Source organism: Theobroma cacao, chromosome 2, assembly GCF_000208745.1.
Source record: "Theobroma cacao cultivar B97-61/B2 chromosome 2, Criollo_cocoa_genome_V2, whole genome shotgun sequence".
NCBI classification, from domain to species: Eukaryota; Viridiplantae; Streptophyta; class Magnoliopsida; order Malvales; family Malvaceae; genus Theobroma; species Theobroma cacao.
The window spans coordinates 17,436,973-17,509,061 of NC_030851.1; the positions used below are offsets into that span (position 1 = coordinate 17,436,973).

The 72,089-nt window shown below is 33.1% G+C and overlaps 5 protein-coding genes and 2 long non-coding RNA genes across 9 annotated transcripts; 5 read left to right on the forward strand and 2 right to left on the reverse strand.

The window, feature by feature from the left end:
- Positions 20,003–28,214, forward strand: LOC18609025 (endoplasmic reticulum metallopeptidase 1). The gene is made up of 21 exons (XM_007043990.2): positions 20,003–20,490; positions 20,787–20,872; positions 20,986–21,087; positions 21,764–21,870; positions 21,961–22,061; positions 22,467–22,554; positions 22,873–22,961; positions 23,213–23,352; positions 23,458–23,620; positions 23,728–23,860; positions 24,084–24,180; positions 24,277–24,406; positions 24,809–24,868; positions 24,960–25,078; positions 25,595–25,719; positions 26,045–26,269; positions 26,485–26,645; positions 27,239–27,402; positions 27,531–27,613; positions 27,701–27,786; positions 27,899–28,214. Exons 1-21 carry the CDS (start codon positions 20,278–20,280, stop codon positions 28,040–28,042), a joined length of 2,616 nt encoding a protein of 871 aa, XP_007044052.2. The 5' UTR covers positions 20,003–20,277; the 3' UTR covers positions 28,043–28,214.
- On the forward strand, positions 28,963–31,901 carry LOC18609026. Its single transcript, XM_007043991.2, has 4 exons — positions 28,963–29,068; positions 29,171–29,219; positions 29,420–29,703; positions 31,612–31,901. The coding sequence occupies exon 3, from the start codon at positions 29,423–29,425 to the stop codon at positions 29,699–29,701; it is 279 nt and encodes a 92-aa protein (XP_007044053.1). The 5' UTR covers positions 28,963–29,068; positions 29,171–29,219; positions 29,420–29,422; the 3' UTR covers positions 29,702–29,703; positions 31,612–31,901.
- On the forward strand, positions 34,222–36,316 carry LOC18609027 (60S ribosomal protein L17-2). The gene is made up of 7 exons (XM_007043993.2): positions 34,222–34,332; positions 34,448–34,484; positions 34,586–34,626; positions 35,379–35,609; positions 35,688–35,790; positions 35,872–35,939; positions 36,027–36,316. Exons 1-7 carry the CDS (start codon positions 34,330–34,332, stop codon positions 36,093–36,095), a joined length of 552 nt encoding a protein of 183 aa, XP_007044055.1. The 5' UTR covers positions 34,222–34,329; the 3' UTR covers positions 36,096–36,316.
- On the forward strand, positions 38,792–40,161 carry LOC18609028 (probable signal peptidase complex subunit 1). The gene is made up of 2 exons (XM_007043994.2): positions 38,792–38,879; positions 39,707–40,161. The coding sequence occupies exon 2, from the start codon at positions 39,707–39,709 to the stop codon at positions 39,980–39,982; it is 276 nt and encodes a 91-aa protein (XP_007044056.2). The 5' UTR covers positions 38,792–38,879; the 3' UTR covers positions 39,983–40,161.
- Positions 40,590–43,677, reverse strand: LOC18609029 (putative ribosome biogenesis GTPase RsgA). Of its 2 annotated transcripts, none has more exons than XM_007043996.2 (5): positions 42,904–43,677; positions 42,301–42,522; positions 41,979–42,191; positions 41,665–41,858; positions 40,590–40,969 (listed from the first exon to the last, which is right to left on the reverse strand). In XM_007043996.2, exons 1-5 carry the CDS (start codon positions 43,558–43,560, stop codon positions 40,783–40,785), a joined length of 1,473 nt encoding a protein of 490 aa, XP_007044058.2. In that variant the 5' UTR covers positions 43,561–43,677; the 3' UTR covers positions 40,590–40,782. The 2 variants fall into 2 exon arrangements, with proteins under 2 accessions (XP_007044058.2, XP_007044057.2); XM_007043995.2 differs by having other exon boundaries at positions 41,997–42,191; positions 42,904–43,675.
- Positions 56,421–58,099, reverse strand: LOC108660891. Its single transcript, XR_001926594.1, has 3 exons — positions 58,070–58,099; positions 57,341–57,425; positions 56,421–56,458 (listed from the first exon to the last, which is right to left on the reverse strand). It is a non-coding gene; the product is annotated as an uncharacterized LOC108660891 (long non-coding RNA).
- Positions 67,043–68,732, forward strand: LOC108660868. 2 transcript variants are annotated; one of them, XR_001926565.1, is made up of 3 exons: positions 67,043–67,085; positions 67,725–67,808; positions 68,688–68,732. It is a non-coding gene; the product is annotated as an uncharacterized LOC108660868 (long non-coding RNA). The 2 variants fall into 2 exon arrangements; XR_001926564.1 differs by lacking the exon at positions 67,043–67,085 and adding an exon at positions 67,568–67,609.

Genomic DNA, 72,089 nt, shown 5'->3' on the forward strand with positions numbered 1-72,089 from the left:
TCACTCAATGATTAAATTATTATCTTAGGTGGCAAAATGACGATTTTGCCCTTAAACATCAAAATTTTCAATTTTTCTCCAAATGAACCCTCGAATTCCAAACAATCATTTTTAGTCATTCTTGGACTGTAAAATATTAAATTTCATCTTACGATTCTTATTTGAACTAGTTCGGGGTTAAATCAACTCAAGTGTACCGTTAAGTACAATACCGGGTTTCGTCTATTCTTAGGAGATTTTCTAGCGTAATAACATGTTACTCGGTGCATGTATGTCATGACATGTGTTTATAGGGTCGGGTCTTACAGAAAAAACCCATTAGGTGCAAGTGGGTCTTTAAGAGAAAGACTAATATAGATGGCAATGTGCAAACATTTAAAGCTAGACTAGTAAAAGGTTACAAACAAAGATAAGGACTTGACTTCGAAAAAACCTTTTCACCAGTTTTTATGCTTAAATCCATTAGGATTTTGCTTGCAATTGCTACATACCATGATTATGAAACATCACAAATGGATATAAAAACTGCATTCCTTTATGGAAACTTATGAGAAGAAGTGTACATGACACAATCTAAGAGTTTTACATCCAATGCTAATGCCAATAAGGTGTGCAAGCTTCAAAAGTCCATTTATGGACTTAAGCAAGCTTCTCGAAGTTGGAGCATCCGTTTTGATGAAGTTGTAAAAGGGTTTAACTTGATCAAGAATAAAGATGAACCATGTGTCTATAAGAAGGCAAGAATGAGCGCCATAATTTTCTTAGTGCTCTATGTTGATGACATATTACTCATAGGAAATGATAAATCATTATTGCAATATATGAAGGTTTAACTGTCCAAACAATTCTCTATGAAGGATTTGGGAGAAACAACCTACATTTTGGGAATAAAGATCTACAGAAATAAATCTAAAAGGTTGCTAAGTCTCTCCCAATCCACATACATAGACAAAGTGCTCAAAAGGTTTACCATGATGGAGTCCAAGAAGGGACACTTGCCTATGTCACAAGGCATCAATCTCTCTAAGGACACGTGTCCAAAAAATCAAATAAAGAGAGATCACATGGATAAAATCCCATATGCTTCAGTAATAGGATCTATCATGCATATGATGCTTTGTACTAGATCATATGTATCTTATGCTCTAAATGTCATGAGCAGGTACTAAGCTAATCCTGGTGAAGGTCACTAGATAGTCGTGAAAAACATCCTAAAGTGCTTATGAAAAACTAAGGATGTATTTCTGGCTTATGAAGGAGGCAAACTCTAAGTTAGGACTTATGCGAATACAAGCTTTCAAACAAACAAAGATGATAGCAAGTCACAAAGTGGATATGTGTTCACACTCAATGGAAGTGTAGTGAGTTGGAAAAGTTCCAAGCAAGAGACAACTGCAGATTCTACAATTGAGGCAAAATACATCTCTACGTTTGAGGCAAAGAAAGAGCCAATTTGGATTAAAAAGTTTGTTACTAAACTAGATGTGGTTCTTAGCATTGTTGATCTAATACATTTGTATTATGATAACAATGGAGCCATTGCATAAGCAAAGGAACCAAGGTCTCATCAAAAATCCAAACATGTATTGCAACGTTACCATGTGATCAGGGAGTTCATTGGAAGGGGAAACATTTGTATAGAGCATATCCCCACTGAGGATAATATTGTTGATCCTTTCATAAAACATTGTCCCAACAGAAGCATAATCGTCATGTTGAGAACATTAGTATTAGACACATAGGCAATTGGCTTTAGTGCTAGTGGAAGATTGTTAGTATGAGCCTTACAAGCCAATCTGTGGTTGTATGGGAATTTCAATTTTGAGATATTCATGTATGACATTTTATTATTCATAATAACATTGAGGTAGTTCTTTATCCATAAGTTTATGATTTAATTACCTTTTGTACTTATGTAGATAAAGCCCATGGAACTATATATGCCTTGCAAAGGAATTGTATTAGGATACAATTATGAGATGCTTATACATCAAAGCATTATTCCTAAAAGTTTCTGATCATTGTATAATTAAGACAAGGCATCAGTAATGCTCAAATATCGACATATGTTATGTTCCTTACTTGCGAAGTAAGCAACCGTTCTCATATATTGAATATATAAATACTTGAAACTAGCATGTGGGTGTTTGCCATGGGAAAGCGAGTTCACTGAACATGACCCACCATGAGAAGTACATTTGGTACCTCACTCAAGTGTCTATGCAATACTTCTCATGTGTCAGTTGTGTAACTACTCCCTAAACTTGAGACACCAGGTTGTTGTGTAAGTGGAGTACTATGCTTTGATTTCATCTTTACTAGTGCCTAACCAAGGATGCCAAAACAAGATTTTTTTGGTATAGTATGAAGCATATGATGGCAAATGAGTGGTCAAAATAGGAATCATCTCCTAAAGTGATTCAATGGGAAATATCTCATTAGTTATTGGTTGACATTAGTTTAATCAAATCCTTGGCCAAGGTGATTAGGAGATTATGAAATGAGTTTCATAAGTCTCCATAAACTAATGATTTAACTATAGGAACAAATATGGAGGTCAACAAGAGTAAGCATTGTACCAAGCTCTTATCATCTCTAGGATATATGATGAAGAAATGAATTACAATGATAAACTGTACACTGAAAGGTTATCAAAGAATCCTTTGACTCTTCTAATAATTTGGTGGCCATGATGCATTACTAGATGTCAATCTTAGTTTAAGGAATTGAATTAGTTAATTTAAAATTAAATATGATTCATTTAAATTAATTAATTAATAAAATTATAATTCAATTCCATTGTCAACATGTTAAGAACCTAATGGGTCACATACAAAATTTACAATTTGGATTAAATTGAGAGTGTAATGATTTACATTAGACTTAAATCAAATTTTAGGTTTTATCTACTAAGGACCTAATTAAAACAAATTAATTAGGTATTAGTTAAATATTATAATTGTTATAATATTAAGGACTTATTTTGTAAATTTTAATAAGTCTAATAATAAAATTAAACTTAGATATAAATATCACATTATAGCCACTATTTTCTAAGGCAACAAAAGAAAAAAAAAAACCTAATGGTTTTCTCTTGAGTCCTAACACTCTTAAAAGGGGCTTTTTTTTAGAAAACTTCTCCATTGATTCTTTTGCTAGAAATCAAAGAAGAAAAAAGGACAAATCGTTGTCCACTTGCTAGCATAAGCCCGTGATATAAAAGTTTCTTCTTAAAAAGGATCCGTTGCAATCATGTGTGAAACATTGGAGGTCAAGCGTTTGAGTGGCTGGGTTTCTTTCACACAAGAAGGTGTTCACGTTTTTCAGCACCAAAAGGAATCCATTTGATTATGATATCATTCGGAAAGGTAAAAACCTTATTCTGATTTTCTATGGTATTTAACTTTGCATTAAATAACCAATGTGATCCAAAAATAGGAGGCATGGTTTGTATTTTGTTTCAATTTTTGTTATTCCGCTGCGTTGATGCTCTAATCATGCTATTCGCAGCACCATACGAGATTCTTGAGAGGTTCAACGTAGTAGCTTATCGGTTAGCACTTCTACCGGATCTTACTAACGTTCACCCTATATTTTACGTTTCAGTGCTTAGGAAGTGCCATCTAAATTTGTCGCACGTGATTCAACATGAGACCATTCCATTAGAGTGTGACTTGAGTTATATAAAGGAACCTATAACCATATTGGATAGGCAAGTTAAGAAAATTTGCTCCAAAGAGATAGCCTCAATTAAGATGCAATGGTGAAATCACTCCAATAAGGAGATGACGTGGGAACCCAAGGATGAGATGAGGGCAAAGTACCCATACTTATTTCTAATAACGTAAATTATTATGTTAATATAAATTCGAGGATGAATTTTCTTAAGAGGGGAGAATGCTGATTTTTCATATTGTGAAAATTTTGATAACAATGTGAACTTTTGTGAATTATACATTAGAGATGATTTTATATAAGAATTTCTTGTCATTTGATGTAAATCTCTCCATATTATTGTGTTACATTCATGGATGAATGATGGTTGAAGTAATGGTTGAATAAGGAAACAAAATGAATGAATTTTTGTAAGTTTGAGCTTGAAAGATTGACTTCTAATGGTTAAAGCTCGATCCTAGTAGCATGAAGTTCAAAAGAAATTCAGCTTTTGGAATGGGATCGACATCCCAAGGCCAATGTTAATCCTAGGGTAGAAAAATTAAGCCTAAGAATCAACAATCACTTAAAAAGTCGATCCCAAGGCTGTAAGGTAGAAAAAAATATATGCCCTAACCCAATTTTTCTTTCATTTTTCATTCCTATCAACCTTCCAACACTCTCTCTTCCTCCCCAAACCCTTCTTCAACCTCCATGGACTCCATTTAGCAAGGATTCAACCTTCCAAACTCAATTCTAAGGTAAGATTGGGCATTTTTGAGCTTAAATACCAAGGTTGTGCCTTAATGTCACATCTCATTTTCTAGGACCTATATGGGTAAAACCCACTAAATCCTAGTAAGCCTCTTAACATCATTCAATCAACAATCATGCATAAGTGGTTTATTTGCCATCATCATAAAACATAAACATATGTCATTATAGCATAAACAATCATACTTAGTCATAAACACATGAACATGGACTTCTTTACATAAATTGTGCGAACGTTTTTCATTCATAATATTTGTACCTAGCACAATTCATGAGAAATACTATATATGCACCCTAAGTGCTCATATGAGCTCTCAAGCCAACATTCATAATGTTCACATAATATAATAAAAATATCTTACCATTCAATGGCTTAACAAACCAGTGCAAATAAATATTTATAAACTGAAATAAAAGATCGACTCGTCAAGCAAAACATGACCCGACTCTCTAAGTTTTAAGAAAGATGCTATGTCACCTATCAAAGGAAAAACAGACCACATTTTCATGACATGGGTGCTCAACAGCTATCACTGATCTACAACAAAAATAATGGAAAAAAGTAACGTGTGAGTCACAAAGACTTCATGAGTGGATATGAAAAGGGGACAAGTCAAGGGGTTATGGTTTTTGAACAAATAAACATTTATATAATCATGCATGTATGACCTTTCGAATACGTATAATGAACTTGTAATAGAATAATCATGCTTTCAAACAACTTTCACAAACTTTTGGAATAAGTACCAAACCTTTAAATCTTTGAGAATCATGCTTAACAATATTGAAAATACCTTCCAAACACTTTGAAGTTTCATAATCCTTTAAAACGTAATTTGAAGATAAAACCTTTGAATAACATCCAAAAAGGGCTAACTCATGATCTCATCATTTCAAATCTAATGTATCGAGACTCACCTTCTAGGGCTCAATAACCATGCTCATAACTCAATAGCTTAGGCTCACCCGATCTCATTCTCATTTAATAATCTTACCTCTTGTTTTCGTTCATAATAAACTAAGGAACCTTGTTTTAACATTTTCATGTATCACGTATAGAATCATTCAACAATCAAGATATAATCAAAGGAATAAACAAGTTTATGATGGTTAAGCCTCCATCAACCTTGGATCGATAACGATTAAGCTTTTATTACCTCTTAGATTGGCTATGGTTAAGTTCCCATTGCCTTGGACATCACTTAGCTATGGTTAAGCCCCCATTGCTCTTGGACATTGATGATGCATCATTCAAATGGAATCACCACCTCACTTTAGGAATGGAATTTATACTTTTCTCCAATATAGTGGCAATTGTAAAACCCCTATCACCCTCGGGTTAACAACAAACATATCTATCTTATATTTTCATGTACTTATAATCATAACAAGTTGTATGTGCAAACTACCTCACATACTTGGCATCATAGCCTCCATCAAGTACCCATTATTGCCTCATATGGTATGTGGGATCTACATCACATACTTGCATCATATCATTCATCATATACTCTTCATCATCTCATATGGTATATGGAATCTACATTATACGCCTATCATCATATTATTTTTCATGCACCCTCTATAATCTCATGTGATATATGGAATCTACATCATACACCTATTATCATATTATTTTTCATGCACCCTCTATCATCTCATGTGGTATATGAAATCTACATCACATAACTAGCATCATGGTATTCAACATATCTATATCAAGTGTTCATTCTCATTCATGTGCTATGTGGCAAATACATCACATACATCTCAAAATGCATACCTTATGTGGTCTTTCATAACTTGTCTAATATGTGGAATTGTCATCACATAATCATAGCAGCTTAGTATCTTTCAAGCATTTCATACACATATCATTGAAGTGGTGGTTTTGGTATAAAACACTTGGAAAGACTTATCTCCCCCTTTTTGAAAACTAATACATAATAAAATATTTATATATACATAGTAGCTTTGAAAACCATTTCCAAAACATTATCTCATCCACAAACATGTTTTCATATAGCAAAACGTTTATAAGAAGCCATACTTATCAATAGCCATCAAATCATGGTTTAACTTTACATACTAAATAATTTTGAAAGTGATGTATCCACTCACCTTGACAAAAGCGTGCTTCTAATCCTTACTTCATCAAACCTCACTCGTTCTATGATTCATAAGCTCAACGTAACCTAACATAACAATTTCTACCATAAATTTCCAATTTTTCTAGCAAACCCATTTATTCGAAACTAACTAATTAAAACCATATTTTTCATTTCAAGCCAATAATCCACAATACTTTAACCCCAAATCAGATATAATGAAACCATAATCATTCTTACCTCCACAACCTTATTGAAGAACAAAAACCCCCAAATTCCTAGCTCAAGTTTAAATTTTATGAACTGAAATTTACAAAACCTTTAAATTAAGTTGAAAACTTGTGATCAAAACCCAAAAATGCCAAATCTTAACTTAGAATCGATTTAAGAGATTGATTCCTTGTTCAATGGGGTTTAAAGATGTAAGGAACAGGTTTGGCGACTGTTGGGGACAAGTTGGAGGCTAAGAAAATGAAAAATGAGCTAAAAATTACATTTTTAGGGTTTATGCACTGTAACCTATTTTCTACACTATAGTCTATTGGTTACCTTGGTGTTGACTTTTTAAATGCTATAGTCGAGTATTGTCCTTGGATACTTGACCCCAAACTAGAAACTTAGTTTCTTTTGAACCCCTTTTGAACCTTTTGTTCTATGGTCGAGTTTTGGTCGTTGGGGGTCAACTTTTCAAGTTCAAACTTGAAAAAATTTCATTCATTTGGCTTCATTTTTCAACCATTCCCTCAACCATCATTCATCCATGAATGTAACACAATATTATGGAGAGATTTACATCAAACAACGAGAAATTCTCATAGATAATCATCACCAATGCATAATTCATAGAAGTTCTTATTCTTACCAAATTTCCACAATATAAAATATTGGGATTTCACACCTAGCTCTAGGAATTTATTATTTTCAGCTCATTTAGCTCATTTTGGAGCAAAGGATTTTGGTGGTTTTGCTTTTCAACGAGGTTGTGAAGGTAAGGAAAGTTAAAGTTGTTCATTTTATGAATTAGGTTTGAAGTTTAGAAATTTATTGGAACTTAATGGGAGATTATTTGACAAATCCACTAATTTCAAAAAATGGGTTTTTGCTAGAAAGTAGAAGTTTATGATAGGATTAGTTTGCTAAGTGATTGTTAGAATTAGAGATCATGGACAAGCAAGACTTTGGTGACTCGAAGCTTAGGAAAAGAATATGCTTCTGATCAAGGTGAGTGGGTATACTTTTTTAAATATTTTATACGGTAAAGTTGAGCATGATTTATCGATTTGGATACTTGCATGTTTTGATTGCTATCGTGGTTTCAATTAATTGTTTGGTATGAGAATAAATGTTTTCAATGAGATTTTTCAATCTATTATGTATTAGTTTTCAACAAAATGGGACAAGCCTTTTCTCATGTTTTCAATCAAAATTTTGCCCATGAGATATATGAAGAATGCTTGGTGCTTATTGGATAAATGCCTTGGTGGTTGATGTAATACCCTCCCAATACACAATAATGTGGTTGTTAGGATACCATTAATATAAAATGTAAAAGTGGATGAGTAAGTAAGTCTCCACCGTTAAAGATTATTCGTGGATGTATAAATGCCCACAAATAAATCCATGGAATAAACAATTTTATGTGAGTTGTGAAACACGAATGTGGTATGCTATGTATAAATTCCTTGTTTATGAATGTTAATGAATAACGCCCATCGTGGAGGTAAGAATACCACTTCATTATTGTCCTCTATGGTAAGAATACCACTCAAATATAAGCCCATTGTAGTGGTAAGAATTCCACATGAATAAGCCCATTGTGGGGGTTAAGAATACCACCTTGATATTGTGAATTGTATGTACAAAAATGTGTTGATGATGATACTCTTTGATGAACAATGATGTGGTTTGAATGTTTAATTTTGTTGTTTGCCTTGAATGGATATTGTGGTATTGATGATTATGATGATTGAATAGTGTCTTTAACCTCTAAGTGAGAGGAAATGCCTAAAGATTGGGTTGTAAGTATTGGTCCACTACTCAAGGTGAAGGTATCGGTACCCTTATTGTGAACTCTTTCGTTTTCTCCTTGCAAATATTTTGTAAGTAAAGCTATAAGCATTGCTAACTCTTTTATGCATCTTAAATTTTTTTAATTGCGCTTATGGAAAAATGTTGAAACAAGGTTATTGAATGTTTGGAACGGATTATATGGATGTTTATAAATAACATGTTGTTTTTGTGAAGTATGGTTTATTGCAAAACTATTTCCCTTGGTTTATCCCCTTCCTCGTATCCACTCATAGAGTCATTGTGACTCACTCGTTATTTTTTCTTGTTTTTGTTTTACAAATCAATAGTTCATATGGTTAGGCACCTTGTGGAGTAGTAGCCCAACTCATACTTGGTAGGTATGATAATGCCTTCTTTTTCTACCTTCTAGAGTCACTACACTTTGTAGTGTGTTGAGTCGAGTCTTTTAAATGCTGATACTTGAATGATAGTTGGTTATGTAATAAATTTTGATATACTTAAATTCATTTAATATTGTGACTATTGTGTTGAGCCCGAAAATTGATGCAGACAAACATTAATACTATGGTGCATAGACCATATGAGATATAGGCACAAAATGTGTGTCGAACCACATATGATATGTATAATGTGAATATTGATATAAAATGAAATAGAAATTAAATAGCTTGTTGAGAAGTTCCAGGACCATGTGATGGTATAATGTGATGAATGAATGTATAATGTTCCACACATTATGTTGAGAAGTTCCATAATGATGTGACAATGTTTTTATGTACGTGAATGCTATTATAATGTATGGATTTTGTATGAATGCGGTGGATGTCAAGCCCACGCATGTTGATAAGGCTTGCTTGGGCCTAATGGACTATACTCTCATAGGTTCATGCATGGGTCATGATCCTTCTAGAAAAATTACTTGAAGGCTGAAAGGAGTAGCTTTAACTGCTGATTTTTGAGGTTTTGGCTATCGATTTTGAGGGTGAAATGAAGAGCTTAGGCTGCTGATTTTTTAGGTTGAAAGGGACAGAAATTTGCTACCGACAGTGAGAGAGAGAAAGAGGAGGAAATGGTGGCCGGCTTGTGAGTGTAAGAAAGAAAAAAAAATAAAAAAAATAATAAACAATGGAAAGAGCCCATGAGATGAGGCCCAAAGGCAACAAGGAAGTGTAGGCCCAAAAGAAAAGAAATGTGGAGACTTGGGCTTAGGCCAACCTAGCCCAAATAGGTAAAAAGAAAATTTCCTTGCTTTTTATTGGGCTTGTTGTGAAGTTAGATTAATTAGGGCTAGCCCACTTGTTTAGTTAAATTTTGGTTATTAGTGGTATGAATTAAATTTAAATTATTTTAATACAATATTTAAAAATTGTATTAGGATGTGTCATAGGACTAAAGTAAAGAAGAAAATATGAAATGGATGAATAATGCTCAAGTGAAGTTAAGAAATTTTAAATGATTTGTTGTGAAGAATTATTGTTGTCGAAGGAATTTATTGGCATAATTTAGTTGAAAGTGTTAAGTTGAGTGGTATAATATTTGAAAGAAATAAGAAGAAATAATGTGGATTGAAATTAGAAAATAATTGGATAGATTTGAAATGACTGTGGTTACTGTAAATGTAGTTAATACTATGGAAATATAAGATGGATTTGGGCAAAAATTATTTAGAAAGGTTGAAGTAGGCACGTGACATCATAAATAAGTTACTAGAGATATAAAATAAGGAATTACGTACGCAACTGATATAAGTAATTCAGTAAAAATGTATTAAGATGTGAGTTAATTGAAGATGGTCTCATGATAGGGTGAAAAATATAAATTTAAGTAAGGATTAATTGATTGAAATGCTACCCGTATATGTATGTAATTAAATATATTGAGTTGGTATTATTGCTAGGAAGTGCAAAGGCAAGGTTAGAGTATTGTGGTGGCGTACCAGAGTAAATAACGAGCGACCGGCCAATGAAAATAGCTAGAGACATCTTTGAGCAAATAGCGACTTAATATCTCGTTGTTACAAGGTGAGTGAACTTGCATTTCAAAATTTCCTTGGGAAATATAATTGTATTTGGATGAAACATTTGAATGATTTTATCCAACTTTTCTTTAAACATGTGTGCCGGGGAACAAGCCATTGATAAAATGTTTTGATGTTGTGAAAATGTGAAATATGCGAAAAGATGAATCCATGTGCTCCTATATTATGTTGATATGTATATATATGAATATATGTTGTGCATTGATGAATAATGTTTTGTGATGATGATGACCCGGTTATGTGCGAGTAGGGAGTGTGCATAAGCCGATGATGACCCGACTATGTGCGAGTAGGGAGTGTGCATAAGCCGATGATGACCCGGCTATGTGTGAGTAGAGAGTGCACATGTCAATGAATGAAGTGGGGGTGGTGGACGTGTTTATATATGTTTATATAGGTATATGTGATAGAAAGTTTATGATTATAATATGTGATTGAATGAATAACGAGAAACATTCTGTTTATACTGCCTTGCTTGGTTAATTGCTGGAAATTTCCTTTCTTTCCAATTTCATGCTGAATACGGTTCCTTTATCATTAAATGATTTTACAACCAAGGGTTTAATGGAAGGATTTTAATAAGAACTTGAACTAAATGACATTGTTTTTAAATAAGTGCATCATGTTTCCTAAACCATTTATTGTCATTGCTGATAGTTTTTTTTCCCTCCTGGCTGTGGGGGAGGTGCTGCACCTGTTAGTAAGGATGAATTTGAGAGGCAGCAACAAGCTTGGATTGAAAAAAAAAATGAGAAAACCTCAAGAGGAAGAGGAGGACTTGGAAAAGGATATGTCGATGTGCTCAGATCAAGGCAACAAGGATCCTAAAGACACTTAATATTTTCGTTGAAGTTCGTATCACTTTAAGTCTAGGCAAATGCGGTGTAACGAAAATATTAGTAGTTATCCGTACAAAGGAGTTAAGAGTTGGCTTTTATTTTGTATGACTCGAACGGATTATAAAGTAACTGCTTAAATGACTAGATGTGTATGGGAATCTTTTGGTATGACAAAGGTAGACTAGTAATATAATTATTGAGGAAGGATATTCACCCTAGTGGCGTGGTTTGTCACCTTAGATGATTATTAAGGATTGACGTAGAAAGTCATTAATGATACAAACAACTATGAGACCTGAAAAATGATTACCAATTAATCGTGGAAAGGTGAAATTTGAAATCCCAGTTGCAGTTACAATTTGGAAGGATATGTGAGAAATCAATGAGGATATAGGTGACACTTAGAATGGGTGATGTGATTAAGTCAAGGATTGTAAAATTTAAGTTTGGAGGGAGTTACAAAATGATGCCATGACATTATGAGGTAATAATTGGGCACAAATATAGCCTAATGGAGTTAAATTATGGAACTTGGGAAAAAGGTGAAGCCTTGATTTAATAAAGATTGTGAATGTAGAGCGTGGAGAAAGATGAACTATTTTCATGGCCATTTGTACTGAAAGTCAACAAAACTATTTGAGTTACAAGACAAGAAAGACAATTAATCATGAATGTTAAGGGATTGTGGAATGTCATAAATATTGAATAGTTTTGTGTGTGGTATTATATATTGAGAATTTGATGCACAATATGGCAAGATTGTCCTAAGGTGGAACTTATTGGTCGAAGATAAATGTTAAAGGATAAAATGAGCTTGAAAATATTGACTCAGCTTAGTGCATATGATAAGCAAAAGAAAAGATATGCTTGGTCATGAAAATTGTGGGATAGGCCTGGAGGAAAGCCAAATGGTTGAGCATGATCCCTGTAGTAACTTTAAAGATGGAAAAACTTATTCGTGGAAGAAATTTCCAGCAACCACAGCACTATATCACTAACTCTTTAGCGCTGTAGCGTTGAAACTATCCCATGTCTAACAGCCGTGACATTACAGCACTAACTGTCTAGCACCGCAGCGCTACGAATACCTCATGTCTATGATGCATGAGCAAGATGGGAGTGGCATGATAATGAGCTTACAAGTTGAATTATGGTCATTGGTCATTGAGCTTTGTTATTTGGGAGATTAAATGTTCCAGAGAATGTTTACATGAATGAATTAAAAAGTTTCTTTGTTGCCTTATATATGGGCATATAATTAAAAAAGAAGTTGAAAGATTCTTGAGATGGCTACATTGAGATAAGATACCATGTGAAGTATTAGAATGAATAATATGTTGACCAAAGATAAATCCTAAGAAATAAGGGAGACGAGAGATTAAGCCTTGTCAAAGGCTAATGAAAAAGGGAGTGAAGAGTTAGATGAATATATGAGATATTGATAAGAGATGTCAATACCAAGTGATGGAAGTGTGAATGAAGGACTACAATAGTGGTATAGCAAATGGGTTTATCCAAAATATCGTTATGAGAATTTATAATTCTTATCTTGACTCAGCTAAATGAAGAGGGTTAGTAACAACACAAGGCCAATTGTCTAGCACATTAGAAACCTAGGAAGATGAATTGGGGATTGAATGGACGAGTATGTATTTATTTATCTTTAAGAATAAGTGCATGTCTATAGAACGATGTGCTCGGGATGTTAAGGAGCAAATAAGAGACTAAGTGTTTCAAGAATGCACAAACATCTTTGAAAAAGAATTACCAATCATACACGGTGAGTATAAAATGTAGGATTTTAAAAAAGAATTTGCTGAAGAGCCAACAGCTAAGTCACGGGTTAAGTGATCACATGCGATAAGACATAAGTTTAAGATAGGTGTCCCCAAGAAAATACTCAAAAGGAGTTTTGCTATGGATCTTGTGAAAGTAAGTATTAAGTTATGTGGTTATAAAGAATAAGTCGTAAGCTGAAAGTGAGATTCGTATTGACATTGAAAAGTACTTAAGGAGAACCTTATTTCAAGTCTTGCAGTTTCAAGTACAAACTATTGATTGGTCCAGGAAGAATGATGTCACATTAGTATGGAAGAATACAACAAAGGATGATTGAAGATAATCTGGATAATGAAGTCCGATAATGAAAACTTCCTAATGTAGTATGGAAATTAGAATTCGAAAATGCTTAAGGCATACATGATTTGAATGAGTCTAAGTTTTAAGTGACTCATTAAAGTCGAAATGTAACAAGGATATAATACATATATATGTTAGAGGTATGAAGAATAATTGAGAAATAAGGATGACTTTTAGAGATTGTGGTATTGCATAAAATACAATGATCCAATAAAGATAAACCTTTCAAAGATCAACGAGATTATAAAGCATATACGAATACCGGATTACAATTTAATGCAAATGACATTTAGCAAGTGAGATGTGATTAATGACATTGTGATGCAGGGATAAATAGTATGATGAAACTCAAGCATATAATTGGGAATGATATAAACAATATGAATGTATGCATAGGCATAACAAGAATGTTGACATGCACTATGAGGATTATTATATTGAATCTTGGATAGGGATAGGGATGAATAAAGGGAAATGTAGTCCAAGGCACGCAAACACATGGATCCCTATGCGTAACGAGGAATGTTGATATTTGGAAATGCATGTACGTACATATATGTGAAATTGATGACTTGACCAACTAAGGTGAAGAATTGTTCTCAGTAATTTGAGATTTGAACTTCATGTATTTGATGAGTTGTATAGATAGTACAATGGCAAGAAGTCCCAATATAAGTTAAACTATGATGATACAAGAAATTTTGGAAAATATAGTGAGAGAATGAGATTAAATGTAATCCATGGCGTGGGAATAATTGAAGTATGTGGCGTAAATGCAAGATAAACTTGAAGTATGTGGGAGTAATTGAAGGCATTAACCTTCCTCAACGTGGAGAACATGTACATAAATGAATATGGCATGTTTATAATGCTGTAGGCTACATAATAATGTATGGGGATAAGATGAATGAATGAATGTCGAAAAGCTTGGCAAGGAGCGAAATAATAAAATGGTGATTAAGTATATATAAGTATAATATGTGATCGAAATTTGTATGATTGAGATGGAGTTATGGTTCAAATTTAATGATAGTGATAGAGGCATGCTGGTGTCTCAATATAAAAGATCATGATTGTGAAGAGTATTGCTAATCTGATTCTAAAGGATAATGATAGACATAAGTGAAGTACTCAAGTTGAGCTGGAGGTAAACGAGGTGAATAAATTGAAATTCCTTATAAAAGGAGAAATGGAATAAAATCATAGAGTGAGGTTGATAAGTTGACACCGACGTGAATTTGAGGACAAATTCTATTTAAGTGGGGGAAACTATAATACCTCATACTTTGATATGGTGACTACTAAAGCTTATCGGATGCCAATTGAGGTTAATTATAATGTTTAAAAGTGATGACAGATGAAAAGAATAGTTTGGGATAAAATATTCCGCACGCGAAGAAATAATAATAAAATAATAATATTTTTATTGGAGAAGAATTTGCGAGATAAAAGTGATTCGGAAGTCAATTGAGGCATAATAAGGTATTTTGGGTACCAAGGAGACAAAAGGAGACAAGAGAAAATTTTTTAAATAAAATAATATTTTTTAATAAAATAATATTAAAATATTAATATTTTATTCAGTGTCAGAATTTTTCATGAAGAATGAGTATATGGGCAACCTAAGTGGGGGAGAAGAAGAATGAGAAAATTTCGAAAAAAAATGATATTAATGGGGTTGCGTGTCTTTATTAAGTAAAAATAGCGCGGGTAAATAAATATTTTAAATATTATCGGGATATCGCGTTGAAATACAATTTTGATATTTTGGTGGTATACGTATAGAGGAAGAAAGATAGATGAAAATCGAAATTTTTGACGTGTCAAAAAGATCGAATTTTAAAATATGAAAGTTGGAGGATTATGTAATGAAATTAAATGGAAGAAACAAAATAAACAAATAGTAAAATAATATTACAAGTATATATAAAAAAAAAAAAGAAGAAAGACCAACATGGGCAGCCGCCCATGTGGTCAATTAAAGATCAAGACATATTTTTTTTACGGTGGTAAAGGCCAACCAAGTTGGTAAGAAAGAATGAGATAAAGATGAAAGATAGAAAAGATAAGAAAGAAAAAAAAAAGAAAAAGTCAAAGTCGGTTAAGTGAAGAAGGAAAAAGGAAAAAGAGAAGTCGATTGTGAGAAACAGCAAAAGGAAAGCAAAAGAACAAAGGAAAGAAAAAGGAGAGAAACAGCTGAAGGAGAGAAAGAGAAAGAAGGAAGGAAAAAAAAAAAAAGTTGAGCGGTGAGGAAGAGAAAAAAGAAAGAAAAGGAAGGGAGAAAGAGCCGAGTTTGAGGGGGCGATTTTGCTGCCATTTAGGGAGGAAATGAGAGCTATTTTTCTGCCATTTTAAGGGAAAGAAAGGGTCGATTTTTGAAGGCTGAAAAGAGCAGTTTTAGCTGCTGATTTTTTAGGTTTTGGCTGCCGATTTTGAGGGTGAGATGAGCAACTTTAGCTGCTGATTTTTGAAGGCTGAAATGAGTAACTTTAGCTGTTGATTTTTGAGGTTTTGGCTGTCAGTTTTGAGGGTGAAATGAGCAACTTAGACTACTAATTTTTTAGGTTGAAAGGGACAAAAATTTGCTGTCGGTAGTGAGAGAGAGAGGAAGAGGAAATGGTGGCCAGCTTGTGAGTGTATGGAAGAAAAAAAATAAAAATAAATAAATAATAAACAATGGAAAGAGCCCATGAGAGGAGGTCCAAAGGCAACAAGGAAGTGTAGGCCCAAAAGAAAAAAAAGGTGGAGACTTGGGCTTAGGCCAACCTAGCCCAAATAAGTAAAAAGAAAATTTCCTTGCTTTTTATTGGGCTTGTTATGAAGTTAGATTAATTAGAGCTAGCCCACTTGTTTAGTTAAATTTTGGTTATTAGTGGTATGAATTAAATTTAAATTACTTTAATACAATATTTAAAAATTGTATTAGGATGTGTCATAGGACTAAAGTAAAGAGCAAAATATGAAATTGATGAATAATGCTCAAGTGAAGTTAAGAAATTTTAAATTATTCGTTATGAAGAATTATTGTTGTCTGAGGAATTTATTAGCATAATTTTGTTGAAAGTGTTAAGTTGAGTGGTATAATATTTGGAAGAAATAAGGAGAAATAATATGGATTGAAATTGGAAAATAATTAGATAAATTTGAAATGACTGTGGTTACCGTAAATATAGTTAATTCTGTGGAAATATAAGATGGATTTGGACGAAAATTATTTAGAAAGGTTGAAGTAGGCACGTGACATCATAAATAAGTTACCGGAGATATAAAATAACGAATTACGTACACAACTGATATAAGTAATTTCAGTAAAAATGTATTAAGATGTGAGTTAATTGAAAATGGTCTCATGATAGGGTGAAAAATATAAATTTAAGGATTAATTGATTGAAGTGCTACCCGTATACGTATATAATTAAACATATTGAGTTGGTATTATTACTAGGATGTGCAAAGGCAAGGTTAGAGTACTGTGGTGGCGTGCCAGAGTAAACAACGAGCGACCAACCAATGAAAATAGTTAGAGACACCTCTGAACAAATAACGACTTAATATCTCGTTGTTGCAAGGTGAGTGAACTTGCATTTCAAAATTTCTTTGGGAAATATAATTGTATTTGGATGAAACATTTGAATGATTTTATCCAACTTTTCTTTAAAAATGTGTGTCAGGGAACAAGCCCTTGATAAAATGTTTTGATGTTGTGAACAAGTGAAATATGCGAAAAGATAAATCCGTGTGCTCCTATATTATGTTGGTATGTATATATATGAATATATGTTGTTGATTGATGAATAATGTTGTGTGATTATGATGACCCGGCTATGTGCGAGTAGGGAGTGCGCATAAGCCGATGATGACCCGTCTATGTGCGAGTAGGGAGTGCACATGAGCTAATGATGATGACCGCGTTATGTGCGAGTAGGGAGTGCACATGATGATGAATGAAGTGGGGGTGGTGGACGTGTTTATATATGTTTATATAGGTATATGTGATAGAAAGTTTATGATTATAATATGTGATTGAAATGAATAACGAGAAACATTCTGTTTATACTGCCTTGCTTGGTTAATTGCTGAAAATTTACTTTCTTTCCAATTTCATGCTGAATACGGTTCCTTCATCATTAAATGATTTTACAACCAAGGGTTTAATGGAGCGATTTTAATAAGAACTTGAACTAAATGACATTGTTTTTTAAATAAGTGCATCATGTTTCCTAAACAATTTATTGTCATTGCTTGTTCCCTTTCTATGTTCACTCACTGAGTTTGTACTCACGTTTTCAAAATTCATGTTTTACGTTTCCTAAGTCAAAGGTGGTTGGATCTTAGGATGAGGTGTTTCTCCCTATCCATTGCTCGGTAGGTTTACCATGACATTAAATGTTAGCAATCGTGTCCTGAGTCACTCCGCTAACGGTCAAGTTCTAATTAAGTTTATATGAATACTTGTTTTGAAATGATGAGGTTCATTTGTCAAACTATATATGTGTATTATGGTTGATGATGCCATTCTAAATGCATAGTTGGGTTTTATGAATTGTTTTCAAAGGAATTATATTTGAACGCTACAGATTTTGAACTTTAAAAGAGTATGGATTAATGTATAAGATTCTATAAAGAGGCTTGCTTGGGCTTAGTGGGCTGAGCCCATTGGGCCCTTGCGTCGGTCATGGCTCGAAAATTGGGCTGTGACACTACAGTTGAATCTTTCACAAATAGTTTCACCTTAAATGCGATTCTTATTCAGCTAGAGGATGTGCCACTACTCAGTATTGGAAGAAAACCACGAATTGGTAACATGGTCTTCCTTTGAGCATGCTTCATTTTAATAAACTAGCTTTTGGTCCGCAAATCATTTTTATTAACATAATATCCAAAAAGTCATTAAATTATTCAGAAAAATTCAAATAATCCTTTATACTTTTATTACGTTTAATCAATTTTTTGTACTTTTATTTTGAGCTAAATAAGTCATTATATTTTTATTTTAAGTCAAATAAACCGTTATGACTAATGATTAATTTAGTCAAAATATTATTTGTCATTATATGTTGTGTGACGTTGATATGACATGCTAATATATCATAATTGATGATGATGTGATATGTTGATATATCATAATTGATGATAACATGATATGTTAATTATATATTTGGTAAAATAACATGACCATATGACAAATTTTCACCTTCCACATTAACATCATTTCAATATCATGTTGATATAAAATGATAAATAACATTCTGACTAATGAAATTGATTAATAATTAATCATAAAGATTTATTTGATCTAAAATAAAAATATAAAAACTTAATTGAATGTAATAAAATAATAAAAATTTATTAAATTTTTTAAAAAAATTTAATAATTTATTTGAGTATTACGCTCTTTCATATTTAATAAATGTTACCTTAACTATAACTTTAAAAAAAAAATTAAAATAGCAATTTTACCAACTTTGCATAGACCACGTGTGCTATCATAAGGTTCTGAATTAACTTTTGCCTAAGCAGCTAGCTAGTTGAAGCCTAGAAGCGAAATTGGCAATTGATTACTCTCCGTCCTTTCTCGTTGACTTTTACAAAACTTTTGAATTAATTTTTGTTTCACATGCTTGGATTTTAATTTATTTTCTAATCACGAACTTGAAAATTTTAAATCCACAATCCTAAAATAAATTTTCTAATTTAGAATACACTTTTACACTTTTGATTCCTTTTTTTATTATTATTTCTATGAAATCATTTGCATCTTTTTTCTAACCCTAGGTTATAAGAGGAACCAACATCATTACAAAAATGATTTTTGTTTAGACATGTCCATGAATACCTTATAATTAAGTACTTTGCATTATCCATTTCAATTAAAAAGAATAAGGTATCTTATAGTCGAGTTTGGATAATAAAACTACAACCAATCACAGGTTTGAGTAGTAATCTTAAAATACCCATTACTCGAACTCAATTATAAATAATAATTTTTAATATTAAATTTTAATTATATATATTATATTTTGTTAATAAATTTTTTATAATTAGCGTTATACTTACTAAATTTCATTAATTATTATAAATATGATTTTAAATTCTAATTTATTTCTTATGAATTAAATTAAATTAAATTTATTAATTTAATTTTCATTAATAATATACATATAAAATTGATTTTAAACTTATTTTAATTTTATATATAATGAATACAAATATTTAACAGTTAATGTTTAAGATATCCGAGTGCTAGTTTAGACTTAGAAACAGGTACGTCACTTTTGTTTTTCAAATTTGAATCGAGGCCAACACTATAACAAGAAAAGCCCAGGACCCGAAGAGCCCAACATCCCACTTGTATCAGCTGTTGTAAGTAAAACCAGAAACAAAAACAAGAACTTAAAACAAAACAGCGTCCCCTGGAGGGAGTTCCGCAAAATTGTTTTATTCCCACATGTAAATGGTTCTTGGCTCCAGCTCCACTCCCAGCAGCTTCCGCAGCTCATTCCTAAATTTGACCCTTCTCTCTTTCGAGGCATTGGCCTCGTACACGCTATCTTACTAACTAGCACCCTTGGGGACCTCTCTATCTCTTAAACTGTTTCTTGCTTTTATTTGTTTTATTTTTCCTTTCAAAACTTGGAAAAGAAAGAAAAAGAAAATACTGTTAGATCGAGGTTTCGGATTCCTTTGTTAGATAATGGCGTTAAGGTTTCACGCCGGAGATGTTTCCGGTTTCAAATTCTTGTTTTCCTTGGCGATCATGTATGGTCTCATGTCGGTCCTGGTTCACTCCGTGCTTTACATGAAGTTCATCCAGCCGTTGGGAATCGACGCGCCTCTCGATCGCTTCTCCGAGGCCAGAGCTATCGAGCATGTTCGAGTATTGTCACATGAAATCGACGGTCGACAAGTGCGTCAAAATATCTTTAGTTTGTTTTTCTTTTTATTTAGTTCTTTATGCGGATGAAGATTTCAATGATTTCTTATATTGTATCTTTGTTTGTCTACACTAGTTTTGAGTTATCGGTTTTATTTTTTTTATTAAATCCTTTAAAATTCAAATTGGATTGGTTGAAGGTTAGTTGAAATGAAGATGAACTCTGGGGAAAAAAATGGAATAGAAATTGCTAACGATTTTTTATTGCTGTATCGTGTGATATAGAAGAAGTCAATATTTATTTATGTGCTGTTTTCCTTTTCCAAAAGGAAGGGCGTCCGGGTTTGAGAGAAGCAGCTCGGTATATTAAGGCACAGTTGGAAACGCTGAAGGAGAGAGCTGGATCTAATATTAGGTTGGTAAACATTTGTTCTAAGGCTGAATTGTTTGATTTTCAAATGGATTTTGTATTTCTCATTGACTATTTAAAGTTGTTCACTTAACTTGATTTAATTCATTAATTGGCAGAATTGAGGTCGAAGAGAATGTTGTTGCTGGATCATTCAATATGATGTTTTTAGGCCACAGCATATCATTGGGTTACAGAAATCATACCAATATTGTAATGAGGTAAATTTCTAATACTGATTACGATTCTCTGGATTGGATTTAGATAGCAGTACTATGCCAATCATTCAAGGAAGGATTTGGAAGTTTCCTTTCTTTCCTTTTGCCTCTATCAGTTATTATTTGGGCATCCACTTTGCATGCAAGTGGGGACCATTTTTAATCATGGGGGCCACTCAAATTTTACAGCGGGCCATTTGTGTCAATACCTTTGTAATGTAATGAAAGAAATAATAGTTGGGAAAATTCATATCATTTATGGTGATACTGATTCTTTTATACTGCATCAGCAAGCCATAGTTACACTTGCATCTTCTGTATCATTTAAGGTGTTAATGTAGTGTGTGAAATTTTGTTATTTTGATCATGGATAAGAAAATCAAACAACACATCGGAAAGGTTTAAAGTGTTTCACTCACAAAAATGAAGGGAAAAGAGTTATTGATATCATTGTTTAAGACATTGTAAAAGTAGTGAGTAAATAGTGGCTTATCTTAATCATAAAAATCAATGTCAGAGGATTGATTAGGTTTTAGATGTCCAAATCTATGTATGTTTTGCACTTTAAGAGGCAATTAACCATTACTTGCATCTTTGGAGTTGGAGATAGTAAAGCACTCTGTTTTACTTGCAACTTTTTGGCAAATGCCATTATCATCTTTCTTTTATATAATGACAGGCTATCTTCAATAGATTCACAGGACACCGATCCATCAGTTTTATTGAATGCTCATTTTGATAGTCCACTTGGTTCCCCTGGTGCTGGTGATTGTGGTTCATGTGTTGGTAAGAACATTCAATATGTTTAGCTTGATTGCTGAAATTACACTTTCTATTTTAGTAAAAACATGTTCATGATGCTTTATGTTTTTGCAGCATCATTGCTGGAAATTGCGAGACTAACCATAGACTCTGGCTGGGTCCCACCTAGGCCTATTATTTTACTATTTAATGGAGCAGAAGAAGTTTTTATGTTGGTAAGAAATATTCAACTTTTTTGAAAATAAACTGTTATTTCAACTGAGACTACTATAGTTTTATGAAATTCTTTAATTTGTCATGAGTGATAAATTACAAAACTTTTAGAGATAATGCCTGAATTTGTGGTAGTTGACATATATTTTGGGACATACCAAAGAAGAAACTTAGTTAATTCTTTTGGGAGAATGGGAAATGGTTGACAAAACTTTAAACATCTTACTAGGAAGAATAGCAAGGAGGGTATGTCTGGGAGGAAAGGAAATGTAAACCAAACTGACAAAATCAAGCCTCAAAATTTTGCTGGCTGACATTATTTTGTTAACTTTGTCTGAAGATCCAAATCTTGTTGAACATCCTATTCATATAGATTTATGAAATGTTTTTTGCTTCTGATATATTAGGGTGCACATGGCTTCATGAGGACACATAAATGGCGTGATTCCATAGGAGCTGTTATAAATGTGGAAGCATCTGGAACAGGAGGTCCTGGTAGGATATAAATCAATGCTAATGTTTTTTTTTTCTCCCAAGTTTTAAAATAATAGTTCATACCTAGTTATGATGACATTGCCTGGGAACAAAGCTCACTTTGTTTCCGTGAAGTAATCAAGAATTGCTTGTGATAAATAAAGTGATAACTTATTTCATACACATATCTGCTTATAGCATAGAATATTCTGTTATAACATGATCATCATAATTTCCTAAAATGATTAATTGAGATAAATATAAAAAATTTCTACCTTACATGGTGAAGTTCTATTTTCTATTTTCAATGCCTAAGTTACATGTGTGTGGACATTACAGATCTGGTATGCCAATCTGGACCTGGTTCTTGGCCTTCTTTTGTCTATGCTCAATCGGCAATATATCCCATGGCACATAGTGCAGCTCAGGTTTTACTTTATCCTTTTCTAGTTTAGATTCTATGATATGGGTGAGCATTCATTTTCTAGGAGTAATTCTATTGCTCTCATTTATAGTTTAAATATATTTCCTTGTGAAGGTTATCATGGTGTAATTTATTTCAGCTGACCCTGAAATTATGTATACTTGGTTCCTATCCGTTAAGCCCGAGTTTTTTATTTCATCTGCTTAGGTTGATGTTGTAACTGAGTCAATCATGGTTTATTTATTATCCTTGCAGGATGTTTTCCCTGTTATTCCTGGAGATACGGATTACAGGATATTTTCCCAAGATTATGGCAACATTCCTGGCCTGGATATTATCTTTCTTCTTGGTGGTTATTATTACCATACCTCATATGATACGGTGGACAGACTATTGTATGCATTACAACTGCTCCTGTGGTAGAGGATCACTTTAGTGGAAATTTAAGCATTTTGGTCATTAAGCACTTCCACTCATGTATGTGCCTGTTTTCAATACAGACCTGGTAGCATGCAAGCACGTGGAGACAATTTGTATAACACAGTGAAGGCCTTTGCTGAGTCTCCTAAGCTTAAAAATGCTCTTGAAAGAGAATCCTTTGGTATTAGTGATGACTACAATGATGAACGGGCGATTTTCTTTGATTACTTAACTTGGTTCATGGTATGTTTTGTATGTGTATAATAAGCACTTTTCTCTAGAGTTGTTTATCCTTGGATGATAATTATTTAATGATCATAAGTGTTTTACTCTGATTATGAATGTTTCAGATATTCTACTCAAGAAGGGTAGCTGTGGTACTTCATAGCATCCCCATTGCCATTTTCCTAATAATGCCTTTCTATTTACGTTTGAATTGTGGGTTATGTTGTTGTTTTTCAACCTTCTATGATTTTGTAAAAGGTAAAATGACTGCATATAATTAATTTATTTGAAATTATTCATTTGACAGTCCTTACCCCGTTATGCATTCCATTGTTATATTTAATTACTTCAGTGAGATATTACTATAAGTAATTAATAATTTCCTTTAACAAGTTCTGCTTCTCTGATTCTAATTACATCTTGGTAATTCTCTTCAAGCTGTTGAGGAATGCTATAATGTTTTCAAATGTTGATTTTGCAGGAATGATCCTCCATGCTACTGGAATTATGCTGGCTATTATTTTCCCAGTGTTATTTTCCATCCTGAGATTGCTATTTTCCAGTTATGCAATGAACTGGTTGGTTGTATATCTTAAGCTGAAGATGAACATGCAATATTTTCTCATAGTATTAATTAGATGATCAAATGTTTGAAACATTGGGTTGATATGCAGGTTTGCAAATCCCTACTTGGCTTTCATGATGTTCATTCCCATCTCGCTTATTGGTCTATTGATCCCTAGAATAGTTTGTCACCTTTTCCCCCTCTCTCAAGATGCTTCAGTTTTCAAGACATCAAAGGAGGTAAACTTTGTAGATTCAAATTTTCTTGAAAGAAATTGACTGAGAGCTAGCCTATTGCATGGTGTTCTTCTGCACAGATTGTTCCTGCGTGGTTTTGTCATGTAGGAGCTTATACTGTGATTACCGTAAAGTTTCCTAAGTTTTAGTCAAGTTTTGCAGCTGATCTCACTTAACCATGCCTAATGCATAAAACCTGGTATGCTGAACATATAATTTTAAGTGGACCTGCAAGACTCATGATAATGCACTGACTTATGCCCACCTATGTAAAAATTTTACAGTGACCAGCTCAGCTATGTTACATGTGACAGTTTTAGATGTGTTTGGGTAAAATTGTTTATGTGTATATATATGCATGGCATGTGGTTAGTGAAGAGGTATATGATTAAATGAATCTTACAGATGCTATCTGATGAGGCAAGATTCTGGGGTGCATTTGGATTTTATGCTTCATTAACTTTGGTAAGTCGTGTGATCACTGTCATTTGCTAGTCATAGGTTTTCATTGCATGGATTTCATCAAATTCTATGAATTGTAAAATTTGAAATGCAGGCTTATCTTGTAGCTGGGTTAAGTGGGGGTTTCTTGACCTTCTGCACGTCTGCTTCTATGCTTCTTGCATGGATCTCCTTTTACCTATCAATCACGTTTTATGGTCATCAGTCAGTCAGGTATTCTTTTTAATAAATTTGCAATTGCATATCCTGTTCTTGAAGTATGGGCATGTGGTTGTTTCCATTGTTCATACACCGAGCTTTTATTTGATGGAGCCCATTGTTAGTTATTTATGTCTTATTAACAGAAAGTTTTGGTGATTCCATTTCTTTTCTCCTTGATTGGATACCCAACACCAAGGAAGCACCCGAGCATTTGGCTCATTGGTTGGTGCATGATCCCCCTGCCTGAAGAGCAGGGTTCGAATCCCCCCTTCCCCAATTATAAAAAAAAAAAAAAACCAACACCAAGGAAATTGATATCCTGTCATTGCTATAGAGCTTCTGAATTTGAGGTTTGGTACATTGTTTATTGTCTATATTTGTTCCTGAAAGTTCTTATGTTTGGAAGTAAATGTCCTCTAGCATTCTTGTACTTCTTCCTCTAGTCATAAATTTCTATATTGTTCTGCAAAACAGTATTAAAATATTATTAAAAACAGAATATAGTCTAATTAAAGTTGTTTGTTTCAGGTCAACAGTTTTTTATGTGATACCTCTAATTCCATGCCTTACATACTCTGTTTATTTTGGCGGGTTTCTTCTTCAATTTTTGATTGAGAAGATGGGAATGATGGGTGCTGTTCCACCCCCGTATGGTTAGTTTTTCTGGACCTATATTTTGTTGCTAATTTTGGTTCTATAAGATTTGTATGGATCTGACTAAAAGATTTACTTTAATAAATATTTTACTGAATTAATATGGGAATTTTCCTTCATAAAGACAAGGTTGACTGGCTGCTTTTGTCCAGGCAGCTATGCATTAAATTTTCAGTATATATTACATTATCTTTTTTATTTCTTCATTTTTCCTGTAACAAATCGATAGTTAAACATTTGGTTATGCTGTATAGGAGTTTTACTGTAACAATATTCATAAATCCCAATGGCAAAATCCAATGATCTTTAGATTTTTGCCTTCAGGGTATTACATAACTGATATTGTGGTGGCATCAGTAGTTGGTGTTGTTACTGGTTGGTGTGTGGGCCCCCTACTACCTATTTGCGGTGATTGGTTAGCCAGGTCATCCATCTTGCAATTCTTTCTCCATCTTAGTGTGATTGCTTTGGCTCTATCTTCGCGGTTCTTTCCATATAGTACAGATGCACCTAAGAGAGTTGTTTTCCAGCATACATTTCTGACTGCAGGTATTTAAAAATTGCAGTTACTATTCAGAAGCCTCTTGAAACCTGTATGAGTTTAGATCATTATACTGCATTAATGTATTTATATGAGCTATTCCATTTTATTAGTGATTTTGATGTCTCAATATTTGGTTGATGTTTAGAACTCTAATGTCCTCTAAGTGGAATAGTTGTAATGCTGTAATTTCTAAAAACTCTTTTACTTCTGGGCTTCACAGATGCAAATCAGGTTGTTGATTCAAGTTATGACTTTTCTGTGGTGGATTCCAATTCTTTGCTGTTTCTGTTTAAATATGCACCTGAAGTGGCAAAGGAGTTGCACATTGGTCCAGAGTTTTCTTTTGACACTGCTAACATGTCTAACCAACAGACTTTTATGGTAAGTAATATTTAGTTAATAAAAATTTACATAACCCATAATAATATATGGATTAGGAAGAGAAAATTTGGTCTCCCTTTTAAAACTTGGATGCATATGCTTGCAATGGTTGGTTCCTTGTGTGCACCTGCTTTACACAATTGCCTCCACTCTCTCTTTTCCCTGCCCTTGGTGTGATATCATTTTCTTTCTCCTTACTAACTTCTTCAGAGGGAAATTCCCTTTCTTTGAGGCACATATATAACTGTTTGTTCTCCAGCCTCAAACAATGCATTGCAACAAATTCTTTGATAATTTATCAAGAGGCTCATTAGGGCTTCGTTCACCGAAGGTCTGTCTATACTGGTTGTACTCTATGCCTGAAAATTTCCCTAGGGTATTGAACCTGTCACATTGGATGGAGAAATAATACCTTTTATTCTCATGGCAGTCATTTATTCTTTATTTGGTTTTCAAATCAGTGTTATTTGTTTCCTTTGTATTAGTTTTCTGTGGCCTTTCACATTTTTACTCTTTGGAATTTATTTAATGGAAGAGAACTTTTAAATATCATCATCAGTGAATTTGGCTAATGGGAATTTATTTCCTTGCAGGCACTTTTTCCAGTTTCCCTTTTGTTTTCAAGAAGTTTGAAGTTCCCCGCAAGAAGTGATGAGATTTTGAAGCAATATAGACATTTTCCTCATTTGTATGCTTATAAGCCACAAAAGATGTTAAGCGATGGATCTCGGAGAGTTTATTTGGAACTTTCCTTAGGGTGAGTTAAGGCTTTTGAAAGCTGTGGACTGTTCTTGGTCTGCATATACAAGCACTAGAAATTTGATGATGCAGATTCTTAAGTTTTATAGACTCTATATATATATATATTCATTTGCATCCTTGCAGCTCCTTAGAGGAGGTTTGGGTTGCTGTCCTTAACATTACTGGCCCTTTATCTAGTTGGTCATTTGCTGACAATAAGCTACCAGGTGCATAAAAATGTTCTGTTCGATTTCAGTTCTCCATTGAAGCTTATCCTCTGGTTGATATGATTCATTGAATGATAAATTTTTCAGTCCCGGAAAACGCTGAAGGTGGTCCACCATCATACATTTGTAGACTTACTGGAGCCAGTCATGAAAATTGGACCTTCTGGTTGGAGGTACAGTTCTATTTCAGTTCTACATTGAAGCTTATCCTCCCCATTTCCAAAGAACCTTTGTTTTCGCTGTATGCATATGATCCATGCCTAACTTCTCACATGGGCACTGCAGGCTAGCAATTCTGGAGATATAAGGGTGGATGTAGCGGTGCTTGACCAAATATTGGTAGATGAAGCAAAGAAGTTGAAGGGACTTTTCCCGGTCTGGGCAGATGTGACTGCTGGTTCTAGTTTTTTGTCCAGCTATGTCTTTTAATGTTTATTCTGGAAGTCTTTCTTACACTAGATAAGCTCATAAAAATAAGTAAACTCATTATATTAACCTCTTGATACCATTGCCAGAACTCTTCCCCTACTGAAATTATGCAACAAATAAAATTCAGGCTTGTTTCAGTTTATGGGGAGAGATTCTCTTTCATTCCTTCTCATTCCACCACTTTAAAAGCTCAATTTTTTTTTTTTATAAAACAATTAAATACTATATTAAAAGCGAATTATATGAAGTTTCATTGTTATTGACACCTCTTAACATTTTATAGAAAAGGGCAATTTAAATACATTTTTATGGCTATTGGACAATAAAAACATGATGGAAACTAAATTTTAAAGCTTTGTATTTAATGTATTGTTAGTGTATAATATTTATAATATTATTCTTCAATCACATGAGATCACTTCATAAATATGAAAAGATTAAAATTTTAAAAAAATTAAATAAATATTTTTAAAATTAAGAGTATTTAGTTTTTAAGTTTTTTAATTTTTAAATTTATTTATTAATGAGATAATAACAATTAAGTCACTAATAGTATAATTTTATACACTGACAATGTATAAAATATAAATTTAAATTAATAATTTATTTTATGGTATTAGGTAAAGTAATAACAATTAACTTTATCGTATTAAGTAAAGATAATAACAATTAAAAAATAAAAATGCCCAAATTAAGAGTGGTATTTTTTGGAGTGAAATTTTGTTAAAACTATATCTTCATTTAGTTTTAAGTTACAGAAACAAGAGTCAGCAAGTTACTATTGTTTTTTATTCGGTACTCCGTTAACGGAGAATTAAGACCGACTCTTTTAAAACAATTGAAAAGCTATTGGGCCTCCTGCAGGCCTGGCCCAATGTCAAACGTATCCGCCACCAACCGGATCGGTTGATCTTTTTCTTCAATTTCTTCCCGAATTTATAAAACTCTAGTATAAAGTTGATTTTGCTTGAGTTGAGCTGTTCCAAGTCTTCAAGAATCAAGAGATATCCCACAATCGTACCAATTGTAAGTGCCATTTGTTTCCATCTCCAGCTCTTTTTCACTTCTGTTTATGAATTCCAATCTGTTTTTGTTGGAAACTGATGGGATTTTATGTTGATTCTGTAGATTCCAAGGCAAGGGCCAAGGGCCACCAATCCCAGGGTTCGTTTCAAAGGTATTACATCATAGCTTGATTGCAGTTTGATTTAGTTTTATTAGGTGAAAACCTGCATATCTTTTCTATTTTTTTGGGTGACTGAAGGGTCAGTACGTAATGCAGCTGTTAGTCCTCTGAGAAAATTAGTTTGTAAATTAATTAGAGCAGATTTAAGAATAGTTTTCTTTTCTGGGTGTCATGATGTTTCGTTGTGACAGAAAATGGGGTTCATAATGGAGTTTGCCGAGAATTTGGTTTTGAGGTTGATGGAGGACCCAAAGGAGAGGGACAAAAAATTTAGGGAGCATTTATATTCAGTCAAGGAACGATGCAACAAAACCAAGGAGATGTGGAGTTACCCCCTGCGACCTTATGGATTTTGGACTTTTGAGCGCCACAATGCCCAACTCCGCTGGGATGCTCAGATTAGCCAGGTGCCGGGTCGCAGGGACCCCTATGATGACCTTCTTGAAAACAGCTTTGATACCTCCACCAAATGAATGTGAGCTCTTGATTTTATCTTATACTGATTCTATGTAGGTGGATGTTTCTTTCATACGTTGCTCGGTATGGTTCTAAAGTAAATATTTAGAGATGTTATAGTTCCTTGATATGATATTGTTGTTCAAACACTGTGGTTTTTGTTGTGGGTGAATTTTGACATTGAAGTTTGGGGAGAAATCAACATAACTTAAGAGCTTTATTCTAGTAGTTCATGATAGAATTAGCAAAGTTTTTTTTATTTGACAAGGTACGAATTATTTTAGGGGGACTTTCTCTTAAATGATAAGTCATGCGGATATTCTCTTTGTTTGGATGCAAAATCTCATGCTAATTGAGAATGTACTGTCTTTCTTTCTCAACAACTACTCATTCATTGATGGTTCCATTCAGATCAACAAAATGTTATAAATTAGTTTTTCTTTTCTAAGTGCTCTCTGCCTATATTGGGAATTTGTTGTTGTGGTATTGATGTTTGATGTGGTCTCATTAGTACCCTGATTTTTCCCTTTCGACTTATTTATGCACTGCTTATGATCCCTAGAATATGAATTTTTTAAATGTGAGAAACATCATTTAATTACTTTGTTTCAATAGTTATCATTGCACTTTTCTGAGATGAGATGTAAGAACTTGCATCAAACTTTAGTATGAATCTGCTGGAGAATATCTCACAAATGATAATTTTGTTCTTCTAGGCGCTAGATGAGCATGAGTGCTTACACTTGAAGATTGTATTGTGCATTAGAATGTTTTGCTGTCACACTTCTTTTACACATGGTAGTCAATGTTTTCACAAAAAAGATACGCAAACTAGTAGTTTGTGGAAAGAATTCCTCGTTTTTATCTTTTTCAACTTGTGATTCAATGACAATGGTGGAAGTTTTGATTTATAAAATAATCAGTAGATCATTGAAGACACTAACTGAATGACAAGGAAATTTACATTATTAAGGGTAAATTTCATCCAAGTTTTCAAGGCTTTGTTGTAATTTAGTTCAAGTTCATTAGATTTGAAAATGGACATTCTGCTCCAAGTAATGAATGACATTAACAAATATGGTTCCGTTTGTTAACTACCCATAATCCTAAACACCAAAATCCTTCTTTGAAGCCTGATTGCACGATCCTTCTTCTTCATCTTCTTCATCATCCATTAGCCCAAACCCTAGTGTATGATTTCATTTGTGTTGAGTGTTTTCTTGTTTCCTGATTTCTTTGATCATTGTAAATAGTATCTTTGATTGCTTTGTCTCAGAAATTAATCACTTTTTGTGGTGAAGGAAGTGGAAATTTCATATATTCATCCCTAAAAACCCCTGATAAAGAGATAAAAATAGAAATTCATTTACCCCTAAAAACTAGTATATAACAACATATCAAATTCCAATATTATCAAAGAGTGTTTATGTTATCTAATCACTAAATAAGAGTAAGTAAAATTTAAAATTTATACCTTAAATCTCACCCTAAAATCACTTTTTCACCTCTTATTTTCTTCCATTCCAGCTACATAGAACACAAGGAAGCAGACCTAAACAATTTTCAAAAGAACTTGAAGGACAAAAAAAAACTTTCTTGAGAAATTTGATGGGTGAATCTCATCTTTTAGAGGCAATTTGGATTTTTTTTTTTTTTTGCCAAAAAATTGGTATTTTTTCTCAACAATTGAAGGTTATTATGGGCATCATGTGATAGTCACGTGTTTCACTATCAGCAAATGTGACAGGTGTCTTAACGGCGGGGGTTATTAAACCTGCCAAGTTGATTTTTTTTGGGGTAGAATGTCCATTGTTAAATCTAATGAACTTGGGTTGAATTATGGTAAAAGCATGAGAACTTGGATGGGATTTACTCTATTATTAATTCCAATCTTTAGGCATTCGCTAATGATGTTCCTTTGATGCAGGCTAGAAGATGATTTAGAGCTTGGTCTGCTGTGGTTGGGCACTTAAGCTTTTCACTGTTCTTTTGGATTTCTTATTATTATGTGCTATAAAAATATGAATATCTAAATTTTTAAGACCAGCTTATGAGTGAAAACAATTGTCTATGTTACTCAACTGTATGGAACAACATGCACATTTTGGTGAATAATTGCCCATGTAATCACTTTCTCTGATTCATGTAGTTTGAAGATAAGCATGCGTCGATACATTTTGCTCAATAGCTGATAAGATATTTCTCAATTACCATTAATAGCTGCCATTATCTGTTTAAATATTATTCTCCTCCAAAACCAGCTTTTCTGGGTGGAGAATGAGGAGCCTAGCAAGCAGCTTGCTAGGGTTAACGGTTCTCAGAAATGCAATTTCTCTGTATTATGCGTGTTTTTATTTGCCCAACACGAGTTATTGAGCTACATATGTGTTGAAAGGCCAGTGGCAATGTATCTTTTTTATGTTTTTTTAGTAAATTATAGAAAAATGTCGCATAGTTTGAAGTAGAATAAATTTGTCTCTAAAATTTAAGATTCGACGCTTGACTATTATGTGCTTAGTTTTGTTTTTTGTTTTTTGTTTTTTTTGTTAACTTCACTTTCAAGAATTTTTTTTATTTTTTTATTTTTAATTATTATTATTATTATTATTACTAATTTAATGAAATAAAATATATTATAGTCATTTTATTGTTAACAGTGCTAAGAAAATTTAATAATTATTGTTACTGTTAGCTTAAAATTCGTACGTGGATTAATTTTCCTGAATGATATTTTTTGGATGAGTCAAAATTCCTTTTTGCGATTAATGGGGGTTTTGCCTTTGGGTTAAATGAGTTAAAGCTTTCTTTTACAGCTTCATCGTATTTTTGGGAGCTTCAGTTTCTGCCATTTGGATTTTGATCAAAATAACTAATTTCAGCAACGTTTTGTTCCTTTTGGAAATAAATAGTTGAAGGATTAAATTGGAAATTAAAAGAGGAAAGATTTTCATGTGTGAAAATTTTATTTTTTATTTTATATACATTTTTTAATTGATTTTAATTATTTTGTATTATATTAAAAATTGTAGTATTACAGTAAAAATAATTATAGTGATATGATCTCTATGAAATAATTGAATAAAAATAATTAACGATGTTTTTTTTAGGTAAAAGAGTACCAAATAAAGAGATAAAAAAAAAAGGAAGAATAATGATATTTTATTGCTTTCTTTCTCAGATCGATTCTGCAGAAAAGGGAAGACAATATTTTCCAAATACGATCAAATCCTAAAGAGAATGTAGATAGAAAATATTTCATGTTTTTTGTAAACATAAGATATTTTACGTTGATTAACTTAATTTTTTTATACATAAAACATTTTATATTCATAAATTTTTTTTTCAATTTCTAAATAGAGAAAACCATTAAAATATTGTTTTAGAAAAACTTTTCAAACAAAGTTTAATAGTAGTTTCTTTTTTTATATAATTAAAATTTTGTTGGTATTATTTGTATTTTTTAGGTTAAATACGTAAATAAACCTCCTAATTATACTAAAAAAACCAATTTAATCTTAATTTTTTTATTATATTCAAATAAACCCCTGAGTTATTATTTTGCGTTAAATAAGTCTCTTTCATTAACCGTTAATTAATGAAAATTGTTGACTAATGAAATAAATAATTTTTAATGCCACGTCAACTGTCACATGACATGTTGATGTGGCATCAAAAATTACAAATTAAGAATTGGATTTTTTCCTCTTACCCATTCAAATGTATGAAAATTATTGGTTAAAGCTTTAAAACAAAAAACCTAAAAAAAAAACATAATTGCTTCTCAAACTAATTACTATCTTTTCAATTGAAGCCATTATTTCTAACAAAAAAACTTAATATAACTTTTTCAATTTAATTGAAACCATTGTAATTAAGGATGACTTCAATTAAAAAGATGATAATTAGTTAATAAACGATAATAATCAGTTTGAAACAATTAGTTTTTTTTAAAATTTTTTGTTTTAAATTCTTAATCAATAATTTTAAATATTTGGATAAGTAAAAAGGAAAAAACTTAATTTTTAATCAATAATTTTTGATGTCACATCATTTATCATTTGACATTGACATCATCAAAATGATATGTCAACATATTACTGACTGTTGATTAATAGAAATTAGTCAACGATTAGTAAAATGAGCTTATTTGATAAAAAATAAGAATTCATAAGTTTATTTAAACAGAATAAAAAATTAAAAACTAATTTAATTTTTTTGATATAATTTGAAGACTTATTTAAGTATTTAACTTATTTTTTAATTAGTCTTGTTGGAAATTTATGCTTGCTGATGTCTGTACATTGACTAGCGTCAGTATGTTCACTTCTCTCTCCTTTTTTTTTTTTAATTAATTGGAAATTTTTGTTTCCTTTAGAATTTGAATTTGGGTGTGTATGTAATCGACGGAATGAAACCCGAGTCGGATGCCGTGGTGAGTTGTGAGGAACAAAAACAAAAACCTATAAAAGAGTTAATGGGCCTCTGGCAGGCCTAGCCCGTTTAAAAAACTCATCATTTAGGATTAGGGTTTTTCATTTGTCACCCTTTATAGTGCAACACAATTCGCCGCTCTTCCGCTTCTTCTGCTAGTGCTAGGCAGACCACCCGGAAAAAGGCAGCAGAAGCAGCAACCAGATCAGCCGCCATGGTGATCTTTTGTTCTAATTGCTTCATCAATTGTTTTCTAAAGCCTGTTTCTTCCTTTCATTTTTTATTTTTATGAGATTTTAAAAATCGAAACCTGATGTTGTTTTCTGTTTCAGGTGAAGTATTCAAGGGAACCCGATAATCCCACCAAGTGTAAAGTCTCATTTGTTCCTTTTCCAGCTCTTTCCTTTCTTTCTATAAATCCCATTTATTTTTGTTAGAAGCTGAAGATGTTTTTTGTCTATTCTCTGCAGCCTGCAAGGCAAGGGGCTCTGATCTTCGGGTTCATTTCAAGGTATTATCATCTTAACTTGATATAATTTGATTTAATTCTTGATTTATTGTTCTGGTATTGATTGGATTCTTGTTGAGGAGCCTCTGTCTATCGTTACGGCTAAAGATCCTGTAAATGATGTGAGACTAATATTTGGTTGTTAAATTTAGATGGAGTTTAGCTTGGTGAAGTAGTTTTCCTGAAAGCATGTTTGCTCGAATTGATATTATAGTTAATACTTTGATTGCATTTGCATTACACTACTGAATGCCGCTCTCAAAGCTTTTCTATTTAATTTTGCTTGCATTTTAATTCGCTTGAGGGAGAACTTTTAAGTGATTCTAGTAAGCTTTTTATGTTGTGTCGTTTATAGTTTTTATAAAGTTTTTGGCTGAGTTTGAACCTGATGAAAAAAGCAGGGTCTTGTTGCCTTTCGTGAACAAGGCTCTCGTAAACTTCAGGAAAATTACTTGCATTGTTATTGGGTGAACCTCTGTTTTCATGTGGTGACTGAAGGTTCAGTAAATGATGCCACATTTTGTAATCTGTTGGGAAAAAAAAATAGTTTTTGGATTAATTATGATATGAGAATGAGTTTGTTCAATTGCTTTTTGGCTGTGTCTTGATGTTGGCAACTTTTTGTGAACTGTCATTGTATTGGTTTTATGATACAATTCCCCATCTTTTAGTTTTGGTTTTTCTTGGCCATTTTGTGCTTGTTCTGGTTTGCTGGTGGTAATCAATGAGTCTCATGCCTGGTTATTGTTTTATAGAACACAAGGGAGACAGCCTTTGCCATAAGAAAGTTGCCTTTGGGTAAGGCTAAGAGGTATTTGGAGGATGTTATGGCCCACAAGCAGGCCATACCCTTCCGACGCTTCTGTGGTGGTGTTGGGCGTACAGCTCAGGCAAAGAACAGGCATTCTAATGGACAAGGTCGCTGGCCTGTAAAATCTGCCAAGTTCATTCTAGACTTGCTGAAAAATGCTGAGAGTAATGCTGAGGTATGCCTACTCTGTGGTTTTTAATTTTTGTCAGCTCTATTGCTTTCCTTTTCTTACAATTTGAAATTAATTTCTCAGGTTAAGGGTTTAGATGTCGATGCACTCTATATTTCTCACATCCAAGTAAACCAGGCTCAGAAACAGAGGCGTCGTACCTACCGTGCTCATGGAAGAATCAACCGTATGTACTAGAACCATCCACATTATTATTGTATAGATTCTATTTTGTATTCCCATGTTAATAGGACACTGTCCTTTGCAGCATACATGTCTTCTCCTTGCCACATTGAATTGATTTTGTCTGAGAAGGAAGAACCTGTCAAGAAAGAGGTAATTCAATTAGACTTAAATTTCCTTAATGAATGAAAATGATGCTGTGTTTGTATGTTTTTTGTTTATAATCTTCCTTTCTTTCAGCCTGAGACTCAATTGGCTGCCAGCAAGTCTAAGAAGTCCCAAGCTCTGCGCAGTGGTGTTTCCTCTTGAGTTGAAGTTTAAAATTTTAGTCAGTGAAGGGGTGCTTCTCAACTTTGATTTCTTACCTAGAGGAAGTTTTGATATTTTTCAAAATAGAATGAGTTGTTATTTAGATGTATTGGATGGTTTCTTGTGTTTTCAAACTATGTTTAGTCAAATGTTATCTGAGATTATTCTTGGAGATTTTGTTTGATGTTAGTCTAATTATAAAGTTTTATATAAGTTGCATTTGTGATTGAGGTTAACTTGTTTTAAAAGAATAAAGAATGTTATTTGCCCATAATGATAGGAAAAGGCTTATGATTTTTTACTCAAAACTAGCCAAAAATTCTTTACAGTGGCAGGACTACAAGTGAATCCGTGTTGTTGGCAGTAGGTATTATACCACATATTATCAGTGATTCTGGGAAACCTGGTAACAATGCTTTGGATGATTTGTTAGGCTCTTGAAACCGTTCCCTTTGATACATGCTGCCGTTTCTTGGGTGTAGCTATGCTTGCAACAGGCTCTAACAACACTCAAACCATTACTTTAGGGAAAATCCCAAGTTCAAAATGCAGGATATTTCAAGACTTATTGAATATGGTTTAATTTTAGCTTCTACTTTTCCAGTTTTGAAAATATACGCGAGAATTAACTTCTTCGTTTCAACATGGATTTTGAATATTAGAAATGGAGAGATGTTTACTTGGTTGATGGCAAGCCAAGTGACAAGTAGGAAGATTAAGGCGAGAGAGCCCAAAATACATATGGGAAGCCAGAGGAATGGGGTTTAATCATGTACTTTTGCAAATGGCAACCGTTAAGGAAGAATTATCTTGAATTTGAATCTTTTTTCCCTTGAATGTGTTAGAAATAGGGATTTTTCCTACAATTTTTTTTTTAATTTTATAGAGCTTATTGTTAGCTTTTAAATAACTAAAATATAAACTTATATTATTTAATTTAGTTTTGCCTTTTATGAAAGGGATTAAGCTTATTGAGTCTTGATTGAGTGTCGATATTATAACTCTTAATATGATGGGTTAGACGTTAATAGTGAATGTAGGCTTAAGAGTATAGTCTTGTGTAGGAAATCTTACAACAATAAGGTTAGGTATTCTCTTTACACAAAAAACATTAAAAATCTTACTCTCTGAGAGTTTATAGATCAAGGAAGAGGAAGATCCCAATGTCTTGAATCTCTAAAAATCAATCTTTCCACTATTGTTACCGTTGCCAAATCATGAATAAAAATCCGGTGTGCTTTTGTATTCTAAAATTCACTCTATTGAATCTTGAGTTAAATAAAAAATGAATACATAAAGTTTATCAATTGGTATCAAAACTTGTTGTAGTTTGAATATATGTTCCAATTAAATATTATTTTATGTGATTTGTCGTAAATTTGTCATGTTAAGTCCAGATCTTTAAGTAAGCGGAAAATTATTTTTCAGCTACTAGTTTTGTCAATAAATATAGAGTTTTTGCTCCTTTTAATACGAAGATTAAATCCATAAATATATAGTGACTTGGATTCTCTTGTAGAGAGATCAAAACTTAAAGTTTCTGGTTTATGTTTTAAAACCTAATTCATGAATTGATTAAAAATCTTGAAATTTTATGTGTCTTAGGCTTTGTTTGATAAGGTTGAGAAATTTTCAACCTTTTCGTTGTATGGAAGGAGGAAAATGTAATGTTTTGTAGGTCAACAAAAAAATTACGTTACCCATGTAAAATGTCACGTAAGATATTTTCTGTTTTCCTTGTCCTTCCAGGACCGATCTCATTTGAAAAATATTACTCTTTCCTGCCTGTGGGATTGATCTCACAAAACCAGTCATGCTTATGGGTAAAAACTGTAGCAAAGATTAATATTACGAAGTTCCAATATATAAATGAAATATTAATTGTCTTTTATATATAGTTTTTTAATTTATAAACAATAAATTTTACACTTTAGAAACACTTGTGTTTATATAATTTTTATTTAAAAATATATATTCATGTGCAATAATAAAAATTAGTATATAAAAAAAAACGGATATTAAAAAAAATTTTGATTTAAGAAAATAAACATTTTTACTTCTTATATTCCTAAATTGCCATTTATCATTGTATAAATAATAACGCAGTAGCATCAAGTAAGGATTGAAATTCAAATAAAGAAGTAGGTGCAATTAATTAATACTAAATGAAATAATAATCCAAACTTTCACGGTAAGCCCTGAAATATTTAAACTTATTTAGATAAAAGGTTTTAAAAAATATATGAAATTAATTTTAATATATTGAAATTTATCAAACTGCAAGTAACAACTAAAATAGGTTCCTCACAATTAATTATAAAATTTCTTTAAACAACTAATGTTCAATTAGACAGTTAAATTCTTAATTGAATTCTATAGATGAAAATCTAACATTAAACTTAACTAAATAATACTCTACAATCATCTATTATTTGTTCGGTTCAAGCAATGAGAAGAATGATACCCCAACAGTTAATTAACACTGATCTACACCCTAAATATCTCAAAGGAGATACAAGTGAAATACAGCTTTTATTTATTTTTTTTGTAAAATATTTTTTTTATATACATCATACGTGACAATAAGTATTAATTTTTTTTGAAAATAATAGTAAAATAAACAGCTTGGGCCTAGATTTCATAATTTGATCCAACGGCTATCATATGCGTTCTTTGATTTCAATCAGATCGTCAAAATCTCTACTTTAAATTCGTCAGTTTCTCCATCTTGACTTTTAAGTTTCAGACATCTTCTTCGTCTCTGGCCCTGCACTCGAGTTTCTGGTAAGGTTTACCTTTTCTACTCTCTCTTCTCAACGAGAAATCGTAATTGCAGGCGTTGGGTTTTTAGTTCAACTCAAATTCTTTTTGTATTTTTTTTCCTTCTGTTAAAAATTTTATGATAAGTTTTAATTCCATATTGATCGAAATTTAAGAATCATGTGGAAAAGGAAAGAGCATGGCATTCCAGCTGTAAAGGCGATGAGGGTTTGAGTTTAGTTTCTCTGAAAGCAAGCATAGCTCTAAGGATTAGCCATTACTGTTTAATTCTCCAATTCCAATGTTTCTCATGATCGTGATTGGTTTTGTTGATCTTAGATTTTAATGAGCAATTAGCTTCAATGGCTTTTAGGTTTTACTTTTCTTTTGCTTTCTCGGATTAACAGCATTTAGGGCTTTGATTTAGCGATCTTTGCTCCAAAGTCACAGTCATTGATCTCTAGGGTTTTGAAAAGACCGTACTTGAATGAAGCAATTTGGGGATCGGGATTCATGGGTATAGCAAATATAGTGATACCTGCAATACTAGCATAATCGGCAATAAAAGAAGTGAAGATTAATAACTGGAATGAAAATAGGAAGGGAGAAGGTCGATTGCCCAATGTCCCTTCATTGGCGAAGCACAATCCATATCAGCGTAATGGAGAAAAAAATAAAACCTATTTCATTTTTATTTTAGTTGCTTTAAATGTTTTTCTAGGAGATATTCATACTGATGACAAAGCTTGAGCAACGATGGATGGTAGTTATAGTTTCTTTAATTGTTTCCTGTCATTGTTTTTGTGTTGACTTAGCGTTTGGCTTATGTTGATGGTTGAATTGTGTTGTAGATGGATTGGCAAGGGCAAAAAGTAGCGGAGCAGACAATGCAAATAATGCTGTTGGTGTTTGCGGTGATTGCATTCATTACAGGTTATGTATTGGGATCGTTTCAGATGATGATCCTCATATATGCTGGTGGTGTGACTCTCACCACATTGATTACTGTTCCAAATTGGCCTTTCTTCAACTGCCACCCACTCAGTTGGTTGGATCCCAGTGAAGCTGAGAAGCATCCCAAGCCACAGGTGGCTGTGAGTTCAAAGAAGAAAGCCACCAAGAAGTAGGTCTTTTTAATTGATCTTAGCATCATTAGAGTTTGATACAGGCTGAATTGATGTTTTCTGCCTTCAAGTGCATCAATGGATACTGTAGTCTACTTAATTTCCCCCAAATTTTGAACTATGGAATGATCGTTTGAAGGGAATTCTTCTGTTATGCATCTCTTTCTTCTTGACGCCTCTAATATATTTTCTTACTGCTATGATGCTACTGCTTTGCTATGAAATATTGTAAGCGGAGAAGATGGAAATGTAGTTTTATTCTCGGATATGATTTAAAGCTATTTGGTGATGAGGATAAGTTGGGCAATGGAAACAGAGTCCCCTATTATATTTGTTTAAAACCTGCTTAGCAGTGACAATTTCCAGCAGCTATGAAACTTTGGTGGCAACCAATCGGAAACGATATAGAAGACATTTCTTACTCCTTGCAACGGTAATCTTACAGCAATGAAATGAAAAGGTGGAGTTGGCTTGCAGTGCGGAATGATATCAAGTCATTCTTCTAGGGCTTCAGAATGAAGAATGACTTCTTAGAAGCATATTAATTGCTGTTTGTTACGAGAAATATTATCTCCTTCAAGGGCTTGACACTGAACTCCATGACAAAAGATGAATAACATGCATTCTAGCAGCCGAGTAAAACCTTGAGGATGCTGTCATACATGGTTTTATACCAAAAAGGACTTGACAATCTTATTAGCATCAGATAGTAGTAGGAACCTGGCACATCAAGTTTCACATTCTATCTACAAAAAGGATCAACCATATTATTTACACTGTACAGTCCAAGGCCAGTGAATTTCCTATTGGTTTTCATTCTTTATTGCTCTTACAATTGGGTCATTTTCCAAGTCTAAGCTATCGTCATCATCAAGTTCATCTAATTCTTCTAATATTGACTGGTTAATCCGTTTCCGTGATTGTCTCCTATATTTCTTTGGTTCCAGTCGAGGTTCAGCTTGCTTAACGCCCATATCTCCCACCTTGTATCTGCAAATGGCATTTTACGTTACAGAACTGAAGCAGAAATGTTCACAAGTTAGCTAGTCACAAAACTTAACCATATCTAGGAATGAAAAGTTTCAATAAAATATCAGAAGCGAAGGAAAAGAAGAAGAAAATAAGTTCCTTTCTTAAATAATCAACAGCACTTTATGAGCAGCAAAAAAAAAAAAAAAGTGCATGTAGTAAAACACAGTTTCGGATCATGAAGAAAGAAATTGTTTAGAAATGTAAATCTTAACATAGATCTAAGCATTTCTCACTACACTACCATTTCAAAAGAATAAAAACTGATGCAAGTTACAAGTAACAGGATCCTGAAGATATGACAAAGCACTGGAGAAGCATAAAAAGGATCCCCTTATAGGAAGATTTGGAAGATTAAAGCATTGGGCAGTTTCTATAATGATTATAAACAAAATTATGCACATTTAACTTAATGTAGTAACTCTTATTACTACAAAAAAAGTTAGTACCTCTAACTGAATTATGTTAAGTAGAATATTATCAAAATATTAATGTAAATAAGAATGAAGATAGGGCTCCTACTTTTCTATTTGCCTATTACTCTTGTCTATTGTTGATCTATATGTCTACAGATTATACACCAATATATGAAAAGGGATTTTCTTTAAGGCAGATAACTTCTGTGATATACTTGTGCTCCATATTTGTTTACATACCTAACATCACCCTCTCTCTTGGTACCAAATGTCCTCAACTGAAATTCTTCTCTGATTCTGATCTCATCAAGAAGTTGAAAATAGTACGAATACCTTTCCCAATCACTTTTCACAATGCACCCTGGTTCACCGAGATGTAAGCAATCATTGAATGAGCATTTTGCGGGTTCACTGTCTTTTAGCATTTTCTGTATCTGAAAAGAATAGTAAAATAAAGAAAGATATCAGATGAATCAAACAAGTTCAAATGTACATTTGAAATTGATACAATGTACATAGACAGCAAATTGCAACCAAATTGTCTATGATATTACAGTCAGCAGGCAAAAGACCTCAGGAAAAGCTTGGGCAAGAGACTGCTTTGTCACTTTCATCAAACTAGGTTGGTTAAACCCAGGAGTATCAGCGAGATAGCCTCCTCCTGATAATGGAAGCAAAGAAACATGTCTAGTAGTATGTTTTCCTCTGCCACTTCTTGTTGAAACCTCCCCAACCCTCTGATCTTCAAACCACTTGCTGCCCAAAATCTAATAAAATAAATGTTGTTTAAGGAAGAGAAAATATATAGCACTTACAATTCCGAACACGGAAACGAGAAACAAAGAAAGAAGTCTTAAAGAACGGAAATAAACCCACAGGATCAAACCAATTATCTCCTTCAAGGGCATCAGAAGCACGGAGATAACTTCTCAGAACATTAATAAGGCTTGATTTCCCAACCCCACTTGGACCCACGATGACAGTTGTTTGATCCCGCAAGTAAAACGCAAGAGAATCAAGGCCATGTTTGGTCTCAACGCTGCAAAAAAGCGGTTCATAACCCCAGCTTTGCAACCTATTCTTCCATGCAACAAGTGCCTGCACATGCATTTCAAAGCCCCGTTTTGTAATTTGGCAAGGAAAAATAAACCCTCAATAAGCAAAACAACACAAAGTGCAATAAATCAGCAGCGATTCATTCGATTTTTCCCAAGGTTGAATGCATCCACATTAAGACAACTAAAATTACCGTCCGTAACAAACAACTAGCAATTACAAAAACTTCAAGAAAGAGAACGCAGTTAGAAAAATTACAGAATTTTCTATTTGTCCATCCACTGTCTTATTCATAAATTTGTAAATCCTACCACTGAATTTATCAATGAATTAAATGCCACTTTTAACGAGCGCAAAAATTAAAATTAGTAAATTACAATACCAGAACCAACAACTAGCAACCGTGGTTGTCAAGATTCGAACCTCTTCATCAACGAGTTCCAATTTGTTCAAAGCAAGCGTGAGGGGAATTCCAGTGGACTCAGCTTCCACTAAGAATCTTGTAAGCATAAAGGGCTCGATCATGGGCTGTTCCATCGAGAAAAGCACGAGCAAATGATCGACATTGGCGACTGGTGGGTCCAAGATCTCGGAGGTCCGTTGAAACACATTCTCGATCACGCCACGGCGGGCCACCCAATCAATAGTTCCCACCACGACCTTGTCCCCTACCAGAACCCTCCTCTTTATTTTCTTTAAAACCTCCTTCACCACACAGAGTAACTCCAACCCGATTTTAGTGCTGGAATCCTCTTTACCGGAGTTGTTAGAAGGTTCTTGTTCCCGTTGGACGATGACGCGCATGAAGTTGGCTTGGGCGGCGGCGACGGTGCCGATTGCTTGCGATTCGGAGAGGGAAGGGGTTTCATTAGGCGAAAGGACGTGGGTGAGGGAGGAGTAGTCTTTGAAGGTGTGTTTGGCTTTAAGGAGATTCTTGTTCGGTTGGGGTTTCTTGGATACGTTTTGTTTGGCAGCAAAGACAGCGAGGTGGCGAATTGCGTTGGGCGATAAGTGACGGAGGAAACTGGTGCTTATGGCGGGTGCTCGGTTGCGAAACAGAGAAAATGAAGTGATGGGCATCGTGGAGAGGGAGAGTAGGAATGGGTTGATTGTTCAATTTTTGTTTTGAGTGCTTTTATTTTAGGTTTGTAAGGAGAGTAAAATGTATACAAGGAGTTGTGAGTTCTTTGTCAAGTTATCCATTTTCTGTTGGGACTGGCGGTTGGAGGATAGCACCAGAGCTTCTATTTACTGTTAATCCAATTAATTCGATCCAAATATTTTATTAATTGATTTAATCGAAACCATCAATTTTATTCATTAATTGATTTAATTAGATTTTAATCGACTTAATCAAATTTTTTTACTTTTTAAGATTTTCAATTTTTCAATTCACTTAATAATTTTTTTGAAAAATTATTAACACTAGATTTTTTTTATGATTAATATAAGTTTATTTTGGGAAAAAAATTAAAAATTTGCTTTGACATAACTAATAAATTAGATTAGGAGAGAAAGAATTTAATGGTTTATAGTTTATATTACAAATTATGTGATTAATTAATTATGTAATTAAGATTAAAGGTTTAAGAGTTAAGAGTGTTTTTGATTAATTAATCCCCTAAGTGGTGATTGGTGAGTGATAATGTGATACAATTTGATTGCAAATTTTAATATTATAATATTTAGTTAGGATAGTGCTCGTAGCTATGTTACAAAAAAAATCACAGAAAATATAGATTATATTGTAGTGGACTTCAATTTGTATATTTAAAAGGGTTTGTATGGAAATCTAATATTATATTAATCAACTGCATGAATATATTAATTAAAGATAATTATTTGCTTTGCTTTCAATTATTGGAAAGCTGCTCCTAAATATATGGCTTTTAAAATAGTATTTATCCAAAGAAGATAGTAATCCTGTTAAGCGTGTAGTAATTTTTTTCATTAAAAATATATTATTCAAACAAAATGAATAACCTTTGTGATTTAATGGTTTGCTCTTCCTTTTGCCATATACATTTGTTCCCATTCTTTGGTTTTTGTTGTTGTGCTATTGTAACACCCTACATCATCGTTTAGCCATCAATAAAACCTTATCGATAAAACGAAGAGTCACTTGATGTAAATTAAAAGTCGAAAAACAAGTACGGGTGAGAAGAATATTTTTTTAAAAAAATATTATTTTATTTTATAAATAAATAATATTAAAATATTAATATTTTATTGGTTGTCGAAATTAGTCATGAGAGAAAGTTCTATGACTAATTTAAGTGGGGGAGAAGAAGTACGAATGAATTTTGGAGATAAATGACGTAAGTGAAACCGCGAGATTTTATTAAATAGAGCTAACGCGGGTAAGTCAATATTTAAATATTACGGTGATACCGCGTTGAAGAATAACTTCGATATTTTGGTTGTACATGTGTAAGAGAAATAAGATAGAAGGAAATTAGAATTTTTACACATGTCGGAAGGACCAATTTTAAAATACGAAAACTTAAGGATTGTATAGCAAATACAAGGAATGAAAATTTATATGTAAATTTTATTATTTTAAGAAAATAAAATAAATAATAATAAAAATAATAATAATAGTAATGAATATAAAAATGTATATATATATAATTGTAAAAAAAAAAAAGGGAAAGACCAACATGGGTAGCCGTTCATGTGGTCAAATAAGAAGCTAAACCAATATTTTTGTGTTGAATGGGTAGGGGACGGGCACATAGAGTGAAGGCAAAAGAAAGAGAAGAAATAATGATGATGATGGGGTCGGCAAAGGATGAGAAAAAGAAGGAAAGTAAAGAGAAATAAAAGAGATGAAAAATAGAGAGAAAAAGAAAGGAAAAATCTGGAGAATGTCGGCCAAAGAAGAAGAAGAAAAGAGAAGAAGAAATAAAGAGAAAAAAAAAAGTCAGCTTTGAGGGAGAAAGAAAAAGCTGGTACCGCCGACTAGTGAGAGAGCAGAAAATGGCAGCTGGAGAGTGTCGTGTATGAGGCAAAGAAAAGGGAGAAAGAGTGCTGGTAAGAGAGCAAAAAAATGGCAGCAAGAGGGTGAGAAAGAAAGGCTGTGTTACTATCGGTTTGTGTAGGAAAAATGGAGGTTGGGTGCTGCCACTTAGAAAAGTAAAAAGAGGAGAGTTTTGCTATCATTTTAAGGGGAAAGAAGAGCTGGTTTTGCTACCAATTTTAAGGGAAAGAAAGAGTTGATTTTTTTTAGGAAGAAATTAGCAGCTTTGACCGCCAATTTTGAGGGAGAAAAGGAATAAACTTGTTGCTAGTGGAGAGAGGAAGAAAGAGTAGCCGGTTGGTGAGTGAAAGGAGGGAGAAGAAAGAAAGAGAAGAAATGATGGAGGGGTCGGCCAAGAGAGTTAAAAAAAAAGAGGAAAAAAATGGTAAGTTAATATTATATTAAGGTTTATGGGTGGTTTAATATTGTGCATATTTTAGATGAAAAATATGCAATTTAGTTAAGGAATTTTTATTAAGCTGCTCCCCATATAAGTGTGTGATTAAGTATATTGGGTTTAAATTGTTGTTAGGAAACTTGTNCCATATAAGTGTGTGATTAAGTATATTGGGTTTAAATTGTTGTTAGGAAAGTTTGTCGTGGAAACGTGCCGGACGAAATACGTGACTGGCAAATAGGAATAATTATACACGTGTACGAATCAATAGCAACGTAGTAATCTCGCTATTGTGAGGTGAGTAAGGGATGCCAATTTTAAAATTTTCGTAAATATATACCTATACATATGATTTATTTTAAACGTGAAAATTGTGAATAGCATGTGCTGGTAACAATCTTAGAAAATTGTGGTTGCAAATTATGTTTAGAAATCGTCTTGAATATATATATGTATAAATTATATGTAAAGTGTTTTGAAAATCGAGAAACAAGCCCTTCACATTGTTTTGCCTCAAAATCTATGCCTTATATTGTGCAGTGTGCATTCATGGTTATATTGTTTATTCACCATGCGAATTATTATTTTGAAATTCATGCGTAAATATGTTTTGAGAAAATGATAGATTTTATCATACCCTATGTTGAATGCTTTGAAAATAATTTTGAAATGAGAGTTCAAGGAAATAAAGTGATTTTTAAAATAGTTTTATAAACCGAGAGCGTCGAGAGTAGGTCGGATGTCACATCGGTTAAGTGTGACCCTCGTGCACGAGTGAGCTCTAGCTAGAGAACCATTGGGTCACCGACGGGTTGTTAGGCGTGGTTGGGTCCACGGCCTATGATATACGTATGTGTGGCTAGGCCACCAGATGATTACGCGGTTGCGATCGCTTAATATCTCCAATGTCGGCCAACATCGTTGAGATCGCCATGGCATATGGGAATCCAGTGGAAACGATGCTCCTTGATGTTATTACGTGGTAGAGGGACCACGAGTTTATTTTCATTCCTTACTTGAGAGTGGCATCTCTAGGTTTTCAAACTCATATTTCTTTGCATGGTGAAAGCGAAATTTAACAGTTTTTCTACAGCTCCCTTATTTTTATGGTGAAATGAATTTGAACTCCTCGAGTGCAAGGTGATTTGTGATTTATGTATGAGTTTGATTAACTTTCGATTTCATGGGAGCTTACCGAATATATTGATTTGATTAGAGTAAATTGTCAATTGATCTTAACGGCGAAATTTTCTTTATGTAAAATTGTTTTAATTCAATATTTCAAATGATTGTCTTGAATAAGGTTATCGATCTGTTTTGTAGCGAAAATTTTATCTACCTTGGTTAATTTACCAATTGAAGTGTTTATAATGTGTAAGAAATCCTCGATTTTTCATATAAGGCACAAAACCCCCGTTTGAAATATATTATTTTTATAATCTTACATTTTTATATTCAACTGATCTGCTATTTGCTTGTTTCCCATCTATCCCCTACTCACGGAGCCGATGATCACTGAGTCTGTGAGACTCACACTCTTTTTTTTCTCCTTTTTGTAGACAGGGATCGACCTAACGTGTAATCATCGGCATTATGGTCCACCGCAAATAGGTAAATGCATCTCATAGCATTTTATCCTGAGTCGCTCCGCTGTTAGAGGTCGACTTAGTACTTTATTTATTAAGTTGTAAACGGATATTGATTTTGTTATAAGTAAATAATTGAAGAATGTGAATTTCGATGTATATTCTTGTGATTAAATGGTTTAGAGTTTGAATCGATTATTATGTTTATGGTTTAAATTATGGTATGAGAGTATATTACTTTTAGTATCAATATGGAATGGGATCATACATAGTGAACTAACGGGCATTGTGAGTAAGGCTTGTTCGGGACTTAGCGGGTCTTTCTCAGAGGTCTCGGACACCGGTAGCGAACGAGGAGGGGTCATTACAGCTATCTTGTGTTAGTCAACTGAATGAATATATAGTTCTTGCTGGTAGAGGAAAAGATAAACTTGTATTAATCGAAGATAGTTATTTGCTTTGGTTTCAATCCCTAAAAACCTGCACCTATATATATGGTTATAAAATAGTACTTATCCAAATTAGATAATAATCCTATCAAATATCTAGTAGTTTTTTTCCATTAAAATTATATTGGTCAAATAAAATAATCAATTTTTGTCATTTACAGGTTTTTATTGTTTGAACGTTACTTGGAAGATGTGCTTTGACTCACAAATTTCAAGTAAAACCATATTTTTTACTTATACTTACTTAGGGGAAGAAACAACCATATTTATATCAGTAGTATATATAACAACAACAATTCCGTAAGTAAAAGAGATAATAAAATAATCGAAAAGGAACCTTATAAACAAATTGAATGGTCAAGAAAGAGTCTCCCATTTTGGTCAAGCAAAATGATCAAATTGTTACATGACTATCATATATGTCTAATGATGGTGATAGTTTCCTGTTTCTTTTGCCAATAGATTTCTTCCCATTTATTTGGTTTCTGTTGTTGTGCTATTTCCGTTGGACCTATTGTACACATAAGAAGATAAAATTTGTTTAGCGTCTAATTTTTAATAGGCTTTTAAGTTGAATTAATAAAAGATTTGTAAAGTAATCTAATTTACATACATGATTTTTTGATTTTTTCACTGGTGTTTCTTCTAGGATTAATTCCTTTGTGGTTTGTGAATCTTTTGGTGATGGAGACACTTCAATTTCAAACTTTCAATTATGAGTTGTGGGTTTTCAGTTGCTAAGGCAGGAGTAGTATTTCTCATTGTACCTTTTTTTGTTTTGTAACGAACCAAGGTTTCTTTGACAGTGTTGCAATAAAAAACCTTGAATTTCAACAATCCTTGATTAATAGCTTTTGTTGTCAGTCCTACTTTGAATGTTCTCTCTATGTTTATCAAGGCTTTGACAAGAGCTGGAAGAATCATTTTGTTAATTTTTTTTATGGCAACAAGCTCTGTTATGATTGCTCCAATCAACTTTTCTGCTTGCTGACCAAAGACCAACAGTTGAATTTCACCAGTTGTATCTTGTATTGTTAGCTCTAAAATCATCCTGTTAGAAATAGATAAAAATATCATTATTGTTATGTTGTAGAATAATATTTTGTTCGTAAATTGGATGATGAAAGTTTAGTTTTCTTACATCAGTACTGATACTTTTTCATCATGGGTTCTGCACCAAAATCTGTCAGATAAATATTTCAATCCTTTTGCACATTCATTGCATTCATTGTAGTACCATCCATTTGGTGCTTCTATACTTACTATCATTGTTGTGACCTCAAACGTTTTATTTTATAAGAGGATGTAAATGTTATTGTTAATTTTGATAGTATGACGAATTGATTTAATTTGATGTTATAGTTAGGAATTTATGTTTTTGCAGTTAAGAGCTGTATTTTTTCTTGAATGATTATAAGTAATCTTTGTTGCTGAAAATATAGTAGTATAAGTAATTAGATTTTTACCAATGTTTTCCCTGGTTTTATCGCCAACAGGTCTCTGTTAGCTCCATTAGTTTTTGATGATAATAAAACATTCCCATTCATTTATGTCTAACCTTGTTACTTGAGTGTGCAGGATGAAAAATATATGCTAATAATAAATCAAACACTAAAAAAGGAATATCAAATTCCATAAGAATGAGGAGCTACATTTGAGCCATAAAACAGAAGCCACTTAGTTAGATAATTAAGGGAGTAAGTCAACTAAACTCAAAAGTGAAGATGGCCAGTTCAGAAACAAAACCAACTTAATCGACTAAGAGATATTGTTAGTCGACTAAGTGCTTACTGCCAGAAGTCGAGTTTAGAAACAGAACTGACTTAATCGACTAAGAGGAATCGTTAGTCAACTAAGAGCTTACTGCCTGAAACTGGGATCAAAAGACAAAACTAACTTAATCGACTAAGAAGTATATTAATCAACTAAGAGCTCTCTGTCTGAAAATTTGAATTTGAACTAGAGGATAGATTAACGGATAGAACCAACTCCAAACTATTTCCAACGATCAGAATCTGTCAAACATCCATTAAAGTTGAATTTTCAAGTATAAAAGGGACTCCCAACAGCTAAGAAACATATCCAAGGCTTCCAAGATAAAAAAAAGAGCTCAAATATTGCAAAAACCTTCAGCATACTTTCTGCACTTCACTCTTATACTTGTAAAAGATTTAAGCACTTCACTTTGTACCACTTAGATCAAGTTAGTGATCATAGGTACACCTTTATTTCTCTTCTCCTTGCTTACTTAGAGTGTGCGAGGCACTCTAAGGGGGTTAATCAAGCTTGGGATTGCCTGATTGAGTGTGTAGGTTCTAACTTAGCCTTAGAAAAGTTAGTTTTGGGTTTTGGTTGATCCCGTGAAAAACCATTGTAAAGGTTGTGGCTGATCTTGCTAAAAGCCATTGTAAAGCTTGGTGGGAGCTTGGGAATTCCACCGTTTTTAGTGATTTGATTTCGAAAATCCTTAGTTGAACAATTAAGGTAGTTGATATAGGTTTTTGACTAAACCAATCTAAATTCTGGTGCATTGTTTGTTCTATTTTTGTTTTTATTTTCATTATTTCTTAAATTATTCCCTTATCTTGCTTCAGATTTCTCATTGTTAATTTTCAACTTGCTCAAAATTAGTGGTCAATTTAGTAAGAGCCAAAAAGTGCTATTCACCCCCTAAGCACATTTACTTGGGACCAACAAGTGGTATCAGAGCCTATCCCTTTTTCTCAAGGCTTAACATCCTAAGAGATATCCTAATGGCTCTTCAAAAGTCAATAGTTGCTGAGGGACAGTCCACAAACAGACCATCTTTGTTTGATGGCTTAAATTACCCTATTGGAGTACTAGAATGTCAATCTATATAAAAGCAATAGACTATGAGATATGGGATGTCATCACTGATGGACCCTTCACTCCTTCAACCTTAAACGTAACAACCAATGAAATGATTTCCAAGCCAAGGTCTGAATGGACTAAGGCTGAAACCAAAAAGGTCCAAACAAATTTTAAGGCAATAAACACTTTGCATTGTGCTTTAACTCCCACTGAGTTTAACAAAGTGTCAAGTTGTACCACAACTAAACAAGTATAGGACAAATTTAGGATTATACATGAAGGGACTTCACAAGTTAAGGAGTCCAAAATAGCCCTCCTAACCCACAATTATGAGATGTTTAAGATGGAACCTAGTGAAGATATCACCAGCATGCTAGATAGGTTCACAAACATTACAAATAAACTCAGTCAACTAGGCAAACCAATTCCTAAACATGAAATTGTCAAAAGACTTCTTAAAAGCCTACCCAAAAATTGGAAGCCAAAGGTGACTGCCATTCATGAAGCCAAGGACTTAAATGTTATCACCCTTGATGAAATTTGCGGAGCGCTTCTCATTCATGAGTTGGAACTTAAGGAAGAGGAAGAAGAAGACAAGAGAGAAGCAAAAGAAAAGAAGAAAAACATTACCTTGAAAGCGAGCATCTTTAAAGAAGAACTGGACAATCTATCCTGTGATGATAATAAAGAATTTGCAATGGTTGCAAGAAGATTCAGAAAGCTCATGGGACAAAGGGACAGTAGATTGGCTAAGAAAGGATATAGAAGAGATCAAGGTTCTTCATGGAGAACCTAAAATAAAAATGAGTTGAACAAAAAGGAAGAAGTTATATGCTTCGAATGCAAGAAGCCTAGACATTTCAGGTTAGAATGCCCCTTGCTGAAGGATGAAACTCCAAAGAAAAACAGAAAATCAAAAAAGGCAATGGTGGTTGCAACTTGGTTCGACAGTGATGTCTCAAGTTCTGATGCTGATGAGGAAAAGGTGGAAGAAAGAGCAAATTTATGTTTGATGGCAAGGGATGATGAATCCAAGGTATCTTCAACCCCTTGTCACATTTTTATTGATGAACTTCAAGAAGAGTATGAATGTCTTTATGATGAATTCGAAAAACTTGCTTTAAAGTATAAGACTTTAAAGAAAAAGACTACATCTCTTGAAACAGAATTAGAAAAGATTAGACATGACTTTAATTCTGTTTTTGAATAAAGAAATATTCTTCAAATGGAACTAGAACATTCAAAAACAGATTATGAAATTCTGAAAATGGAATTTGAAAATAGAACTGAAGCTTTACAAAAAGTAGTTGAAGAAAATGCCGCTCTTAAAAGTTTGAGGAAAGAAGCATAAAAAAGAAACACATACTTTAGGAAAAATTATGATAATGTTTCATCTAGATGTTATATTTGTGGTAAACTTGGACATTTATCTTATGACTATTATAGAAAAAAAAGCATGCAGAAAATAAAAAAATTTAGGTTCCAAAAGGATCCTGTGTAGCAGCTAACCTTTAAGGACCCATTAAGGTATGGGTACCTATCAAGAAAAACTAAAAATCTGTTTTGTAGGTTGAGCCAAACCTAAAAGACCCATGTTCAAGAGCTCAACTGAAGGAGAAGTAACCATGGTACATGATAAGTGGCTACTCAAGGCACATAACTGGAAATGATATGCTATTTGCTGAGCTGGACAAGAAAAAGGGAGGTACAATTTCTTTTGAAGATGACTCAAAAGGTAGAATTCATGGTATAGGAACCATTGGTAAGAACTCCCAAGCTCAAATCAGTCATGTGTTGCTGGTTAAAGGTTTGAAACACAATTTATTAAGCATCAGCCAATTGTGTGACAAAGGTTTTAAAGTATGCTTTGATTCAAATAAATGTGAAGTAATAGACATTAGCACCAACAAAACCTCATTCATAGGAAAAAAAAGAAAGAACATGTATGTTATATACCTAGAAGATCTTGAGCTTAATTGTGAAACATGTCTCATAGCAAATGATGAAAATGATAGCTGGCTATAGCATAGGAGGCTTAGACATGTGAGCAAGCATACCATCTCAAAATTGATAAAAAAAAAATCTGGTTATTGGATTGCCCAAACTTAAATTTGAGAATGATCATATTTGTGATGCTTGCCAACTAGGTAAACAGGTTAGAACATTCTTCAAAACTAAGAAGATTGACTCAACTTCTAGACCTCTAAAACTGCTGCACATTGATTTATTTGGACCAATTAGTACAACTAGCCTAAGAGGTAAATCATATGGGTTTGTGATAGTTGATGACTATTCTAGGTATACTTGGGTTTACTTTTTTGCTCATAAGAATGATGCTCTACCTGCATTTATAAATCATTGTAGGAAGGTTGAAAATGAAAAAGGACTTGTCATAGTTAGTATTAAGAGTGATCATGGAGGTGAGTTTGAGGGAGATGAGATTGAAATTTTTGTAAAGAAAAGAGGTTGGATCATAATTTTTCAGAACCTAGAACACCTCAACAAAATGGGGTGGTTGAAAGGAAAAATCGAACCTTAAAAGAAATGGCCTGAACCATGCTATGTGAAAACAATCTACCAAAGTACTTTTGGGCAGAAGTTGTCAACACAGTAGCTTACATTCTTAATAGAGTCTCAATAAGGGCCATGATATCAAAAACCCCATATGAACTATACAAAGGTAGGAAACCAAACATCTTTCACCTTAGAAATTTTGGCTGCAAATGCTTTGTGTTGAACAATGAAAAACATCATCTAGGAAAGTTTGATGCTAAGAGTGATGAGGCTATATTTCTAGGATATGAATTAAACTCAAAAGCTTATAGAGTCTTTAACAAAAGATCTTTAACAGTTGAAGAGTCTATCCATGTAGTTTTTGATGAATCTAATGCCTTGCAAAAGGAAATTTCAGCTGATGAAAATGATATAGATGACCTTGAAAGACAAATGGAAGAAATAAGCTTAATGATAAGAAAAACAGTGAAAAAAATTCCATAAGAAGTGAAACAGAACCTCCACATTTAGAAACCTTGCAACAGACTGAAAATCAACACAATGATCTTTTAAAGGGTTGGAGGTATATCAAGGATCATCCACAAGACCAAATCATAGGTGATATTTCACAAGGAGTTAAAACTAGGAAAGGAACTAGAGAAACATGTGAATTCACAACTTTCATCTCATAAATTGAGCCTAAAAGCTTTGAAGAGGCAGAAAAAGAAGAAAGCTAGATATTGGCCATGCAAGAAGAGCTTGATCAATTTGAGAGAAACAGAGTATGGACACTAGGTTCTAGGCCATTAAATTATCCCATTGTAGGCACAAAATGGGTGTTTAGAAATAAGATAGATGAGCAAGGCTATGTTATTAGAAACAAAGCTAGGTTAGTGGCTCAAGGTTATAACCAAGAGGAAGGAATTGACTATGATGAAACTTTTCCCTTGTTTCTAGGATAGAAGCTATAAGATTGTTGCTGGTATTTGGATGTTTCATGAACTTCAAATTATTCCAAATGGATGTGAAAAGTGCCTTTTTAAATGGTTTCATCCAGAAGGAAGTTTATGTTAAACAACCCCTTGGATTTGAAGACTTTGAAAAGCCTGATTATGTCTTCAAACTGTATAAGGCTTTATATGGATTGAAACAAGCTTCTAGAGCTTGGTATGAGAGGCTTTCAAAGTTTCTAGTTGAAAAAGGGTATGTTAGAGGAAACATTGATACAACATTGTTTATGAAAAAATGCTTGAATGATTTAATTGTTGCTTAAATCTATGTGGATGATATTGTGTTTGGTGCTACTAATGAGGCTTTGTGCAAGAACTTTGCTGAAGAGATGCAGGGTGAATTCAAAATGAGATTGATGGGTGAGCTGAAATTCTTTCTTGGCCTTCAAATCAAACAAAGTGAGGAAGGAATCTTCATCAGCCAAGAAAGATACATTCACGACATACTGAAAAAGTTTGACATGTTGAACCTAAAATCAATTAGCGTACTAATGAGTCCATCCACAAAACTTGATGCTGATGAAAAAGGAAAAAGTGTTGATCAAATGCTCTATAGAGGTATGATTGGATCATTACTTTACTTAACAGCTAGCAGGCCTGATATTCAATTCAGTGTATGCTTGTGTGCACGGTTTCAATCACAACCCAAAGAATCACACTTGATAGCTATTAAAAGAATCTTTAGATACGTCTTAGATACACAAACTTTAGGAATATGGTATCATAGAGAGTCATCCTTTAGTTTTATTGGATATTCAGATGTAGACTTTGCTGGAAGCAAAACGGATAGAAAGAGTACTAGTGGAACTTGTCAATTTCTAGGAAGTATGCTTGTGTCCTAGTCAAGTAAGAAATAGAATTCTATTGCACTCTCCACAGCTGAAGCTGAATATATTTCTTTAGGTAGTTGCTGTGCTCAGATTTTGTGGATTAAACAATAATTAAAAAACTTTGGAGTAACAATGCATAATGTACCAATATTTTGTGATAACATAAGTGCCATCAACATCTCAAAAACTCCTGTCCACCACTTTAGGACCAAACATATTGAAATTAGACATCACTTTATTAGAGACCATGTGATGAAAGGAGACATTAAGATTGAATTTGTTAACACTTTACAACAATTAGCTGATATATTCACCAAGCCCCTGAATGAGGAAAGATTTTGTGAAATTAGGAGAAATCTAGGATTGATTAATGTACAGGAGCTTTAGGAAATTTGTGAAATTTTAATTCATAAGACAGTAGGTACTTAGTTGATTAAGAGAATCGCTTAATCAACTAAGAGCATTCTGTTTCCTTAAATAATAAGACTCAGTCTAATAGAATGAATAAAATAAAAAAAAGAAATAGAGACAGCCTACTGAGTGAAGAAAAAGAGGGAAAAATTGCTTAACTAAAAAAAATAAAAATGAGAGGCAAATTTTTGAATTTTGAAGAGGGGGTTACCAACCATATTTAAAGAGGGAGAGACTGACAATTTTTGAGAAAAATTAAGCTCTCTTAACTCATTCTTTCTGCATTTTCTCTCATTTGAAACTGACCCTTTTGAAATTGAAATCCTTCATTCTCAAACTCACGAAACCCTAAACCTAAATTGCTCAAAACCAAAATGGCTAAAACCACATTAACCAATAGTGCTTTGGAAAAGAAAAAGGGAAAACGACCAATGGAAGAGAGTCCACTGGTAGAAATTTAGAAGAAGAAGAAACGAGTTATGTCCGCTTCTGTGGTTGAGAAAATTGGGAAAAAGCAAACAGAGAAGGAACACAAATCAAAGAAAAAGAAAGAAAAAGGAAAACCCTATGTCACGACCCAATTTCCCGGGCCATGACCGGCACATGAGCTCAATGAGCATAGCTCACTAAGCCCAAGCAAGCCTATCCATTTACCTTTGCTTAACAAATTTATCATATCATGCATACACACACACCTTTTTCCGGGTGTGAACATAGCCAAAACACAATGGCATTATCGATAATAATATACATGCACTATACCAGTCATGTATTTAGCAATTTACATTGCATACACATATTCACATTGTTAGATTGTATTCACAATACAAAAGGACCCATGACTTCCAGCGGAGACATTTACAATAAAAGGGATTACTATCGAATGCCAGACACATACCCAGGAGATGCACTACGGGGACTCCTCGATCTAGGGTCCAACAGTCACCTGATCTGAAAACATGAATTTTTATAAAACGTGAGTACAATACTCAGTGAGTGAACAAGGAAGGGAACAAGCAACAATTAGGGAGAATTTAAAATCATGAAGCACTTGTTTCAAAACAATGCAATTTAGTTCATTCCTATTTAAAACCCCTCCAAACCCGAGAGTTTCTCGCTACAGCGAGCATGAATTTCGCTGCAGTGAAAACAGAGCAACAAGAGAAACATTTTTTCTCACTCAACAAAAAGCCATCCTGCTAAACTAATAAAATCAACCTAAAATTCATGAAAATTCTCAAAGTACAATGTGTCAACTTTCATGTACATTACAACCATAAATCATTGTCCATCAATTTGCTATATCACACATATTTACATATGTATATATATATATATATATATACATACCCATCATAATCATCTCACCAACCCATTACCACCATCACCGACTCATCATCATCATCACCAGCTCATGTGCACTCCCTACTCGCACATGGCTGGGTCATCACCGAGTTATGCACACTCCCTACTCGCACATAACCGGGTCATCACCGGGTTATGCGCACTCCCTACTCGCACATAACCGGGTCATCACCGGGTTATGCGCACTCCCTACTCGCACATAACCGGGTCATCCTCGGCTTATGCGCACTCCCTACTCGCACATAGCCGAGTCAACATAATTACACAACATTATATTCAAGCATATATGTATATCAACATAATGCAGCCACATAGAAATCCATAATAACCACATTTCATAACATAAACCTTTTCTCAAAAGCTTGTTCCCAAGGCATTCATTTTCATGAAAAATTGCATAAAATCATTCAAACACTTTGTTCAAAACAGTCATATTCCCAAAACAATTTTGATAGGCAGTCCACTCACAGGTGTCGAAAATCCGGATTCCGGGTGAACTCTGACTAATAGTCCTCAGGCGTAATTCCTTTGCCTTTTCCGGACGTCTCACCACCTTGACAAATAACAAAGTCGAGGAATTTACTATATTGTCCCTAAATTGATATAAATTAATTTAAACTACTAATGCTTGATATGTAAATGCAAAAATATGTCCGATTACCGCTTAATCACGGTATCGATTAAATTCGACCGATCACCCGATTAATCGGCGATTGTGTCCAAATCACCTCCAAATTAATTCATTTCTCCTCTAATACCTTAATTTACCACATACATTTAAATAAAGCCAAATTCAGCATTAGAACCCTCACAATTCCTTATAGAAAAAATTTGGTCATTTGGTGTACTAGCATCGAATTTTTTTCTACATAACCGTTTCACCTTACTTCATCATTTTCCATGCCATTTTCCTTGAAATAAAAACAATCCCCCATTGATATTCAGCCCTCATGGTTCGGCCAACAAGGAACCCTAGAGAAATTGAATATTTCTTTTGTGTTTTTGTTCATAACCATGCTTAACTATCCCTAAACACTAACATAGTCTAAAATCAAATTATTCCAACAACAATTCCTCTTCCATACCCATTTTTCAGAATTGAATTCATCATGATAACTCAATATTCAACCATGGAAATCAAGAACAAAAGCATGGGTAAGCTAGGTATCAAGGAGAATTAAAGAAATTTTAACTTACCTAGCTTGTTTCCTTGATTTCTTCACTTTTTCTTTGAATTTCCACCTAGGTTTTCTTGTTTTTCCTTTTGTTCTTCCTTTTTTCTTGTTGCTGGATGCCTAGGCCGAATATGGTGAGGGAATTGGGGATTTAATGGGCTGATTTCTATAGAAAATAATAAAATAATCAAGCATGCCATGTGTCACATGCTTATTGGCCCAATTTTTAACTTTTTGACTTTTTCTTCTTAATTTTCCACCACAAATATTCTGGTATTTATCCAATCCTACCACAATTAAAATCCCTTGGTCTTGACAAGTGCTGGGGTGAAAATTTTACCGATTTGCCCCTGGGGTGAAAAAATTACTATTTTGCCCTTTTACTCCGAAATGTACCGGAATCTCATTATTTCTACTTTTCAACCTAAAATAACACTAATATTGATCAATATTAACCAAATGGGGCAAAAATTGTTTAAAAAAATTTTCGTTTAGTCCTTTAGTGGCAAAATTACCATTTTGCCCTTGTGCTCCATAAATACCGAGAATCACAATTTTTCACTGCTAAACATCATTTTATACTCCAATAATCATAATTATATCTCATATAATTATTCTTGGTCAAATGTGATCAAATCTTGGCTAAAAATCTCCATTTTATCATCAAATGGTAAAATGACCGTTTTGTCCCTAATCGATCAATTTTTTTGATGGACTCCAAACTGGACCTTGAACTCCGAATCACTATTCTAAGCCATTCTGTGGGTTTAAAAATTTTCAAATTTCTCTTAGAATTTCTATTTGAACTAGTTCAAGGCTAGATTTAACTTAGTTGTACCACTCGGTACAATACCGTCTTTTAATGGAGCTTGACAAGGTCTCACACCCTACAAGAAAGGTAATATTTTGTCCTCAGAGTTTAGAAATAAAGCTCATGAGGATAGGTTTAAGAAGATAGAAAATGCTTCGATTATATGTGGTAAATTTATCGACTGGGATAGCTTTGGTGAGACCCCTGAAATTTAAGTAGGATTATCAGATTATTTTGAGGAAATGAAATTAAAGAAACTTAGCACTTTTAAAAACAAAACCTATAGTGCTAGTCTTGTAAAGGAATTTTATGCAAGCATAGCATTAGATGAGAGTGAACTTGAGGAACCTGAGGATTTTAGTAATGATTGTCTAAATGTTTTCTTAAATGGAAAAGAGTTTGTGGTGACTGTTGTAGATTTGGGAAGTCTGCTCAAGATTGAATGTGAAGATAGTGATTATGAAATTCCTGAGAACTATGATCCCTTATCTTTGTGGGAGATAATTACAAGAAAGAAAGAAAGATATTCATCCAGAAGTTATGCCAGTTTAATTAAAAGTCCACAGATTAGAATCCTGCATTACTTCATTGCTGAAAATATTCATGGGAAAAGTGGCATCTTCAGCTACGTAAGTCTTTAGGGCATGTGGCTGATAAAGCATGCCTTTAATGTTGCTCCACTCAACTTAGGCCGATTCATGATCGAAAGGATGAGAGGAGCTTGTGAAATTGATAAAGTAAATCTGCCTTATGGGAACATAATCACATCACTAGTGAAGAAAAAGGGGATATGGAGCTCAAGATATAAGAATGATCAAGTAAAAAGCACGAACCAGGCAATCTACCTAGGAAGTTTGCCAAAGATGGGGTACAAACTTGAGGGAGAAAAGTTTGTCAAGACCCCCAAAGTCTCTACAATCCCTGCTCAGACAGAGGTAGCTTCCTCCCAGATCTCAAATGAAATGATTTTGAACTTGTTAATGAAGATCGATGGAAAACTCACTGATCAATTAATAAAGATTCAGAAAATTAAGGACAAGTTGAAAGGGCTAGAAAACTTAATGAAAAAAAAGGAAAATCACCTGTTGGTTCTGCAACTGAAGACATTTCTAGAACAGCAAGCTCAGCACCAGCAGAACAAGCTGCTGAAAGTCTTACCTTCCAGCCTGAAGGTCATGAACCAAAATCAGTTCAGCCAAGAAAATCTCCCACTCCTAAGCCTCAAAATAAAGATGAATCCAATCAAGGCATTGAAGTGCTTGACTCATTTGAAAACTTTCCATCCCATCATGAACCACAGCCAAAACAGCCATCTCCACCTAACTTTGAAGAAGTTTCAATCATGGATGTTTTCCATCAAATGTTCAGAGAAAAATAGGCAGAAAAAGAAGCAGCAAAGGCTAAAGCTCAGAAGTCTGCATCTGTTAGGGCATCCCCTGAGTCAATGCACACTACAAAGCAGACTGACCAATCTAGTAAAGACAAAGGAAAAGCTGCTGCACCAACACAAAAGAAACCTAAACCTCTTGGTAGAGGAAGGAAGACCATGGCAACAAAAACAAAACTCCTCAAGAAAAGAAAATCTTCCAAGATAGCTGAAAAAGCCAGACTCTCAGCTATCTCTTTTGCTCAAGATCCACTCCAGATTTTAGACCAATCTTCCCTTGAAGCCTCACCTAAAAGTCCATCACCTAAACTCTCTCTTGAACCCCTTAATGTCATTTTGGCATTGATGAGTCTACCCTTTCTGCTTCTTCAGAAACTGATTGAACACCCCTCAGTTTGATGATGACAAAAAAGGGGAGAATTATGATAGAAAGCTTAGGGGAGATAAAAAGTAGAAAAGTTTTAAGGGAAGGTAGAAATGATCTAGAGGCAATTTAGGAACTCTGACTATGATGATTAAGCTGTTTTTGTTTGCTGGCATTTGAACATTTGAATTTGACTTTGCTGTTTATGATATTATGTTGAAAATTGTAAGTTGATGGTTAAACATTTAAATCTATTCTTGATATTTATGTTTTTTTTACTACTGCTGTTTAAACATTAGGTGCTGATATTGGCTGTTACGCTGATAACTAATTTTTGTTATGATATTGTGAATGGAATTTGGTTGAGAATGAGTATGAATGCTGATATTTTTGTTGGATGGTTTATGGCATTTAGTTTTGGAATGAATAAGGTCTGGAATTAAATGACAGATAGTTAATTACAACATTGATGACATCTGAATATATATCTATCATTTATTTTTTAAAAAGTAATAAAAACCTGCTGAAGTGAAAAATTAAATCATGCATCCTCTAAGGGGGAACACTCACTCAAGGGGAGAAAACCCTCATTTTATGCAAAACAAAAAGGAACTAATAGACACTGTGTTGTTAATCAAGGAATGTTTTGTCATCATCAAAAAGGGGGAGATTGTTGGCTCCATTAGTTTTTGATGATAATAAAACATTCCTATTCATTTATGTCTAACCTTGTTACTTGAGTGTGCAGGATGAAAATGTATGCTAATAATAAATTAATCACTAAAAAGGGAATATAAATTCCATAAGAATGAGGAGCTACATTTGAGCCACAAAACAGAAGCCACTTAGTCGGATAATCAAGGGAGTAAGTCAACTAAACTCAAAAGTGAAGATGGCCAGTTCAGAAACAGAACCAACTTAATCGACTAAGAGATATTATTAGTTGACTAAGTGCTTATTACCAGAAGTCGAGTTCAGAAATAGAACCGATTTAATCGACTAAGAGGAATCATTAGTAGACTAAGAGCTTACTGCCTAAAACTGGGATCAGAAGACAGAATTAACTTAATCGACTAAGAAGTATGTTAGTCGACTAAGAGCTCTCTGTTTGAAAATTTGAATTTAAAGCTAGAAGACAGATTAACGGCTAGAACCAACTTTAAACTGTTTCCAATGGTCAGAATCTGTCAAGCATCCATCAAAGTTGATTTTCCAAGTATAAAAGGGACTCCCAACGGCTAAGAAACATATCCAAGGCTTCCAAGATAAAAAAAAGAGCTAAAAAATTATAGAAACCTTCAGCATACTTTCTGTACTTCACTCCTATCTTTGTAAAAGATTTAAGCACTTCACTTTGTGGCACTTAGATCAAGTCAGTGATCATAGGTACACCTTTATTTCTCTTCTCCTGGATTACTTAAAGTGTGTGAGGCACTCTAAGGGGGTTAATCAAGCTTGGGATTGCCTGATTGAGTGTATAGGTTCTAACTTAGCCTTAGAAAAGTTATTTTTGGGTTTTGGTTGATCCCGTGAAAAACCATTGTAAAGGTTGTGGCTGATCCTGCTAAAAGCCATTGTAAAGCTTGGTGGGAGCTTGGGAATTCCACCATTTTTGGTGATTTGATTTTGAAAATCCTTGGCTGAACAATCAAGGTAGTGGATGTAGGTCTTTGACCGAACCGCTCTAAATTCTGGTGCATTGTCTGTTCTATTTTTGTTTTTATTTTCATTATTTCTTAAATTATTCCCTCATCTTGCTTCAGATTTCTCATTGTTAATTTTCAACTTGCTCAAAATTAGAGGTCAATTTAGTAAGAGCCAAAAAGTGTTATTCACCCCCCCTTTAACACATTTACTTGGGACCAATAGTCTCCAACTATAGCTTTTTGGATTGGAGTTGGTTGAGTAATTTGTAAGAGATTTCCCTCTTCCTTTTTTTGAAGTTGGGTTTCAATTGATTCATGTTGGTACCTATAATTTTTTTGGTCAGTGATAAGTAGGATGCTTTTAAGGTTGTTTTAAATTAGTTACTGCAGTTTAGTTTTCTTAAATAAAGAATAACATGGTCAATATAAACTTTGGTTGCAGAACAGGAAAATGCGTATAATGATCTTACAAAATGTAATTTGTTAAATAACCATGGTTTTTTTTATGGTAAATAGTTATTGTTGTTGTTAAAAACATTTATAATGATCAACCTACGCATATAGGTCTTGATCATCAATTCAGCAATAGTAAAAACAATATTTGGCCTATTTCAAAATATTTCGTCTTCATTTATTTCCAATGCTAACTCTCCATAGAACACAACTTTGATTGTATTGTTACTGTGAAAAGTTTTAACAAAAGAAATATAGTATGTTAAGTAGTGTGTTTATATTAAAATGTCTATCTCTACATGTCAAGGTATTGATGTAAAATGAACCATATATTCATCATAGTAATTACTTGAGATTTTGTAGGTACATGTCCTTTTTAAAAACAAGAAAGTGCTTTTGTGATTCAGTTGGACTTTGTTTACATAAGTTATTGTTGTCAACACTCCAATGACATCGCTAATTTTGGTATTGAAACAACATAGTATAAAAGTTAAAAGTTAAATAATTGAATGCAATTTGATTATGTAGGATATTTTCTTTTAGTACCTGTCAAGACGTTCTTTTGATGTATCTTTTCATGAAGTATGGTGTACTCTATAAAGTTAAAATGATGCGAAGGATATGCAATTCCATCTTCATGAACTTGATTCACTTTTGTTGCTTTTGAAATTACAATCATCAAATCGCCAAGCAAAGCATTGTAATTGTTTTTGCTATTCATAACCCAAAATTTATCAATCAAGTATAAAGAGCCTTCTATCAATATAGATTTGAATTGTTGTGCATCTAAACTTTTAATCATTACTTGCATTACATTTTTCTATTAAAGATAAATACAATAAAGTTGTATTTCAGTATATTTTTAAAAAGTAAATAGTAAGAAACATTTCAGTAAAGGTTTGGGTTTGTTACATTGATCTCAACAACTATGAAATCAAAGCTCAGAAATGTTTATAAATTATTCAGTGTTGTTGACTACTAAATTCGTATGACCTTCACTTTCATTGGTTTTGGTGGTTTGTACAATTCCAAGTCACTTAGATATTGTTGGTCCATCTCTACCTATTGCAGCAGACTTTAATACGTTTAATCCACTAGTGCATAATGTAAATATTGTAAGAACAAATGATGTAATGCAAAGAAGTTAAATTTTGAAACCATGATGTAAATCATTGTTACAATAATTTGATTATACAAAGATTGTTAGATAAATAGTAAAATATTAAGAAATGAGAGAAGATATAACCTGTACTATTCGTAAATTAAGATAAACAGTTGTAGAATGTAGGGAAACAGTATAACGTAAAGATCCTATCAATATAAAATAGTTACTAATTTCTAGTAGTATCTGTCTTTGATATATAAAATGAATAGCAAAAGGTTGTCAAATTTAGTGTATATGTTTATTCAATAATGACTGTGTGCTATGTATACTAAGAAATGAGTAGACATTCTTGACTTTTTTATTTTATTCAATGAATTGGATGGATGTTTATTGTAATTTAAACATTCATGTATAAAAGAGATGTTTAAATACTATGGATTCAGGATTATGCAAAATAAGAGGATATAGGCAGTAAATAATATTAAGTTGCTAGTAATAAATATTAAATGAATCTATCCTCTAAGTATTAAAAATTAGAAATTATTGTTTTCAAGTATTTTTTACAGAAATAAATAAAAGTAAAATAAAGAATTCTAAAAAATTTAATGATGACATTTAGTAAATGCAGTTTCTTTGGTAGACAAATCAACTATCAATTTTTTTTTTTTTATATTTGAAAATGTATCAGAAAGAAACCAACCTTCTAAAAATATCTGGAACTATTGAACATTGTTAGTTGACATCTTCTTCTTACAATCTCTTTCTTGCTAAACTTTGTGAATTGTATTAACTTTTTAATTCTACACCATTTGTAATAAATGTTCAGGTAATGAACAATAAAAAGAAGTTTCATCTTACATATTGTGACTTATCTTAAGATGACCTATTTTATGGAGAATCCATTTGCTAAGTTAAATAAAAAACTACTTATTACTCGATTTCTCATGTCTGTGATCACCATATGGTAGGGGCAATGCTGACTCCACAAATGGGTATAGGAGTTCCATATCTTGCGGTTCACTAGCATTCAAATCTATAAAGTATTTAACAATCTTTGGAGGAAGTCGATTTATCTATCTAGGAGATTGCACATTATGAATATTTAATATCAAAGTGAGAAAGATGGTATAGCCAGAAAAATGTAGAAAATATAACTTGTTCTATCTTTTACAGTACAATGCAACAATGTTTAAGTGTTTCTACAAAAATATAATACCTAAGATGCAATACCTAACTCCAGATCGGAACCTATAGTCAGGAGGAACAGTAAAAAAGCTATCACATATTGCCAAGGTGTAGTTGGCCTAGGTTCAGAAACCTCTTTCCTCAGTTAACCAAAGCTAAGACGTGGCCAACCACAAGGGTCTGGACACTATAGTCATGTTTATATATTAATGCAATACTTGCAAGTTGCTGTTGTAGAATATATTACCGAATGTTATACATCATTTACTAGGGGAGTGCATCGGTCAGTTTCAATTTCGGGAGAAACCAAAATCGACGAAATCGATGGAAAATTTCAACTAATCGAAGTCGACTGGTTACAATGAAAAATCGATCAACTGGAGCCAACCTCGGTTTTGGTCAATTTTAGACGAGTTGAAAGTTTAAGTGGGCTTAGACTTAAATGGCTCAAAGGTAGTCAAAGTTGAAAATTTTGTGTTGGGCTTGAACTTAAAATTGTGTGAAGCCCATATTTTTAATTAAAATCAAACCCATGTAACCATGTTTAAATAATTAGTCCAACCCGTATGATTTATTTTTAATTATATAAGTAAACACTATATAATTTTTTAATAAAAAATAATAAACACCATATTATTATTTATAAGAACGCAAAACCAATAATTTGTTTTATTAAAGAAGCAATAAACACTATATATTAAATTGTCTAACAAAAATATTAAATAAAATGGAAAAGATAAGGGAAAATGGCATTCATAAATTGTACATAATGCAATTTAGTAATTTATGCAATGTAATTAATTTAAATTCAAGAAGGACAATATAAATTAATAAAGTGTACATGCTACAAATCTATAAAAGTTAGAAGTTACACAACAAAAATTACTAATTTTCAAAACATAGATTTGATGAACCTTGAACCTCCAACTCCAATTCAACAGCTTTTTTCAGAATATGTTCCTAAAAATGTAAAAATATAAAATATTGTGTTAAGATAATCTAAATAAATTATAAATGTAAATATACAAAATATTTAATGATAATATTACCTGAAAAGTGGAAATTGCCTATAGGAATAACACATTACTCAGTACTCAGAATCAAACTTAAACTTAGCCTCAGTTTCACGTATGGGCTCTAATATAATCTTTGACAAATCTAAAAATAAAATAACAAATATGGTAAAATCTTTAAACAAAGAATTACAGAAACAAAGAAATAAATTAATAAAAGGAAATGATAGTATATAGAATGATACTATGTTATGGTATATTAAACAAAAACTAAAGAAACAAAGAAATAACTACCGAAATCTAGTTTACCAATCTCGTTCAAATCATCCTCAATGTCAAGCCCGACTCTACAATATGTTTATTATGCCATTCTTACATAAGAATGCATGTTTGTTTACTTGGGTACCTCAGAAATCGTTAAAGGACGCTATTGTATCGAATGGTACAATTAAGTTGAATTAAGCCTTGAACTAGTCCAAATAGAGATTTTAAGATAAAATTGAGAATTTTAAAACCCCAGAATGACTTAAAATGGTGATTCGAAGCTCGAGGATCGATTTGGAATCAAATTAGAATTTTCATGATCTAGGGGTAAAATGGTCATTTTGCCACCCGAGGTTAAAATTGGAATGTTAGAAGAAGTTTTTGATCAAGATTGACTATTTAGAACATAATTTGAGTTTGAAAAGTGAAAAATTTTAATTTTGGCATATTATTCGAGCATAAGGGTAAAATAGTCATTTTACCGTCCAAGGGCAAAATTGTAATTTTACACCACCCAACACTTGTCCAGCACATGGATTTTACCCAATATTATCATGGATAATTGAAGAAATTTAAGTTGTGGAGAGAGATTGCTTAATGGCTAAGTATGACTCATGAACCAATGGAATGGTGATATGTGTCAAAATCTCATCCATTCATTATTTCCTTATAAATTAGCACAAAATCAGCCCATTTTTCATTCATATGGCCGGCCAAAGAAGAACAAAGGAAGAAAAGAAAGAACAAGAACCCTAGGTGGAGAATTTCAAGAGAAAAAGTGTGGAAAATCAAGGAAAACAAGTGAAAAAGGTAGGATTTCTCAATTTAAACTTGAAATCTATTTTCCTTAAGCATTTCTCCTTATTTTCCATGGTTAAATTTCATGTTTTCATGGTGAATTCATGGCTAGCCGAATGGGTATGGAGAGAGAATGATGTTGGATTGATTTGATTTCAAGTTATGTTAGTGTTTTTAGTTAGTTTACCATGTCTAGAAGCAAAATAACAAGAAAAGAATTCATTTTCCCCATCACCCATCAATGGCCGAACCTACCTTGTATTGAGTGAGGATGAATTTGATTTTTTAGTTTAAAAGAATTGGTTAGAAAATGATGAATTATGGTGTGGAAAAGTAGTAGGAAAAATCACGGTGTTAAAGCACCATTATTGATCAAAAATCCTAAGAAGAAAAGTGAAGATGGTTTTGCCAAATTTTAGGTTATTTGACTTGTGTTTGGTGAATTAAGGTATTGAAAAAGAAATGGAGCAATTTGGAGCTAAATTGGACGCGTTGGCCAATTAATCGGGTGATGAGACGAATTAGGCCAATACCAGGTTTAAATGGTTACCCATGCATTTTGCATTCCATATCATGCATTAGTAGTCTAAATTAGTTTAATTTTGATTTAGTACCAATGTAGTAAGTTTCTCGATTTTGTACTATGTCAAGGTGGTGAGTCCTCCGATAAAGGCAAAGAAATTGCATCTGAGGACCAGTAGTTAGAGTACTTTGAAAATCCGCACTCTAGACATTGTGAGTAACCTTACTATTGTCTTAATTATCTACAGTAGTTTTTATCCGATTTTGTGATTTTATGAAAAATGAGTTAAATGGTAAATCTTTGTGTTTTGTAATTAAAATGTGATTTAATAAAATGATTTTATAACCTTGTCTTGAAATGAAATGAAGGTTTGAAAATAAAGTAATTGGAGATTGTTTTCATGTGTTGTAAATTCATGGTTTGAATCGAATGGCTTATGACAATATTTGCATGAATGGCTGAATTGGTATTTATGTTGAAATATATGAACTGTGTATTTAGCCTTGAAAGGCTGTGAATTACAATAATTGCCATATCATGTTGTTGGAATTTTATTGATTGGTGGGATAATTATTAGCTTACTGCAGTAGGCGGGTTTTCGTGGACCAGCCTATTAGAGGGGCACGGTAAACCCCGTTATATTCTTACCTTAGTATGAGAGACGCAGGTGGATAACTCTTGAGGTTAACACTTTAGAGTTCACTTCACGCTAAACCACCACGTGAGGGTGAACTCAGCCAACGCCAAGGAACAACTATGTTTTCAAAATAAAAACATGATTTATGCGTACATAACTTTTTAACAGCCTTGGCGAACTCGGTTGGGATAGCCCTTGATCAAGGCATCCCTGATAACTGGGTATGAGAATGGTTTTGGCACGAGCCAAAGTTTTAAGAAATTCATAAGCCATGTTGATTACTCGATTTATATAATCGATTTTATTTGGTTGAAACAAGTTGAAAAGTGATGAATTATAGTAATGTTAAACTATTTTATCTGTCTCCATTTACTCAGCTTTAGATATTTTAGATGGTATTTGTTTACTCACTGGGATTTTATAATCTCACCACCCTCCTTTCCACCCATTTCAGGCTCAGTAGAGGCTGTAGATAGCTGATATTGTCGAAGGAAACAGTTGGCTTTACTTCCTCAAAAATTGTAGGTTTGCAGCCTTCGTTCATTTTTGTCATTTGGGGGTCCACATGTCACTGTAAATTAAATTTCATACTCTAGTTATATGTACTACTGTATGTAGGAATTTATTTTGCTTTTACACGGTAAGTAAAAATTATTTACGCAATGTTTTAAAAATATTGTTTTATGAGAAAATTGAGTATTTTATTTAGTATTTTTATTTTATTCTAATAGTCATAATTTCATTTTAAACGAATGTTTTAGACATCCAAAATTTATTTTTGATTATGGAATATGTGTTTTGCACCCGTATACTACATTTTTAGTGGATTTCGAGATTTTTAAGGAAAAATGACCAAAATGCCCCTGTGAAAAAAAATTGTTTTTCTATTGTTTTGATTTGAAAATAGTTTATAATCTCTCAAACATAATTTTAGTGACTAATACTCACAGGGAAAGCGAGAAAAACTGATGTTAAGCCTTACGAGGTTTTGATTGACATTTCGGGTAATGAATATCTATCGGGATGTCGTGGCGGTTGTCATAGGCTCGATGGGCGTTCCAGGTCATGACACTTAATCTGCTCTAGATCACCACGTGCTTTTCCATATAGCCAATCTTGAGTACAAATAAGTGCTTTCACGATCTTAGGAGTCAAAGAACTCCTACATGCATCAAGCACACATCCATTGGTACTAAAAGTGGATTCCAAAGCAACTGTTTATATAGGAACCGCCAATACATCACGAGCTATAGCAGCAAGTATAGGAAACCTATATTGATTAAGTTTCTACCACATGAAAATATCAAAGTCAATATCCTCACTATCATCATCATCTACCGGTTCAGATAAATATTTATCTAATTTCAATTTATGCTATTTTAAGCCACTGTTTAACCGATGCCTATTAAATGCACCTAATCTTTTTTTAGTAGTTATTGGGGTTTTGCTACTCAAAACAACAGCACTGCCATGACCACTTTCACCACCGGTGACTTGTCTCATTGTCTTTGACATTTGAGACTCTTGACCACTTTTACTAACATGAGATTAAGGTTGAGATTGTAACATATTTTTATAACATTGAAACAACTCATCCATTGTTCTTTTCACCAAAGAAAACATCAATAAAGCTTGCTCAGGAGAATACATATCTTCCAAAGTAAATTCAACGTAAGTACGCTTTTTCCTCAGATCAAGTATTGAGGCAATGTGCAACACTAAATTCATTTTTTCTACATTCCCCCAATACTTGTCAAATTTAAGTTTCATTCACAGTACCATAGACTTCAAATCAACATCATCACTTTGTTGCCATTCAATTAAAGTGCCATACACATTAGAAATAGAATCAAGAAAAGAATTGGTAGTGACATAAGATGTACTTGAAACATTCATAGTCATATTATAAAACTCTTTCAAGAAAAGAGAAATCCTCCTAACAGTTGCCCACTAGTTATCATCGGGCACCCCATCTCTATTCCTCACTAGCTCACTTCTGTAACTACTATCACAAAACTCAAATGATGCAAAAGCCTTCTCAAATTTCGCAGCTGTATCTAACATCAAAAAGTAAAATTCCATTTGGTGCACACATCCAACACAATAAACACTTACTATTAACTTTTGCACTGGTAACACATTCTTTAAACTTGGTTAATCTAAAAAGAGATTGTTTAATATATCTCACTGCTACTCTAACACAAGCAATTGATTCAATGATTTCCTTTAATCCATCAGTTACAATAAGATTAACAATATGTGCAACGCATCTCATATGAACAAATTTACCTCCTAAAATACCAGTTTCAGCAACATTAAATTTTTATTTAAATGTCCTATTGCAACATCACTGGAACTAGCATTATGAACAGTAATAGAAAAAATCTTTTGAATCCCTTAATCAACCAAACATTTATCAATTGCCTTCCCAATAGCCTGACCTTTGTGACTAGTACGGGACAAAAGTTCAAAATCTTTTTTTGCAGTTTTCAAACTTTATCAATAAAATGAGCAGTCAGACGAAAATAATTAATTCTTTGTACTAAATTCCATGTGTCTATGGTGAGACATATTTTACCACCACATGATCTCAAAAATTTTTCATATGAGTTTTTTCATTAACATAAACCTTATAACAATTCCTAGCAACGGTCGATTGTGAAGGTATACGAAATCTAGGACATGTTTCCTTCATGTGTTTCCTATAACTTGTACCTTCCACAAATCTAAAAGGTAACTCATCTATAATGATCATTTCAACTAAACTCTTCCTAATTGCATCCTAATCAAACTTCCAACTACCCAAAGACCCATCTCCTCCTGATGAAAAAACTAATTCCATTTGATTACTTTCCTCACTAGCACGGAGCATTTTCAACTTCGGACAAACCTTAACATGATTGTTTAGAGAAGATGTTTCATTTTTTTTTGTATCAACACATAAAACCTTATCACAATGACTACATCTGGCCTTATGATTACCTTTGTCATCAACAAATTTTATGAAGTAATCCCACACAAGTGATGACGCCTTAGATGGTTCATTTTGCTTCTGCGGTTTAGAGCTTACCGTTTCACTTCTTATGTTGCTTTCACTAGCACTTGCATCAACATGACATGCAGATGTTGAGTCATTAGTGACCAAATTTATATCCTCCTCAATTTCTTTTTACATCTACAAAAAAAAACTAATTAATTAATTAATCATCATATAGATAAATTTGGTATGCCAAAGTGAAAAAGAATAATAGTACCAAGCATAAACAAAACAAAACAAAACAAGCAAAAAAATGTTGAAGAAAATGTTATAAGTGACTTGGTACTATTAAATAAATGTAAACATGTAATCAAAAAGTGACATTTTCTTCCTACTAAGTATGGTAAAAAAAATTCAATGACTTGTTATATTTAATAAAATTTAATTGAAAATACAATAATAACATTTAATAAAATTGATACTAGGCAACTGAATTTTGCAACCAATTAGAGGAGCTGCAGAAGACTTGATCAATTTGGGGGCACTTCTCTATTTGCATTATACATAATTTCCTTGAATCTTCCTTATGTTCTATAGCATAAAATGACAAAAGACAAGCATGAATGACTAGTAAAAATAATCAATTGAGCATTATTTATAAGGATTCAGCTCAAGAGTCAAAAACGATACTAAGTAAGCATAATCTCAACCAAAACAAAGTATAAGAGAAAAGGTACTTAGATTAGTAAGAAAAGTCATTTCTTATATTATAAATCCAGTTTCTACCAAGGAAAATTGAACACCCAAAGAGTGGGAGTTTATAGATAGCAGTTACTGCATTAGTTTGTTGAAGAACACATTATGCATTATAGATTAAAC

Bases quoted from the DNA above. Each gene is read 5' to 3' on its own strand.
- LOC18609025 (XM_007043990.2), top strand. From the start codon at position 20,278: ATGGCGTTAAGGTTTCACGCCGGAGATGTTTCCGGTTTCAAATTCTTG. The intron at 22,062-22,466 runs GTAAGAAATATT...CTGATATATTAG, and splicing joins CAGAAGAAGTTTTTATGTTG to GGTGCACATGGCTTCATGAG. The intron at 25,079-25,594 runs GTATTCTTTTTA...TGTTTGTTTCAG, and splicing joins TATGGTCATCAGTCAGTCAG to GTCAACAGTTTTTTATGTGA.
- LOC18609026 (XM_007043991.2), top strand. From the start codon at position 29,423: ATGGGGTTCATAATGGAGTTTGCCGAGAATTTGGTTTTGAGGTTGATG.
- LOC18609027 (XM_007043993.2), top strand. The intron at 34,485-34,585 runs GTAAAGTCTCAT...TATTCTCTGCAG, and splicing joins ACCCGATAATCCCACCAAGT to CCTGCAAGGCAAGGGGCTCT. The intron at 34,627-35,378 runs GTATTATCATCT...ATTGTTTTATAG, and splicing joins ATCTTCGGGTTCATTTCAAG to AACACAAGGGAGACAGCCTT.
- LOC18609028 (XM_007043994.2), top strand. From the start codon at position 39,707: ATGGATTGGCAAGGGCAAAAAGTAGCGGAGCAGACAATGCAAATAATG.
- LOC18609029 (XM_007043996.2), bottom strand. From the start codon at position 43,560: ATGCCCATCACTTCATTTTCTCTGTTTCGCAACCGAGCACCCGCCATA. The intron at 42,523-42,903 runs GTTCGAATCTTG...ATGCATGTGCAG, and splicing joins TGGAACTCGTTGATGAAGAG to GCACTTGTTGCATGGAAGAA. The intron at 41,859-41,978 runs GTAATATCATAG...TATTCTTTTCAG, and splicing joins AGGTCTTTTGCCTGCTGACT to ATACAGAAAATGCTAAAAGA.